Raw genomic sequence first — 59633 nt, 5'->3', positions numbered from 1 at the left:
AAGTAAAGCTGTTCCTTACATTATCTTTATGTTTAACAGTAAAGACATTTTGACCCTAGGTTGGACTGGCTCACGTGAGGACCCTCTGGTCGGGGCAGGTCTTGACATTATAATGAAAGTTTAATAAAATAGAGTTTACAATAAAGTTTGCCTTTCATTAAAAAAAAACAACTCCTAGACTCAGGAAATGTCCCGGTGTGGACAGTAATTGAGGCACAGAGACACCAATAACCGTCATCAGGATCTGCTTTTTTTGCGTATGTTACGGACGTTAACTCAGTAATGTCCGCAAAAAAATGTCAATCCACTAAAATATTCTTACTTGTGAATGAAGCCTAAGGGAGTTGCTACAGAGTACGAAGCTGCAGGCCAGCATCAGGAACTTCAAACCTGTTCAAATCTTCCCACTACTGTATTGACACACCAGCACAGCTTTGTCAGTAAAGTCCGGTGAAGATTTAAACACTTTTGGCACTCCTGGCATCATAATGATACATGATGCCGGAAGGTCTGCGAGTCTACTGCGCAGCTTCATTCTCCATAGGGTCCATGGATTACAGAGTGTGTAAATGACCCCCAAGTCTATCTCCTTGTGCAGGGACAGAGCAGGGAGTGATGCCGCAAGGACAGAGCAGGGAGAGATACTGCAAGAACAGAGCAGGGAGAGATGCCGCAAGGACAGAGCAGGGAGAGATGCCGCAAGAACAGAGCAGGGAGAGATGCCACAAGGACACAGCAGGGAGATATGCAGCAAGAACAGAGCAGGGAGAGATGCCACAAGGACACAGCAGGGAGATATGCAGCAAGGACAAAAGCAGGGAGAGATGCCACAAGGACAGAGCAGGGAGAGATGCAGCAAGGAAAGAGCAGGGAGAGATGCCGCAAGAACAGAGCAGGGAGAGATGCCGCAAGGACAGAGCAGGGAGAGATGCAGCAAGGACACAGCAGGGAGATATGCAGCAAGGACAAAAGCAGGGAGAGATGACACAAGGACAGAGCAGGGAGAGATGCCGCAAGGACAGAGCAGGGAGAGATGCAGCAAGGACAGAGCAGGGAGAGATGCAGCAAGGACAGAGCAGGGAGAGATGCAGCAAGGACAAAGCAGGGAGAGATGCCACAAGGACAGAGCAGGGAGAGATGCAGCAAGGACAGAGCAGGGAGAGATGCCACAAGGACAGAGCAGGGAGAGATGCAGCAAGGACAGAGCAGGGAGAGATGCCGCAAGGACACAGCAGGGAGAGATGCCGCAAGGACAGAGCAGAGAGAGATGCAGCAAGGACAGAGCAGTGAGAGATGCAGCAAGGACAGAGAAGGGAGAGATGCCTCAGGGACAGAGCAGGGAGAGATGCCGCAAGGACAGAGCAGAGAGAGATGCAGCAAGGACAGAGCAGTGAGAGATGCAGCAAGGACAGAGAAGGGAGAGATGCCTCAGGGACAGAGCAGGGAGAGATGCAGCAAGGACAGAGCAGGGAGATAGACCATAAGGACAGAGAAGGGGGAGATGCCACAAGGACAGAGCAGGGAGAGATGCCGCAAGGACAGAGCAGGGAGAGATGCAGCAAGGAGAGAGCAGGGAGATAGACCATAAGGACCGAGAAGGGAGAGATGCCACAAGGACAGAGCAGGGAGAAATGCTGCAAGGACAGAGAAGGGAGAGATTCTGCAAGGACAGAGCAGGGAGAGATGCTGCAAGGACAGAGCAGGAAGAGATGGAGCAAGGACAGAGCAGGGAGAGATGCCGCAAGGACAGAGCAGGGAGAGATGCCTCAGGGACAGAGCAGGGAGAGATGCCGTAAGGACAGAGCAGGGAGAGACGCCACAAGGACAGAGCAGAGAGAGATGCAGCAAGGACAGAGCAGGGAGAGATGCCGTAAGGACAGAGCAGGGAGAGATGCAGCAAGGACAGAGCAGGGAGAGATGCAGCAAGGACAGAGCAGAGAGAGATGCAGCAAGGACAGAGCAGAGAGAGATGCCACAAGGACAGAGCAGGGAGAGATGCAGCAAGGACAGAGCAGGGAGATAGACCATAAGGACTGAGAAGGGAGAGATGCCACAAGAACAGAGCAGGGAGAAATGCTGCAAGGACAGAGCAGGGAGAGATGCTGCAAGGACAGAGCAGGGAGAGATGATGCAAGGACAGAGCAGGGAGAGATGGAGCAAGGACAGAGCAGGGAGAGATGCCGCAAGGACAGAGCAGGGAGAGATGCCTCAGGGACAGAGCAGGGAGAGATGCCGTAAGGACAGAGCAGGGAGAGACGCCACAAGGACAGAGCAGGGAGAGATGCCGCGAGGACAGAGCAGAGAGAGATGCCGCAAGGACAGAGCAGGGAAAGATGCAGCAAGGACAGAGCAAGGAGAGATGCCGCAAGGACAGAACAGGGAGAGATGCAGCAAGGACAGAGCAGGGAGAGATGCAGCAAGGACAGAGCAGGGAGAGATGCCGCAAGGACAGAGCAGGAGAGGTGCTGCAGGGACAGAGATCACTGTAAGGCTGGGTTCACACTACGTATATTTGAGGCTGTATGTTTGAGGCTGTATAGCAACCAAAACAAGGAGTGGATTGAAAACACAGAAAGGCTATGTTCACATAATGTTGTAATTGAGTGGATGGCCGTCATTTAATGGCAAATATTTGCTGTTATTTTAAAACAACGGCTGTTATATTGAAATAATGGAAGTTATTTACCGTTATATGGCGGCCATTCACTCAATTTCAACATTGTGTGAACAGATCCTTTCTGGGTTTTCAATCCACTCCTGGTTTTGGTTGCTATGAGGACCTGACATGAGGACCAAATACAGCCTGAAATATACATAGTGTGAACCCAGCCTAAATATGTTTACTTTTAGTGATACCAAATTTATTTAAATTTATTTGTTTATATCTTATCCATATTCCTAGGAACCTAGGAACGCCGCATGCTCTTCTATAGGATCCCGGCCGGAGCGTATATACATAGTATGCGCTCCGGCCAGGATCCCATATGGCGCCGCAAACAACTGACATGTCAGTTTTCTGCGGCCGCAATTCAGTGAATTGTGGCCGCAGAAAGCTCTGTCAGTTCACACAATGAAGCTTGCTTCATTGTGTGCTGTGAGGAGTCCTGATGTGGGCGCGTGCTGATGCGCCCGCATCAGAACACTGCGGCCAGAAAGATCATCCGGCCGGTACTGCAGGCCGGAATGGCCTGTCCTATACGCCATGTGAACATGTCTTAAAAGGATTCAGTACAATAGTATTCAGGGCACTCTAGTGACTTGACAGCCCCGCAACTCCAAATGTGCTCCTGGGTCTTTTGAATACACACATAATATTATTCGTACAGTGCTATACTATGACGGCGGTCACCACATCATCGTTGTCAACTTTTAAAGGAAGAGTACCTGTGAATAAAGGAAGAAGTTAACATTGCAACAGATATGACAAGGACACATTGCCTGCAGCAAAATGAGCGTCATACATACTAATGAGCAGGTACTGCTAACTACACAATGGACATATAATGCTGGTACTGCACATGCTGCATACCCAAATAATGTAAACCAAACAAAGGAAACTACACTCTGTCTCATCAGACCATTTGTCACCAGTTACTTCACAAAGTGGACACTGTGGACACTCTTCTTCATAGCAGTACACTGTCCTCAAGCAAGGAGCACAGGCACAGTGGAGGAGGCACAGTAATGTGTATTGGTTGTTGCTCCTCCGTAGGACGCGGTGTATAGACAAACAAGCCATCTGGTGCAGCAGAGAGCGAAGGCCCTTATTACACAAAAAAATTATCGGCCTTACTTGGCTGATTACCGGCCATTCAGACCAATAATTGTTTAGTGTAAAAGCACATGTTGAAAGGCCCTAATTTTCTGACATGACATAATAGGAGCGGTAGAAGCAGACCCCCACTGACTTCAATGGGCTACTCAAAAAAATGTAAGGATCGTACAGCTCCTCCCGCTGCTCTCTGCTTATTATCTGTGCGTGTAATAGCACAGGCAGCAAGCAGAACAAGGGGAAAGCGATCCCTGAGCTGACAGGTCGGCGCTCGCTTCCTGATGAACCCCAGACTGTATAATACTTCTTTTGGTAACTTACTATTATCATGTTAACCCTCTATGTCATAGGTATACATCAGCATCTAAGAGGTATGCAGACATATAACATGGTCTACTGGAGCAGGCAAATGAAGTTTAATGGTGTAAATGTAGTATAGTATATTGGCTGCATTCTGGAAGCTTCCTGCCTGTATACTTTTATTCAACTTTAAAAAGTAATTTAGTAGCATTCGGTAATGCAGACACAGGCGCCGTCCCCAACAGGATGACAGGTTTAGGCAATGTGTTGACGGGCATTTTGTATATACAGTTTGTGGCAAACATATCCTAGGGTGCTGAGACAAAACAGGCAGATAGTGATAGGTGGAAATGAAGAAAAGTCTCACACTCACCAGGTTTGCTGTTTGTAGAAGTTGGATGCAGTCTTAGGGCTGCCAGAAAACATGAATACAACCTATGGCCTATGCATCCAGGACATCCTAGCGTGGCATCTAATCTCTCTAATGCCAGGAGTCAAATGCAGAACGTTCGGGTTCATAGAATGTTGCCGAACCTAAACAGTTCGGCAAGTCCGCTCAACACTGGTCATGATAACACAAGCAGCAGTAAACTAAAGTCAGATACATTTGGTCCCCCGAACACACGTTACAGGACTACACTGCCTATTGGTTAATCCAACCTACCTCTATGCCCAAGCCTGTAAGAAACGTGCAACCCGGGTGATTGGGGGAAAAAAAATCCTAGTTATTTTTAATTGATTTGTCCAGAAAAGGTTCATTATCTTACGGCATAAGGCCATGTTCACATTGCGTATAACACCGGCCGTTTTGTGACCCGGGCGGGTCACAGAACGGCTGGTGTTACTGAAGATCATCCTGCAGTGCCGGCCGGATAATCTTCATTTCTGGTGAATTCGGATGTGGGCGCACCCATGTGCGCCCGCATCCCAATTCACCGCTGCACACAATGGAGAGTGAGGCCGGAGCCGCATGCTCCATTGTGTGAACTGATGCCTGCTATTTATTGAATTAGTTTTTTGTGCGGCCGGATGGAATCCTGGTAGGAGCGTATACTATCTGTATACGCTCCGTCCGGGATTCCATTCATTCCACTACAAGGTATGTCTAGCATAAGTCACGGCCATTGTTGCAAACGGCCGTGATTTATGCTAAACATAAGTTGTGTGACCATGGCCTAATTCAGCAACATGCACAGATATTTTCTTCCATGATCAGTGTACTCAGAACATTATATGACAATGGAAACAATTATCTTGAAATCCCCTCTTTTTTCTCCCTAACTCGATTATCCTCAGAGTTTATTGGGGAATGGTCAAGACAATCATTATCCCAAAGCCCAGTATCTAATTACGCACATAGGATGTTTGCTGAGTAAATTGTGGTACACTGCATGTCAGGGTCATTACTAGTGACATACATGCGTACTGATGAAGAATGAGGAACCATATTGCCATAAAGCAATTACATGATAATAAATCAGATATTTTATAACCAGGCAGCTGCTGAATTTCTGAAACTGGCTATAGGGCCCTATAAATAGGATTTACTAGCTATATTGAATGAACTGCTAGAGATGTAGTTTCAGTCCAGGCATTATGTTGGGGTTAATAACCTACTGACTGATGTCCACAAATATGCATTGTGCAGCACGCTCTATGTAAATATAACAGAATTCTAGGTAAACATAATACCATCTCTAGAGTAAGGCTGTGTTTACACTGCCTTCTCGCTGTACATTTAAAGATTCACTGTCTTTTTTTTTTTTTTTTGCAGAAATCAATAGTCCAGGCAATTTTAAGAAACTTTGTAATTGGGTTTATTAGGCAAATATGACATTATCTGCATTCAAAATGACTTTTCCCAGCCCCCCCTCCTCTTTTACATTCACTGCAAATTATAAGGAAATTGTGTCTTGTTGAATCAGATGTGCCCCTGTCTGTTCTATGGAGAGGGGAGGGGGAAGAGGAAGGAGGGAGATAAGCCAGCAGCAGAGAGCAGAGAACAAAGGATTACACAGCGGGGAGCTGCATGAAAGCTGTATTCAGAGGTCAGAAAGGTCAGTGTTGACTTAAGAGGAGATAGCCCGGTGATGTAGCTGTAAATTAACTCTTTGTTGTCCTGTTTTGGTCCCTCATCTCCCTCCAACCCTCCCCTCTCCATAGACAATCATGAAGACAGGGGGAAGAGCTTCAAACTGCTTTTTCATGATAAAAATGCATTTTACAGCTAATAATCCCAATTACAAAGTTTCTTAAAATCGCCTGGACTATTGATTTATGCAAAAAAAAAAAATACAACAGTGACATTTTAACGTATCTCTTTTATGGGGGGGGGGGAAGGAAATGGATGAATCCATTTTTCATTCACTTAGGCTGGGTTCACAAAGCTATCTGTTTTTTTTCATCCGTTTTATGCAAAAAAAACAAAACAAACGGATGTATTTGTGTGCATCCATTTTTATCTGTTTTTCCATTGACTTCCATTATAAAAAAAAATTCTGAAGCACCAGTACTGTAGCACCAAGATTTAAACTGATTGGGAGCTCCCGGCATCATAATGAATCATGATGCCGTATCACAGTCTGAGCTTCCATGTGTGGGTCTGATATTATGTAACATATTTATCTCTGCTCTAATCCAGAATCTTGGAATCATCTGGAGGTCATAGGTAAGCATTATACCCCCATCTGTAAGTGTAAGTGTAATTGATCAGGACCCTAGCAGTCATGCTTCAGAGGTCCTATTTAGGGACATTATTGTGTATAGGGCTGATCACACTCAAGCAGCCCCGCAAACATTAAAACCCCTTCACAGCAGGAACATTTATACACATTCCTACTGCACTGGGCATCAGCAGTAGGAACGTGTGTATATATAATCTGACGTGAAGGGGTTAATGCGGTTGAACAAACTGTTGCACTTTTTCTACAGAATCGAACATATATTTACTCAGATTGTGTAAAGTTATTTAAAACAACGGACATTATTTGCCATCAACTAATGGCAGGTTATTAAAAGCGGTTGACATTTTGACAGTTTTTGAACATAGCCTAACACACACATATGCACATACATATTTACAGCCATAGTACTAAGACACACATAAATATTCACATTACATTGGTATATAAACACACACTTACAAGGAAGCTCCAGTAAGGCCCAAGTTATGTAGTTCTCAGCTCCAGATCTTCTGCTCACAACCCGGCTCTGTGGCCTTCCTCGGTTGCACCTGCTTGCATCCATCAGTCATCGACTGACATTTTGACATTGGCCGATTATGCTATTCCACCTGCCTGTCTGAGGTCTAGCCTGGGTCCCAACCTCTGGTATCAGAAAGTATGCCTGGACTACCTCCTTAATATGTGCTACTTACAGACATCTTCAGTAAGGAGGAGGCTAAAAGGCTGGTTCATGCACCCCATGGACAAGTCTAACAGCTGTCACTGCCTGAGACCCAGGAGATGTTAGAGTACATCACAGAGAATTTGGAGAGGTGATTGATATTATTAGAAGTCCACTCCCCAATTCTTTTTTGGTCAGTCCAGTTTCTTACCTTCTCTTTGTTTTCCTAACATCTCTTATGTGTCTCTTCTCAAACTACTAGTCCTCAACAGATATTCCAAGCCTGCTCCATCCACATCTTTCCCTGCTGGTCCTGAATAAGAGTATTAGTTCAAGTGCACTCTAGACTGCAAGTTTATTAAGGGGAAAAGATACCTATTAGTGGATTGGAAGAACTTTGGACCTGAAAAAAGGTCTTGGGAACCAGAGGAAAATATAAAGGCACCTGTCGGAAATGATTATTTTTGCTTCTGGCTGATTAAGAGGGGGTGTGAAAGGAAAAGTATTGTAACACCACTGGAACACTATGCCTTATTAATGTCTTGGGACCTCTCCACCGACAGGTCACTGTGTTTATGGCCTACGGCATCCTTGTCCCTTTCATCCTCTAATTGGTGCTTTTTGCTGCAGCTCCAATTCCACCCCTGTCCACTAGGGTGCAAACTCGGTTCTCTTCTAGATTTAAAGGGCCAGTGTGTCTTCTTCTATTCTAGTCCACCTATACTATTTTTACTAAACCTATTTTTAGCTGTTCTGTCTGTTATTTCTTACCTGAGCATTGTTGGTTTCTTGTGTTTCTGAGCAAAGTTATATGTTCCTGTGTCTGCTATTCCGTGCATGTTTTTTTAGATTATTGCGCTTGCCTGTCTGACCCCTTTTGTACTATTTTTCTCTCCTGTTACCGAACCAGGCTGTCTGACCTACATCTAAAGTGCTTGACTGACTATGCCGCTGCCTTCTCCCTGGTACCATGCCGATTCTCCCGTGGATGAACAGCTTGTCGACTCTAAACATTTTGTCTCTTTCTCAAATTCCTTGCACCTGCACTGTCTGGTACTTTAAACCAGACGCTACCCACACCAGGACCACTCTTGTGGACCACCCTGAAGTCCAGCTTCCATGTCCTGGAGTAGAATAAAGGGTAAAGACTTAGAGGTCGCACTTTGGTGTGGCCCAAAGTCAGACTGGTACGGTAGCACAGCAGGGCGTCAATGTTTTACACTAAGGGGGATATATTAGGCATACCCACCCCCTGACTGTATAATCACACCCATCACCTGGTGTTTACTTTCAGGTAAATATCTCAGGTGATAAGTAACTTACAAATCTATATAAGTTTTTGACACCACTGGAGTACCCCTTTAGAGTTCACCTTTATGATTACTCCCCATGTCCATGCTTAAATGAAAGCCTTGGATTTCATTCACTGTCAATGTTATATACATAATAATTACTAACTACCCATAGGATGCAACTACCCATAGGATGTAAATATCAACACACATGGATGCAACATGTTAGAAAACACTTTTTAATTTTTTTTTTTTTTTTTTACAAAGGCAGTACAAAATAAGTGCAGTTACGCTGCACTACATCCTTTAAGGCAGCAGATTTAAAGTTTACAAACAATAAAACCCAACAAAACAGTGTACTCCTCAACAAGTCCAAATAAAAGGCAGTTACTCTACAGAACAATAGAACATTGGGTAGAAAACCAAGTCTATATAACAAGATTTGTGAAAAACAGACAAAACAAAAGATAATAAAAAAACAAACACATAAAATGCAGTCTTCTCCCAAATAACTGAAGGTGCAGTTTTCAAAACAATCTCCCAGGATTTCTTTTTTTTCTTTTCTTTCAGTTTACTTAGTAAATGTACAAAATGTTTTTTTGTTTTTTTTTAAAGACGTACAAAAATGTATGAAATGCTAGTGCATAATAAAGCAGACATCAGCACCAGCACAGTGGTCATTTTCTTTGTACATATTCCAATTATTTTGTCACAATGCTAGCATGTCTACACGCTACAGTCATAGCAGCAGGGCGAGGGGTCATAATAATATATAAAAAAACAATTTATAAAACAAAATTAAATTAGTGAATAAAAATATAATTTGCTTTATTAAAAACAATCCAGTCAGTAGCCATTTAAAGCAAAGCTAAAAATGTGTATGTAAAAAAAGAAACAAAAAGCAGACACACAAATATTTTTATAAACTGTAAAAAAAAAAAAAAAAATACAGTTATAAACACTAACAATAATTACTCCCTTTTGCAAGTTTTTTTTTTGCATGTGTGATAAATATTGACAATTTGTAGTAATGCTTGCTACTCGTCTGTATCAGTAGACTTTGTCTAGCGGCCAATAAATTTCTTCTATAAACAATACTGGTTAGAGCTGAGCAAACGTCAAGCACGCTTGGGTTCATCCGAATCGGAGCATGCAGCATTTGATTAGCGGTGGCTGCAGAAGTTGGATGCATCCCTTGAGAATCCTGGAAAACATGGCCACAGCCTATGGCCACAGGCAGTATCAACGTTATCCGGGACTCCCTAGGGCTTTATCTAAATTCATCAGCCATTGGTCTTCAAATACGGACGGACCCAAGCATACTCGAAGTTCGCTTAACTCTAATACTGGTATTAAGTTTTGTTCTTCTTAACATGTTCAAATGTTGTGTAAAATACACTGAATAATAGCACAATACCTAAATCATATAGGCAGAAATGTCACTTTATGAAAGAGGAAATTTGCATCTGACAATACTTGTTGACAGAGTGAACTTCCAACAATAAGCTCAGTGACTAGAAAAAAATGCACTTGGTGCTTCTCCCAACTGTTGTACCACAACAAAAATCTCCCAATTAACATTCCCAAAGCTTCATGTAGAGGAATTCAACTACAAAATCCCAATAGAATATGAAGTGTTTCTATGATAATGCTTGTTCAGACCCCGTTGTCATCACATGACAAGTGTAGATACAGTTTTCATACATTTGTGATACATTTCTGAATACATCTTCTGCTCTTCTGTTTTCCCACAAGATATTGTTTCCCATGCATTGCTGAATTGCTGCTGGAAGAGAATATACAGTTATATTAGCATATAGATATAATAAACTTGTTGTCATGTAAGATTCCTATTCATGCTTTTTCTCCGATACGGGTCTTGTGCTTTAGGTTTTGGTAGATTTCAATAAATCTGGTACACTTATTTGCTTTTCCTTTTTACATGTTCCATGTTTTCAATCTGCCACCTAGATCCTGAGATCTGCACCATTTTTTAAAGATGCAAATGAGGTCTTTTGGTGCACTGGAAATAGTCCCAGCGCCCCCAGTTCACCAACATCTTCCCTTGACGTATGGCTTCTGTATTCACCCAGTTCCACCTTCTTGCGCTGCCTATAAGCTGTGTTGTCAGAGCGGGGTATGGGTCCTACTGACAGACTTGACACAGAAGGCGGGACTGGGTGAATACAGAAGCCATACGTCAGGGGGAGGAGGTTTTGGTGCAGTAGGGGTGCTTGGCCTGCCTCCAATGCACCAAAAGACCTAATTTGCATATTTTAAATGGCGCCGTTCTCGAGAACTGGGTGGCAGATTAAAAAAAGGACCACAGCAGTGGAATGAGCACCGTGCCACGCATCAGGCTGTATGGAAATCGAAATATATGGCTTCAGGTGGTACATTCACTTTAATAAAGTAATAAAGAGTAAATATGCTTTTATGTATTAAAAACAAGAGTCAAGATTTAACAAGATGTCTTGCAGTAAGCTCATCCTTGTTGCCAATAGCAGCAAATTAGAGCTCAGAATTATATGAAAGCTCAGCTGTGATTGGCTGTTATAGGCGACCAAAAAGGATTTTACTTTCAGATAACTTGATAAATGTAACTTCAGAAAAACTAAATCTTAGAAGAATTTATTTTCTACCAAATAGTGTTTCGTAATAAAATGCAAATACTTAATCACTGCATCGCTGGACTCTGTGTGACATAGTTGTATCCTATAATGATACTATTGTATTCTGCACATAAGTCCTGGGAGAGACAGTAATGATGTGACCCCTTGAATTACTGCTAGGTTAGGATGATCATTTACCTGTAATGGGCTTGCCAGTGATCTGTTCCTGGGTACTGTAAAAGACTTCACTCTATGGTCTTCTTTATCAGACATAGGTTTCATCAGCAAGGAACTGGTAAGAAGATTCTATAACAACAAAAGGTATAGATTAAAAATTTTAATACAACACAAAATGATACGTTTTATATAATGAACTATATAAACATTAACAGTAGCGACAGGTGTATAGGGTATACAAAACAACATCCAATTAAAAAAATATTTGTACTCACTAAGTCATAAACAATGAAGTCTCTGACTACTAGCATGACATATATTGATCTCTTTATTTCTAGTATTGTGTTGTGTACTTACTGAGGTATCTTCCAGAACATTTTGCTGTGTAAACAGCTGAGCTGTCAGGTTCTCTTGTTCCCAAAGACTTGAAAAGAAATGGCTAACCTTATGCGTTGGTGATGGCGACTCCACCTAATAGAGCAAAAAAAATACCACTGTATTCATTTGTTTTTCATGCTGATAATAAAATGCCACCATTCAGTAGTACAACCTACCGCTTACCCACTGTCTGTGCTTTGTTTACAGGCAATATTTCTGAAATAATAGGGTTTTAAGGGCATACTGCATGACACCAATCTGCCCTGATATTTCACTGAAGATGTCAATTGGGACAACTGCTGAAAGCTTTGGGCTATGTTCACACACCGTAAAATAAAGGTAAAATACGACTGTACTTTTGAAGTTTCAATATAACAATGCATTCCATTGGAGTCAATAAGAAATTAGCCGGCAGTGCACACAGAATAGAATTACAGATTGCAACAATCCAAATAATGAACGTGCTTATTATTGATGACCTGCTTTTGCGACATACACCTCTATTTTATCTGTTTTATTTTCAATCAAAACGAAAGTTGTAATTATCTTTTATTTTACTGTGTCAACCTTGAATTTATTTTACGAACTTTTTAAGCAGTGGCTGTGACAGTAGCGAAAGCTGGAAGTAGTAGTACACAATAAGGCTATGTTCCCACATCTTTTTTTGGCATTTTTTGACCATCATTTTGGCGCAAAAATTTGTCTATTTTATGTAAGTTACGACCGTAATTTGTATAAAATGGCTGCACTTTGGCGCCAAAGTGATGGCTGTCCAAAACAAAAGCTGCGAAATGTGCAAAAAAGATGTTGTGGTAACATAGTCCAGTGGTGTGACTAATGGGAACATTGAAACGGCTCTAATTCTAATAAAATAACAGAGCTTACACGTTAGATACAGAGCTTTTGTTCACACTGTCTGCATGATAAACATGCAGGTATTACTCTTGTTGACACATAAATTATACGGATTTAAAAAAAGATTCTCATTAGAACAGCAAATCCTTTACAAAAAATCTACTTCTGTGTTGGACTGTGCAATTATAGTTATTATGTATGGATGGCAACTCTTCATTCTTTTCAAGAGATCAGAGATATGTATATAACACCTAATTCTGATAGTTCATCATTTGAATACTGGTTGCTGCATCCAACTTCTTCAACCACCAGTATTCAATGCCGAATGACCGGACTTGAGCATGCTTGAATTGGGCTTATCTCTAGTCAGTTTGAAGAACAAGCCTAAATATCTTAAGGTCTGAGTCTGCTTACCTCTTGTTTAATTTTCTTTAGCAGAGGTTCTTCTATTTCTTGGAGCTCAGGAACAATGCCAGACTCATCAGCCTCCTGCTTGATTACTTCCTGCAGGTCTTCTGCAAGGTGTGAAGGAGTGTGATGCTAAAAAAAAAAAAAAAAGAAAAAAAAAGTTAGAAGAGGAGAAACTCGCTGGTGTAAATTTACCAATATTGCACAGAAAAGTGCTAGCTTTTAGATATTAGTTGCATAAGTCTGTGACTTGATAGACACCTCCTTTTTTTCAAGCACACAAAGTGCCAGTAAAGGAGTTTCATAAATCCATGCACTCATGTCCCTTTCTGTCAACTTCATAAAATTAACCACAACTTATATATCTACTCACCGAAATTTTAAGCGGTCCATATTTGAATTCTTGAGCTGCTAAAGCATTTTTAAATGGTGTAGGAGTTCTTGGAGAGCTGTCCAAAATGGACCTTTTTATAGCTGGAGTCCTAAGACTTTAACAATAAATGTAAATGTATTTAGATTTAAAAAAAAATGAAACAGACACATATCCCCAACTGCAAAGACATATCTGGGAAATGTAGTAATTTCTCTAGATACAGACTCTATATTTACCCACTAACTTTGAGAATACAACTCAGTGTGTTGCTTTGGACTTCAGCTGTAGCTCGATAGTTAAAGGGGTATTCTGCTCAGATAAAATAAATGTTGAATCATCCCCCTCCTGGAGACTAACAATTCATTCTACAAGTGTTATTATCTTTTCAGTCTCCTCAGTGTGAACTGTTCACTCCATCTCCACTCTGATCTTCCTCTTCTCCCCTCCTTTATGAGACAGCTCATGTAAACAGCATCCCTGGCTGGCTGCTCCCAGCATCTCAGAGTGCAGAGACAGCCTACCAGGGAGTTCACATGCAGCGTCTCAGAAGGGAGAGCAGAAGAAAGGGTTTCAGAGCAGAGAAGCAACAGATCACACACAGTTCTCTGTGTCTTCAACATAAAGTAGCTGGCTACGAACAAATATGGACAAATTGTTAGTCTTCGGGGGGGGGGGGGGGGGTTTCAACATGTATTTTACCTGAGTGGAATACCCCTTTATACATTAAAACAGTTTACAGTAGCTCCCTTGCTCCTCTGCTGCTCTGGATGTTAGATACTTTGGCCCATAATTCGTTGTTGTTTAAACAACGTCCAGTGACATCCCGCTCCTTGCTCAGACAATGACAGAGCTAAGTGCGGGAACAGGATGTTATCAGAGACTGTACTAATGCACTGGGAGGCAGTTACATCAGAAACACCTTTTAAAATCAATCTGTGGCACTACCAAAAGTTGCAGTGTAGCCCTGGCCTTAAAATCAGATAAATGCTTATAATAGATAATACAATATAATAAAACTAAACAGTGTATAAACAGTGAAGTTGAAATAACTCACATGCTATTTTCTTTTTGAAGACGTGGCGTATGATCCCGGTGAAGAGGTGTTATTATACTAGCTTTATGAGCGACACAAAGTGGGGTGGAGGTTAGGCTTGGATGCGCCATCTCCAAATTCTCATGTGCTGCTGCAGTGTTTAAAAACTGAAAAAAATAAAAAGGCAAATTGATTCATCAGAGATAACTGAGGGAAAATAAATACAGTTTTATACAATTGATGATATATCGGCAAGTGGGTTAAAGTGTTAAGTGAAGAAATCCATCAGGTATTACCAAATGTTACTGAAGACCATCACCAAACAAATAAAAAGCAGAAGCAAAGACTAAAAGCACCAACACCGCTGCCCCCCTTCCCCAGTTAAAGAGACGCTGGTAAAGTTGTCACCATGATGTGAAATCAATGAGTGTGAGAGGAATTAGTCATTTTTTTTTTCAGATTAGTTTCTAGTTTGTTAATTCTCCAGTGACTTTAGAATGAGTGAAAACTTTTCAGAAGTTTTAATCTACCTGAGAGGGAGAGAAAGGCAGGCTTTTGATAGGGGACTGCTTTGGTGTAGAGCTGAGGATACCAGACAGGCTTAAGGGACTGCTCTCTCCACTGGCTAAGCAATTCAGTCGCCCTTTCTTTTTGCACAAGACGATCGGCGGCGATGAGACACTTTTTAGGGGATTTAGAGAGCTGGGACATATGAATGACCCCCGATACAACATACTTTTGCTTAAGTTTGTATCAGGTGCATCACTTGGGCTGCCCAGGCTGCCCATGCCCTCTGAAGGCTCTGAGTCTCGGGTAGAGGGAGATTTGCTGGGTGAGGAATCTCCTTGCTCATTGGTTTCAAAACTGCTGACTTCACCCCATGATGAAGAATCCTGAAAACAATGTAGGAGGCACGAAACATTTAACATGATGTATGGTGCCACCTTAAACAGTAGTCCAAAAACATTCTAGGCAAAGTTCTGTTTAACTATAAAAGGTAGGTTCAAAATACAGACAAACTCCCTTGTAGTATATACTTTTCATACCAGGATTATATACTCAGAAGCGTAATGGTTTCTATACTATTCTAAGCACTGTGTGTAGTGCCATAGACTATATGGTAAGCCTTAATACTCTTTTAAACCAAAGAAGCACATGCAGGCTTGTTAAGCTTGAAAAAGACAGACAGGCATTGTATGTAGTTAATCAATATAACAGTAAAGGCAAATAAATGATGCCATATAAGCATATTAGTAACAATACATAACAATTTACGTAACTGTGAAAATGATAAGTAAATAACTAAAAAAAAAACATTATAGTCCAATAACACCATAACTTAACTTTTTAGGAACTTAGGTTATAGTTTTAAAGGGGTGTCAGAAAGTTATATAGATTTTTGATTTACTTTTATTTGAAAATCTTCAGTCTTCCACTGCTGTATGTCCTGCAGGAAATAGTGTATTCTTTCCAATCTGACACAGTGCTCTCTGCTGCCACCTCTAACTGGGACAAGAACTGTCCAGAACAGTAGCAAATCCCCATAGAAAACCTCTCCTGCTTTGGACAGTTCCTGTCACGGACAGTGGTGGCAGCAGAGAATAAAGTCTAAGACTGGAAAGAATACATCACCTCCTGCAGGACATAGCAGCTGATAGGTGCTAGAAGACTGATGATTTTTTTAATAAAAGGAAATTACAAATCTACATAACTTTCTGGCACTGGTTGATTTGAAAAAAAGTTTTGCCGGAGTAACCCTTTAAAAAAGGCACACATATTGTACACATATTTCAAATGAACAAAATTTCCCACTTTATGCAGAACGCCTCCCATCTAATACTAATATCGGAATGCATTGCGCAAATTTAATATGTAATTCTTTGAAAAGTATTATTAATAATTTAATTTATTTAATCATTTAAATTAAATGATTTAATCATTTGTGTCTTGAATGACTCGTATAAATACTTTAAGAATGCAGACACTGTTATTAAGTATAAGACTACATAATCAAAACCTCCCGTGCTACTTACAGAATCGATAAGCTGAAGTGTGTCTGAGTATTCAGGCACATTTTTCATCTTTATAAACAGATTAACACCGAGACATCTGGCAGGTGAAGCGCTCTCTTCAGGAAGGCACCCATGGTCCATGGGAGGGGAAGGTGTACAGTTATGCGGCTCACCAAGGCAGGATACAGGGGCACTATCCCCAGGAGGCCTGGAGTTGTCAGCAATAGTTGTACTTTGCCATACAGGATATTCTTCTGCGTGGTTCTGTTTTTGCAAATAAAAAGGGTTGAAAATTGAAAAATATAGTAAAAAGAAGGAACTTAAAATGAAATTGCTCAAGGTGTCTCACACACAGCTACAGTCCCGATAAAAGCAGTTGCATCATCCAAAGAACTTACACTTCTGAAACAGTTGTCAAGATGTTTCCTTTCATCAATGTAGCGCTGTGCCTGAAATGTTGCTATATGTTGTGTCATCATGCAATTACTATTTCATATTGCAACTATATTTGAGCGGCAAGGTCATTATGTGTACAAAAAAACATACACGCTCGAGTCTTTAACCGTCGCAGTAAAATAATGCTATACAGCTATGCCTCAAAGACTGAATTCAGCGTGATTATTAAAGCCACTGATATGTGCCTTTAGACTTAACAGGGTAAAACTATTAATGATAAAAGAAAGCCTTATGCTTCATAGAGCGTACAGAAAAAAAAGATGTTATAAAGATATTAAAGTGGTACTGTCACTTTAAAAACAACTTTTGACTCGTCACGGAGACAGGGTCAGGGTGTTTGGATCCCTACTCCCTGTTAGACAGCTAATCGCTTCACTCTTTGTCTCAGTGCTCTATCCATCATGTTGCAGGAGTCAGGATCCATAGACTTACTATAGAACCAAATACAGCAATGAAGGTAGAGAAGTACTCAGCGAAGCTCTTCTCCCAGCTCTATTTATCAATTGGTGGGGATCTGAATACCTAGATTGTGACCAATCAACAAGTTTGATGTGTCTTTAAATTTTTTTAAAGTGACAGTAAGGCTTTAAAGGGAACCTGCCACCCCCTCGTGCCGGGGTGAAGGCCGCCCAACCCCCCACTAGAGCCCTGGATACTTACCCCAATCTCGCCAAGTCAGGCGACGTTAATATCCTTGTCGGAAGCCCGGCACGTGCTGCAGAGATGAGTCGGACGCCTATAGAAAATGACAGCTCCATTTATTCTCTATGGACATCGGACTCATCTATGCAGTGCACGCGCCGGGCTTCCAACTAGGATGTGTCCGTCCCGGGACAGGCTCCAGGAGCAGGACTTGGCGAGATGGGGTAAGTATCTGGGGCTCTTGCGGGGGGGTCGGGCAGCCTTCTCCCCGGCACGGGGTTGACAGGTTCTCTTTAACATTTACTAGACATTTACTCACACATCTCTTACCGGTAATGCATGATGTCCCTTTATTTCATTCTCTGTTGACATGAGTAACAGTTCTAACTCTTTAATCCTCTTTTCTTTTTCTGGATCTTCATCATTATAATGTCTCTAAAATAAGGCAATAATTTGTTATTGAAAGTGAGGGTCAGGAAAACTTTACATCCGTTCAACTATACCGAATAACCAACAGATGACAATGGCCTTCATTACAAGACAATTTATCCACATGTGAAATTTGTGATAACACGTTTTAAGTTCAGATTCCACCATTCTTGCCTAGTCACTGCTTCCTCTTTTCCTGACTTTCTCTGCACCAGCTGTGAGAGACCTATCACAACCTCTATGTCATGGATCCCATTCTTAGGGTATGTTCACACATATTGGAGTTTCATTGTGTTAAATGGACAGCAGTAAAATGATTCATTACTGCAATGATGTGATGCAGTAACGCAATGAAATGAACAATTACTGCAATTAAATAATGCATTTACACTGCATTTTTATTACTGCATTAATAGCTTTTACAATGTATGCAGATTAGGTGAAATCTTTACTTATCAATATGTACATTTATAAAATAGGTCAAATGATTACATAATACAAAAAGCAATAAATACCTGAACAGCTGCTGTTGCTGGATGAGGGACATTGACTATATTTACATGCAATGCTACAGGATAAGGTGCCTGCAAACATATAAAATAAAAGATATTTAATACAATATTTTTCTCTGGTTTGAATATATAATATCTGTTGTTTTTTTTAACTTGCTGTCTCATATAGTGTTTAAAAGGGGTACTCTGGCAAGTCTACCAGTACTTATCAGCTGCTTTATGTCCTGCAGGAAGTGGTGTATTCTTTCTATTCTGACGCAGTGCTCTCTGCTGCCACCTCTGTCCTTGACAGGAACTGTCCAGAGCAGTAGCAAAACTCCATAGAAAACCTCTCCTGCAGCCCTCTCGTGAGTATGTACTGGTCAGAGGTTTCAGATATAATCCATGAAACTTTTAGATATCCAATATCTATTACACCCCAATTGGTGATGTTATTTTTGGGAATACAACATATAGCACCTCGACACAGAACATTACTCTGCCTACTTATAACGATAGCAAAACTACTAATACCTAGACGCTGGAAAACACCCAGTATACCATATAAAACAGAATTGGTTCAGGAGATAAACAGAACCTACAAATATGAGGAGGCTATAGCCTATAGCAACAATATTATCGTAAAATTCGGAGAGATGTGGTCACCATGGACATCTAGTTCACTCTTTTCACCTTAATTCTTTTCTAATTGTTTTATTACTTGGTTATTATTTGTTTATGAACATACTATTAATACATGTATGAATGTAATACATGCAGATTTACTTCACTTTTATGAATAACTCTTAAGATATATCGCTAGATTATATGTCACCGTATGTTTATTGTTTACTTTTCCTTGTTATCCTCTATAATTTATCTGTACAATGTACTATATATTTTGTCTATCTTGTTTGCAAAATTTTGCTATGTTTACAAAATTCTATTGAAAAAAATTCAATAAAATATATTGAAACAGAAAACCTCTCCTGCTCTGGACAGTTCAGAGGTGTCAGCAGAGAGCACTGTGTCAGACTGGAGAGAATACACCACTTCCTGCAGGACATACAGCAGCTGATAAGTACTGGAAGACTGGAGATTTATAAATAGGAGTAAATTTCAAATCTTTATAACTTTTTGACAACAGTTGATTTGAAAGATTTTTTTTGCTAGAGTTCTCCTTTAACTTTGCAACTGAAGAGGAGAGAAGAGCAAATATATACCATTGTTATTGTATTTATATAGTTCCCCTAAGGAATATGTTAATAAAAAGATAAAGGATGGTCTATATGTTAAACACAAGGTTTGAATGATTGTTTGCATCATTATGTCAAATATGTAAAGCAGTAGGGGTTCTGGCCCAGACTCTTTAAAGGGCCCTTTATTATTCCAATGAAGAGACGCCGTCAACGTCACATGTAATCTGAACTGGATTTGCATTGCTTGGCCTTACTGAACACCTATATTACTATACTAATGTGGAAAAAAGCTCCTGTATATAGACAGATGTAAATTTTAACAATGAGTGTCTTTATATATTTTCCCATATGTTCCCTATCATAAAAACTGGAAAATATATTAATGGTTTTGCCTTTCAAACCAGGATGGCTTCGGAATACACCTGCATGTCAAGGCACAAGTTTCCTTTTGACACATGAAGAGTTACTTTATACAGACACTCCTCCACAAAAGATACTTACGTTCTGTGGCTCGGCTAAGTGGTAGTAAAAATTGTTCACTGGGCCATGGCTACTTTGAGAGATGTGGGAAGAAGGTGGGGTGTGAGTGGTGAAGCCCAACAAGTGGTTGCTTTTTGGGAAGTTTGTGGCTGCAGAAGGCTGGTTGGTTTTGGATGATTCCTGCAGATAACCTTCCTGTTCGACCTTGCGTCGCATGGTAGAATTCCAGTGGTTCTTGATAGCATTATCCGTTCTGCACAGGAAAATTTATACTATATAAAAAGTTTCTGGACAATATTAAGAATGCAAGATGCAAGTTTAGCTTTAGGGAATTCTACACTCTTAAAAGTAATCATACCTTTTCTGATAATGCAGTGTCTATGTTTACGGGTTATCCAGTGTTAGAAAAACATGGCCACTTTCTTCCACAGACAACATGACTTTTGTCTCCAGTTTAGGTGTGATTTGCAAATAAACTCTTTTCAGTTAAATGGAACCTACACCCAAACTGGAGACAAAAGTGGTGCTGTCTCTAAAAAAAGTTGCCTTTAAGGATAACCTCTTTAAGAATGTGTTCTGGCAATGGGAAATTGACAGCTGTCTAGACGTCCGTCACTTTAGCGCCAAAAGATGGTCGGCATGGCGCAAACAATGATCATGAATAATAATAATAATAATAATAAAATAATGTTTGTCCACAAAGAACACATGTTCAACTGTAGGAACATAGCCTAATAGTGAATGAGGGCTCTGAAAAATGAGTTCTATCATGTTATACGTGTGCAGTCACAGTTACCGATTGCACTGGGATAACAATTGGAAAGCAATTTAAATCTGTCCTGGACAGTCAGGAAAACATTTACTAAACAAGAACACTGCTGTATATTTTGGCAGCCTTCATTTTGGCTCCAAAAGATGGCCATTTTATGCAAATGATGACTCTAGTTTGCAAAAAATGGCCACGTTTTGGTGCCAAAATAACGGCTGCCCCCAAAAAACGCTTATCAAAGCCGTGCATCTCTCTCAATCTCTCTCAATTATTTTTGTTTCTTTACCTCCCAGGAAGAAGCTTTGCAATTTCAGCCCATCTATTTCCCAGACGTTTGTGGGCTTCATAGATTATTCTGTCCTCTTCTTCTGTCCAAGAGGTCTTCTTCACTTCTGGATTGAGATGATTGTGCCACCTCTCTCTGCACTGTTTGCCAATCCTTCCTTTTAAGTGCTTTGCAATGACGGACCAGCGTTTGGGGCCATACTTTTGTACTAGTTCAATAACCTTTATAAAAAAAAAAAAATATTTACATGTATTTAATGTAACTTTCTTGCAGGGTTTTACACATTTTGACTTTTGAGGCAATATTTTATTTTTTTATAAAAATCTCTCGAGTAGTTTCATACAACACAAAAACTTTGTTTCATTCGGTGTACTGGCCAAGAACAGACTTTTCCTAATTTTTTACGGTTTATTTTTTTAATACAATCTTAATACCCTATATTTCATTCCAATAAATATTACCAGGAAATTACTGAGAACAATATTAGGACCGATTTACATCTTATTTTGGCGCCATATTAGTCATACACTTCAGTAAGCACCCACTGACCTGTTCTTTGCATACCCATATAGCTAAACTATGCTGTTTTATACAAAAGGTATGGACTTCAAAAAAAAAAAAATAAACAAACTGTTGGCACTATACAAATATATATTATTATTATTATAACTATTAGCAATATATCCCACTGTATACCATTACAGTGGGACATAGTGTCAAAGGTATACGTTGTTAATGCAATCTAAACAGAGCCGAAAAGGTAAGTATTCGTGAAAGGCACAAAGCTGAAGGTTAGAATAGGCTAAAAGCTTACTCTTTGATCTTCTTCTTTAGTCCACGGTCCTTTAATAAGTTCAGGATTTAATACTTTCTGCCATCTATGCTGGCACTGAACATCTGTCCGGTTCTTAAAAAAGAAAAGAATGAAACATGATCACCTAAGTGTACTTGACATTTTTGCTTTCATAAAATATTACCATATAATATGTTGTTTTTGTACAATTTTTACTTCACATAGTGCGCATTCAACCAGATACTATTATAAAGTTAGGTTTACACGGTTCAGTTTTAGCTATTTATTTAATTATTTATTGATTTTAAGCTTAAACAAGTAATGGACCCAAAAGCAAAAGAAAAGGAGAAAATAACTGGCTTCTTGCTAAAACAGCTCTGAAAGAATATTGTATCCCAGCACTCAGAAATGTGAATTTATACTACAATGTATAGGCGTCTCAAAGAACATTCACATTCATGCTCAAACTGAAAAATAACAAGACTTACAGGAAGGAAACTGGCTATAACTTTCCAGTCCTCTGTTCCATTCTGTTCCACTAGTTTCTTAAGCTTCTCATCCTAAAATAAAGCAAATGGTACAAAAAAAAAAGTTAAATCTAAGTTCACTGTATATTTTTATTTGAAGGAGTTATTGCTCGCTTTTACTGCTTACTTTCTATTTATACAATTTAATGATGATATTACTATGGGCCACAATGTGCAGGCGGACTCCATGGGTTAAACTGTGTCTCTAATAATTGACAATCAGACATATCTAGATATCATTATATCCAATAAGCTAACACAATAATAACTGGTTGGTTGCCAGTCGACATGAAGAAACAAGTCACTCCCTTTCTACTCTCTAAGCAACCACCTTACAACAAAACTAGAACCTGGAGGCCAGTGATACTCAATGTGCTTATATTTTCAGAACAAATCGTTGTGTACAAAATATATCACAAAGGGAACAATGAGTATTTACAATTGTGTTCAAGGGGTTCGAGCACCAGCTATTAACGTTCATATACCTCTTCGCGAGTCCACCGCGTTTTACCCAGGTGCCGTTTTCCCTTTGAGAGCAGGCCGTCATAATCGTGCTCGTACATTTCAAGGTCATCCTCCTCTTCCTCCGAGCTGTATATACTGTGAGAAGAAACGTTCATGACTTAAGATAACAATGTCAAACTTTCTTGAGTTACAAAATCACAATAATGTAGACCGGGAACGAGGATGTCTGTCAGGTCTCTCTTGCATGCTATTCCACTGCACTGATCCTCTGAACAGGTTCTACTGTTTTTGGTATCCACAGATACAAGAGTGAGGTCCTGGCAGGCTGTTCATTGCTCTACATGTTCAGACCTGCTTCTGCTGTCAGATGAGTGGCAAATTGCACATTTGGCAACCTTTCCACCAATAAAGTCAAAATAAACCTGACTGTCTGAGCGTAGTAAGAGTCTGATAATACGTGTGTCATTTACACAAGCGGGCCCTAAGATTCTTTATCTGCTTTATGAAATACTCAAACATTTATGCTTGTCTGGAAGCTGCCCAAACTGTTGTCTTCACTTTCACCTAAAACCCAAGAACTATGGAAGGAGCTTTTGTTTGACCTTCTTGCTGGGGTATACATGTCAACTGAGTGCAACTTTATAATAATATGCCAAACCGCTGCAAGACCTGCTAAGGATAAATGCCATCATTCTTTAAAGGGGTACTCAACTGGTGTTATATAGATTTGTAATTTACTTCCATTAAATCTCTTCCAGTACTTATCAGCTGCTGTATGTTCTGCAGGAAGTGGTGTATTCTTTCTAGTCTGACACAGTGCTCCATGCTGCCACCTCTGTTTATGTCAGGAACTTTCTGGAGCAGTAGAGGTTGTCTATGGGGATTTGCTACTGCTATGAACAGTTCCTGTCAACGGACAAAGGTGGCAGCAGAGAGCACTGTGTCAGACTGGAAAGAATACACCACTTCCTGCAGGACATACAACAGCTGATAAGTACTGGAGGACTGGAGAGGAATAGAAGTACATCACAAATTTATTTGACTTTCAGAAACCAACTGATTTGAAAGAAAAATATTATACCAGAGAAACCCTTTCAGTAACAAAAGTTTTAGAAGCACAAAAACACTAATGGAAATGATAAATGAAATTTCTGACAATTTTAATAACATATAAAACAGGAAAAAAGCAATCTATACAGTACAAGATGCCTTTCTGAACAGGAATCTGGCTAAGAGCCTCAGCTATCATATTGTTGTGTATACAAACACAATAGCTAACACGCCTGCAGTTCATGGTCAAAGAAGACAAAGAAAAGTTTTACAAGAGTACTGCTGAGCAACTAAGCTAAAAGTCAAACCCCAAAAGGTTCATCTTGTTTAGCATGTGACGTGAACCATGCAAGTCCCTCTCCAACAAGAGACCTTCGAATGTTTTACTATTACTATGCAGCCAAATTTGTGACTAAGGGATTTCCCCATAAGTGAAAGGAAAAAGCTCAGCTTCTCAGAGTTCTCACAGTCACTTGCCATATATCTCCATAAAGACACTGCAAATAGAAGAACATGATAAAACGACCAGACTGCAAGTGCACTAGAATAAGATGACAGGGGGCAGAGGCTCATAGAGGAAACAGTTTTTTTCAGTAGTGCCCTCTTGAAGTGTGTACCCTGGCTGAAGAGCAGAGAGCTTTACACCAGATGTAGCTGTATGGAAAGAGATGATGACAAATGAAACTGCCTGATGAGAGTGAGAGATGATCATCTGCCTTGATAGAGTGCAAGGACTGTATGAAGAGCTCACTATTGGGGAGATGCAGCTTGCAGATAGTTGGAGGCAGTTGAAATTGTTTTATCAGTGTTTCTACAAGACGTCCACCATGAGTGAGGGAGTGGGTTAGTGGAGGAGACTGCTTTCATCACACTGTGTGGTTAGCGTAAGGTAAGAAGCAAGCTACAACTTTGGAAGGAACTTGGTTATGCAATGGTCAAAGAGGTGAAAGGATGAAATATGGGCAGATGGGTGGGGGTGTGTGTGTGGGTGGGGGCTGTGTGTTTTGCCGCTTTTACAAATAGGACAAGAAAAACATACTAAGTGGATTGCTCTTACAGGGTACTTAACCCCAGGGCTGTGGGCCACACCATCTTCTATCAAACACTGAAACAGCTTCCACAATGAAGAGGAAACACTGTACTTTGTGTCATTTACTTTTAGATGCAACAATGTATCAAGTTATTCCAAGGGTTTATCAATACACAAGCACACAAGTAGCCAGCAGATAACCACAGCAGGACCAGGACAGCAGTGTACAATATACAGGACCGTGCATAAAATACAGGAATAAAGTACCTGCAAACTGAGCATATTCTATAGGAATATAGTACCCACACACTGATCATATTCTATATAAATATAGTACCCACATACTGATCATATTCTATAGACACTGATCATATTCTATAGACACTGATCACATTCTATAGGAATACGGTGCTTAGACACTGATCACATTCTATAGGAATACGGTGCTTAGACACTGATCACATTCTATAGACACTGATCACATTCTATAGGAATACGGTGCTTAGACACTGATCACATTCTATAGGAATACGGTGCTTAGACACTGATCACATTCTATAGGAATACGGTGCTTAGACACTGATCACATTCTATAGACACTAATCACATTCTATAGGAGTATAGTGCTGGGAGAGGTGGATGAGTGGAGCCCTAGAAGCCTCCTGCAGCCTGTCCTCACCTCACCCACAGGCTGTATCCCAGGCACATCTCCAGCATCCATGTATTCACCTGACAGATCCTCATAGAACAGGCTGCGATACCGCACAGATCCCCGTGTTTACTTTCCCAGCCATGTGCCGCACTGATCAGTATTCAGCCTCCTGGATGTTGTCCCCTGTTCACACTGCACACAACCCGGGAGGCAGCTGCGGATCAGGACACCGGGGATCACCGTTACCGCAGCATCACTCAGCACCGTGGCTGCGGCTTCTGCCATCCCGGGTGCCCGGCGGCGGCTCAGGCCGGGGGGACTACCGAGAGAGAAGCGTCTACGTGTGCGGCGGCGACTGCTGGATAAGAGGGGCATCTCCTGCCAAATAACCCCGAGCAACTCTGACATGTACAGAGCGGGGGCACACCGGGCATCACCCCGCATGGCACCTGCCTGCCACTCACTGACATACATGGAGCAGCGGGCACACGCCAGGGCACTAGTATGGAGCAGCGGGCACACGCCAGGGCACTAGTATGGAGCAGCGGGCACACGCCAGGGCACTAGTATGGAGCAGCGGGCACACACCAGGTCACTAGTATGGAGCAGCGGGCACACGCCAGGGCACTAGTATGGAGCAGCGGGCACACACCAGGTCACTAGTATGGAGCAGCGGGCACACGCCAGGGCACTAGTATGGAGCAGCGGGCACACACCAGGGCACTAGTATGGAGCAGCGGGCACACACCAGGGCACTAGTATGGAGCAGCGGGCACACACCAGGTCACTAGGTATTACACACCATGGCACCTGCCCACATTCACTATGTATAGAGCAGATCACTAGGCATCTCCTGCACCTGTCTCCTGCCACCACCATCTGTATGCAGTATGGGGGCACACACCACCCCGAACTCTGGCATACACACAGCAGGGGGCACACAGCAGGCCACTAGTTTAGAACAGGGGACACAAACCTGGTCCCTAGGCATCGCACAGCATGGCACCTGCAACACATTCACTATGACATGTAACGAGCAGCATCATCCACCAGATCACTAGTATATAGCATATATAGCACTATGGCATGTATATAGCAGGGGGACACACCATGGCACATGTATATAGCAGGGGGCACACACCATGGCACCTGCTCCGCACTATGACATGTATATAGCAGGGGGACACACCATGGCACATGTATATAGCAGGGGGCACACACCATGGCACATGTATATAGCAGGGGGCACACACCATGGCACCTGCTCCGCACTATGACATGTATATAGCAGGGGGCACACACCATGGCACCTGCTCCGCACTATGACATGTATATAGCAGGGGGCACACACCATGGCACATGTATATAGCAGGGGGCACACACCATGGCACATGTATATAGCAGGGGGCACACACCATGGCACCTGCTCCGCACTATGACATGTATATAGCAGGGGGCACACACCATGGCACATGTATATAGCAGGGGGCACACACCATGGCACCTGCTCCGCACTATGACATGTATATAGCAGGGGGCACACACCATGGCACATGTATATAGCAGGGGGCACACACCATGGCACATGTATATAGCAGGGGGCACACACCATGGTACATGTATATAGCAGGGGGCACACACCATGGCACATGTATATAGCAGGGGGCACACACCATGGCACATGTATATAGCAGGGGGCACACACCATGGTACATGTATATAGCAGGGGGCACACACCATGGCACATGTATATAGCAGGGGGCACACACCATGGCACCTGTATATAGCAGGGGGCACACACCATGGCACCTGTATATAGCAGGGGGCACACACCATGGCACCTGCTCCGCACTATGACATGTATATAGCAGGGGGCACACACCATGGCACATGTATATAGCAGGGGGCACACACCATGGCACATGTATATAGCAGGGGGACACACCATGGCACATGTATATAGCAGGGGGACACACCATGGCACATGTATATAGCAGGGGGCACACACCATGGCACATGTATATAGCAGGGGGCACACACCATGGCACCTGTATATAGCAGGGGGCACACACCATGGCACCTGCTCCGCACTATGACATGTATATAGCAGGGGGCACACACCATGGCACCTGCTCCGCACTATGACATGTATATAGCAGGGGGCACACACCATGGCACCTGCTCCGCACTATGACATGTATATAGCAGGGGGCACACACCATGGCACATGTATATAGCAGGGGGCACACACCATGGCACATGTATATAGCAGGGGGCACACACCATGGCACATGTATATAGCAGGGGCACACACCATGGCACATGTATATAGCAGGGGGCACACACCATGGCACCTGCCCCGCCGCCGGCTGTCACACTGACCACAGCTGCTAGATGCCACCTGCTGCCACCATGCAGCGCCCCCGTGGCCCCGGGCTCCATTCATTGCCTATAGCAGGGTTACTGTTCTTCCTATTCTCGCAGCTCTCAATGAGACATGAAGGTAAGGGCAGGTGCAGGCAGCGGGCAAGTCCTTGGTTGTTACCTGTTCCTCGGTCTCCTCGCCATCCTCCTTCCAGCAAGGTCAGGGGAGGGTGATGAAGAAGGTGAATGTACTTCTTGTAAGTGGATAGAGCTCTATGAAAGTTTCTCAGGCTGTGCAGGGGGCGGGGTATGGGCGGGGAGTGGGCGGGGGGCGGATCAGCCGTACATGAAAGACTGACAAGTACAACAGAGATTCCCTCTAACAAAAGCGCCCAGGGCCCGGCCCTCCCGCCAAATCTGGCGCCCTGCGCAGGCGCTCTAGCCCCGGGGTAGCAGGGCAGGAGCGGGGAGGAGAGGCGGGGCAGCGCCAAGTATCGGCGCCTTTTCAGGCACAAACCCCGCTCTTAAGAGGTGGGCGCTGCGGAGAGTAAATAACCCCGAGCTCTGTGTCACGCCACAACCCGGGTCCTGTCACAGGTGACAAGTGGCCCCAACCTCATGTGACATCTCCGAGTGTAGCCGGGCGACAAATCCTGGTAGACAGCTGAAAGGAGAATCTCCTCAGGGGTCGTGTGCGCGACAGTCAGTGGCCATGTGTGACAGCACAGCCAGGGCGCCCCCACAAGCTGCCCACACATGGGGCAAGTACTGCAGGGCTCTGAGCCTGGGCCTCCTGCCTGTACATTGTGTAGAATAAGACCTCTGCTTGCATTCCTGCTGTGTTATAATGAGGTCAGGTGCTATCAGTGTAAGGAACAGCATCTTCCCTGATCCCTCATAGCTGTCGCTTGCCTCACCGTCCCCAATCCCTTTTAGCTGTCACCTGCACATAGCCTCATAGCCATCGTCTGCCCTGATCCCTTAAAGCTGTCACCTGCAGGAAGGCAACATTTGGAAGCTATAGGTAAATGGGCCTCTGACCGCGGTCATATTGTTTGGGTCTGGCAGTGTATTGCCAGGGTGTCTGAAACAGCTGCACTTGTTGGCCGTTCTCAAACCGCAGTATCAAGAATGTAAAAAGAACGGATAAACCATGGGCAGCTGTCTGACAGAAGATCACACAGAGGCAGGCTATGTGTAGTTGATCAAACAGGTGAGTATTGGATGGCACTTTTAGTATCTCAGTAATATTCGACCATAGCGGCCTAACTGACCCAGCAGTACAACAGTGAGCACGTAAGACATCTCCTAAATAACCATGTGGCATACGTTGCATTGATCAGGGTTCAATAGCCAAAGACCAAGAAGGGTGCCTTGACAGCTGCATCATCACAAACAATGCCTCACATGGGTATGTATTAAGGACAATAATGGACTTTGGACACATTGCAGAAGGTCACATGGAGTGATGAGTCTTGTTTCCTCCTGAACCACATAGATAACTAGATCTACATCTGATGCAAAAATCATGAAGCTGTATCCCATGGTTGTCCCACAGACACTGGTGGTGACTGTGTCATGGTCTGGGGAGTGGTGTTGAGCGGACCTGTCTAACTGTTGGGGTTCTGTAACATTCTCAGAAGCTGAATGCACTGCCTTTCATTCCCCGTTGCTGCAGAAGTTGGATGCAGCTCTATGGCTACCAAGAAAACATAAAAACAGACAATGGCCGACTGCAGTTTCAAATCTGCAGGTACATTTTGCTTTAGTTCTGATCCATGTGTATTCAATCAAATTGGGATGCTGATTTCTTTTCTCATGGCCACAGTACGGTGGCAGCAGCTATCTTTTTTTTTTCTCACTCTAGTGCTGCCCCCTTCAACTATGCTGCCCTAGGCACAGGACTGATTGTCGACAGAAAAAGCCCCCTTGGTCCATCTAGTCTGCCCTTTTACTATTTACTTTCTTATTATCTTAGGATAGATTTATGTTTATCCCCAGCAGGTTTACATTCAGTTATTATGGATTTACCAACCATATCTGCTGGAAGTTTGTTCCAAACATCTACTACTCTTTCAGCAAAGTAATATTTTCTTGTGTTCCTAATGTTCCACAAGTGCCAAATGGCACATACAGACCTGTCTGCACCCATATCTTCAGGAGGTCTTCCAAGAAAACAGTGGCATAAACAAGACAATGCTGTATGTGACCAGGCTTAGACCACTAAGGAGTGAGTAAAGGAATATGACAATGGATTCTCCACATTGCCTTGGTCCTTAAGCTGACTGGGCCCTACACATAGGACAACTTATCTTACATTGTTACCTGAAATGATAGGTACTCTGGTGCATATACACTGTGCAGAATTATTAGGCAAATGAGTACTTTGATCCCATCATCCTTTTTATACATGTCCTACTCCAAGCTGTATAGGCTTGAAAGCCAACTACCAATTAAGTGAATCAGGTGATGTGCATCTCTGTAATGTGGAGGGGTGTGGTCTAATGACATCATCATCCTATATAAGGTGTGCTTAATTATTAGGCCACTTTCTTTCCTTTGGCAAAATGGGTCAGAAGAGACATTTGACGGACTTTAAAAAGTCAAAAATTGTGAGATGACTGGCAGAGGGATGCAGCAGTCTTGAAACTGCAAAACTTTTGAAGTGTGATCACAGAAAAATCAAGCAAATCATGGCAAATAGCCAACAGGGTCGCAAGCGTGTTGAAAAAAAGGAGCAAAATAACTGCCCATGAATTGAGGAAAATCAAGCGTGAAGCTGCCAAGATGCCATCAGCCGCCATATTTCAGAGCTGCAGCTTTACTGGAGTATCAAAAAGCACAAGGTGTGCAATACTCAGGGACATGGCCAAGGTAAGGAAGGCTGAAAAGCGAGAAACATAAGAAAATGCCAAGACTGGGCCAAGAAATATCTTAAGACTGATTTTTCTAAGGTTTTATGGACTGATGAAATGAGAGTGACTTTAGATGGGCCAGATGGATGGGCCCGAGGCTGGATCAGTAAAGGGCAGAGAGCTCTACTCTGACTCAGATGACTGCAAGGTGGAGGTGGGGTACTGGTATGGGCTGATATCATCAAAGATCAACTCGTGGGACCTTTTCAGGCTGAGGATGGAGTGAAGCTCAACTCCCATACCTACTGCTATTTTCTGGAAGACATCTTCTTTAAGCAGTACAAGGAAGAAGTTGGTATCGTTCAAGAAAAACATGATTTTAATGCAAGAGAATGCTCCATCACATGCATCCAAATACTCAACAGCATGGCTAAAGGTCTAAAAAGACACCTGATATGAACCCTATAGAGAACCTGTGGTCCCTCATAAAATCTGAGATCTACAGGGAGGGAAACAGTCGACCTCTCTGCACAGTGTCTGGGAGGCTGTGGCGGCTGCTGCATGCAGTGCTGATACTAAACAGATCAAGCATTGACAGAATCTCTAAATGGAAAGCCTATGAGTGTCATCGTAAAGAAAGGTGGCTAGATTGGTCACTAATTTGTTTTTGTTTTTGTTTTTGAATGTCAAATATTTCTTTCAACATTTTCTGTTATATTGGTTTACCTGGTGAAAAGAAACAAGTGAGATGGGTATATATTTGGTTCTTATTAAGTTGCCTAATAAATCTGCACAGTAACCGTTATGTGCACAAACAAAATATCCTCCTAAGATAGCCAAATCTAAAAAAAAACACTCCAACTTCCACAAATATTAAGCTTTGCTATTATTTGAGTGCTTTGGGTTGATTGAGAACATAGTTTTTGATCAATAATAAAAAGAATCCTCTCAAATACAACTTGCATAATAATTTTGCACACACTTGTGAGGCTCGCCTCAAAGTTTGAGAAGCACTGATCTAGGCCATTCTGACCAAGTTGATAGGAGGTAATATGAGTGGTGAGTATGTGAAAGTACAGAAAGCTAGACTGCTAAGGGTTGGCACTGTTTCATCTACAGCGATGAATCCCCGATTCTGTTTAGGATTTGACAACATTTGGCTTCAAGTATGGAAGCTTCATAGGGAGTGCCTTAAAGTGACACTGTCACCCCCTATTTGCATTTTGACTGTTCTTAACAGGTGTAAAGGGTAAATGTTACAGCTTTCATTACTTATTTTATATCACACCTCATGGTGCTTGTTCTGGTAAAAAGTCGTTTTTATCACCTGTGGATTGGTATATGTGGGCGGAGCCTCGCGGCCTTTGTGCCACATCGCTCTGCCACCACCCTCATCTGTGACGTCATTGCCGCATAGGCCCCGCCCCCTCAGCAGCCATTGGTGTGGGACAATCTAGGGGGGGTGGGGCCTAGAGCTTTAGTTTGGCCCTTCCAATGGCTCCTGAGGGTGCGGGGCCTATGTGGAAATTATGTCACGGATGGGGGTGGGGCTAAGTGGTGCTGGGGGCGGAGCGATGTGGCACAAATGCAGAAAGGCCTCGTCCACATATACCAATCCACAGGTGATAAAAACGGCTTTTTACCAGAACAAGCACCATGAGGTGTGATATAAAATGAAAGCTGTAACATTTACCCTTTACACCTGGGGAGAGCAGTCAAAATGCAAAAAGGAGGTGACAGTGTCACTTTAAGCCCATTTTTGCTGTGGAGCAATAAACTGCACCAACTGCTGGTGTGGTGATCACCCCTAATGTTGATACGAGGGACACTAACAGCTCAGTGACATGTGCAGGACATCCTGCAGCCACATGGTGCTTTTCATGGCAGGGTTTCCAAATGGCATTTTTAGCAGTATAATGCTCACCCACACACTTTTAAGTCATGTCTCAGCAAGGTTGTAACTCTGGACAGTTCCTGTCATGAAAAAAGGTGACAGCAGAGAGCACTATGTCAGACTGGAAAGAATACACCACTTCCTGCAGGACATACAGCAGCTGATAAGTACTAGAAGACTTGAGACTTCATTCATAAATAAAAGAAACTTCATTCATAAATAAAGGTCATTTACAAATCTGTAACTTTCTGACAACAGTTGATTTGAAAACATTTTTTATTTATCGGAGTTCCCTTTAAATCTGAACCTGACTTAAGAAGATAAAATGTGAAATAAAAATGAATCAATTATCCCACTTAGAGCATATCATATCAACACTCGGCCATAGTGATTGTATTAGGGTTGTCTCCCTTTGCTAGGACATGAACAATCTGAAATTATTGAATAAACCATTCATGTATACACTGTCAGCTAAAAGGTGCAGAAAGCACTGTTTAGATAGATATCTACTGTAGAAAGATATGAGGTAGACAGAGAACGACAGATATTCTAGATGGATGAAATATAGGTAGGAAAAGCATATTCCTGGTATCTTTAATGGCATCTGTCATTGCTAACTTTGAAAAGACCTATGGGTTTGTGCCTCTTTTTCTTCACTGAATCATATTCTGTTCTACCATATTTTATTTTATTTCTGTATTTTTACACAATGATGTAGAATTATTTATGCTGAATGACAAAGGGTAAGTCCCATGTGAAAGTCCCCTTAGTTCCATATGGAAAGCTGCCATGTCTGTACTGGCCAGGGCAGGTGGATTCAGTGTCCAGTGTCCTTCCTTGTATTTCGTATGCAGCAATATCCCTAACGCAATGATATATAGTTGTTTTTATACTTAAAGAAGATGACATTGGACTTACTGTAGCAGATTTATATTATAAAACTTAGGAGGGCACTTTCAGTTTGCATAATGTTTCTCTTTCTACTTTAATAAATTCAAACTGAAATTAATAAGGCCCAATGTCTTATGCACACAGCTGTAAATGTAATGCCCAACAAGCACTGTACCATATATATGTAGGCATCAACTGAAAATAAATGTTCTATTATAAACCTGGGCCGCATTCACACGTTCCGTGTTCCGCACGAAACGCAGACGTGGAATGCCTGTAATTGAGTCCCCTCCACCTGGGCAGTATCTGTATTAAGATGCTGAGAGCGGGAGAGCTATATGAATATGCAGCGAGCTGAAATGATAGCTTCATTACAGCGCAACGCATATTTATATGGAATGTGTGAATGCGGCCTTATTCTGTGGAAGTATTCTACCCTAGAAGCAACAGCATCTATGTATTCTGAGTATAATAGCCATATGGAATCTGGATTAATTAGCTCTGCCAGACCTAATAACCTATAAAGTATTTTAGGCACTGTTCGTATTGCTGCTGTATAAGAAGGAGGTTCACCTGAACTTCTATTTTGAAAAATGTTTAAAAAAAGTATTTAAGGGAATTGTTTTTACTTTTAAGGCTAGGTTCACACTATGTAACTGTGCGGCTGTATTTTTTATGCGGCTGTAAATGTGCGGATGAAACTACGGCCGTGGGAAAAAATAGACATGCGGCTGAAAACATACGGTCATTTACTTGGAAATCTGGTTCAACTAAAAATAACAAATAAAATGTTAAGAAAGTGATGCAAACACCTCTGGATGCATCTGGGAAAGCAGGGAACACAGTTTACATGAATTGCTATTACCGGGGTTTGCGATCCTCTGCAGTATGCCGATGCCGATGCCTCTCATGTTTAATATATTGAATTAATAAAACACATTTTCGTTGTAATAAAGTCCCTTTCATTGTTCAATAATTTAATTTAAACGATTCCATTTTGCAATTAAATATACTGTTAAAATAAATATATATATATATATAAATAAATGTATATTTATATATATATATATTTATTTTTTGACAGTATATTTAATTGCACAATGATGGATTCGTTTAAATTAAATTATTGAACGAAACTGATTTTATTTAAAAGAAAATGTGTTTTATTAATTAAATATTAATTAGTACAGGAAGCTCCAGTAAGCCGTTAATTCATATTTCCGGCAATAGAGCTTTCTGTACTAATCATCACTTTACTTTAATGAAAACATCAAATGTTTCTTCTAATTATGTTATCACAATAGCATTATTAGAAGAAACATTTAGAATTATATGTGCGCTCAGCTGATTGGCTGATCGGCTCAGCGCACATATAATTAGCGGGTCCGCAGCACAGTGACTTCATTGTGCTGCGGACCAGCGAAGAGGACACATCGGGGTGAGTATAGAGCTCTCCCCACCCCCTCCCCAGCACTGCACCCCTCCCAGCAAGGAAGGGGGGTCACTTAACCCCTTCCTTGCTGGGACGGGTGCAGTCTGACATCAGTCTGGCCCCCAAGGGGTTAAGGGGGATGCAATACATCCTCCCTTAACCCCTTGGGGGCCAGACTGTAAGCAGCGATCTGTAAAGATGCTGCATACTGTAAGGAGCACAACACCGCTCACAATGATGGGTGTTGTGCTTCTGTTTGTGTGTTTTTTGTGTGTTTCTCCCTTTTTGTTTTTCAGATATCGGTATCCTGGGGATTACGTCGGATTCGGTGGACTACGTCGATGACCAGCGGTTGTTTGTTGTTTTTTTTTTAATGGTCAATGAGGGGTGTGGGGGGTGTTTTTATTTGAATAAAAAATTTTTTTAACTTGTGTCTTGTCTTTATTTCTTTACTTTATAGACTTAGTAGTGGAAGCCGTCTAATAGACGGAATCCATTACTAAGTTGGGGCCTAGTGTTAGCCGGTATAAAATGGCTAACACTAACCCCCTATTATTACCCCAGTACCCAATGCCACCAGGGGTACTGGGAAGAGCCGGGTGCCAGTGGTCCCGGAGCGTCAAAATTGGCGCTCCTGGACCGGGCGGCAGCAGGCTGGTAAGATTTAGGCTGGGGAGGGCCTAAAACAATGGCTCTTCCCACCCTGGTGTTACCAGACTGCTGTCGTTTGGTTTTTAACCCGGCTGGTTATAAAAATAGGGGGGACCCTATGCGTTTTTTTTTTAAATAAATAAATAATTAAAAGAAAACGCATAGGGTCCCCCCTATTTTTATAACCAGCCGGGTTAAAAACCAAACGACAGCAGCCTGGTAACACCAGGGTGGGAAGAGCCATTGGTTTAGGCCCTCCCCAGCCTAAATCTTACCAGCCTGCTGCCGCCCGGTCCAGGAGCGCCAATTTTGACGCTCCGGGACCACTGGCACCCGGCTCTTCCCAGTACCCCTGGTGGCATTGGGTACTGGGGTAATAATAGGGGGTTAGTGTTAGCTATTTTATACCGGCTAACACTAGGCCCCAACTTAGTAATGGATTCCGTCTATTAGACGGCTTCCACTACTAAGTCTATAAAGTAAAGAAATAAAGACAAGACACAAGTTAAAAATTTTTTTTATTCAAATAAAAACACCCCCACACCCCTCATTGACCATTTTATAAAAAAAACAACAACAAACAACCGCTGGTCATCGACGTAGTCCACCGAATCCGACGTAATCCCCAGGATACCGATATCTGAAAAACAAAAAGGGAGAAACACAAAAAACACACAAACAGGAGCACAACACCCATAATTGTGAGCGGTGTTGTGCTCCTTACAGTATGCAGCATCTTTACAGATCGCTGCTTACAGTCTGGCCCCCAAGGGGTTAAGGGAGGATGTATTGCATCCCCTTAACCCCTTGGGGGCCAGACTGATGTCAGACTGCACCCATCCCAGCAAGGAAGGGGTTAAGTGACCCCCCTTCCTTGCTAGGAGCGGTGCAGTGCTGGGGAGGGGGTAGGGAGATCTGTATACTCACCCCGATGTGTCCTCTTCGCTGGTCCGCAGCACAATGAAGTCACTGTGCTGCGGACCCGCTAATTATATGTGCGCTGAGCCGATTAGCCAATCAGCTGAGCGCACATATAATTCTAAATGTTTCTTCTAATAATGCTATTGTGATAACATAATTAGAAGAAACATTTGATGTTTTAATTACAGTAAAGTGATGATTAGTACAGAATGCTCTATTGCCGGCAATATGAATTAACGGCTTACTGGAGCTTCCTTTTTCGTTTAAATAAAATCAGTTTCGTTGTTCAATAATTTAATTCTAACGAATCCATCATTGTGCAATTAAATATACTGTCAAAAAATAAATATATATATAAATATACATTTATTTATATATATATTTATTTTAACAGTATATTTAATTGCACAATGATGGATTCGTTAGAATTAAATTATTGAACAACAAAAGGGACTTTATTACAAAGAAAATGTGTTTTATTAATTTAATATATTAACTATTAGAGGCATCGGCATTCGGCATCATTGCCGGCTATTTTTGAAGTACTCCGTACGGACCGCCTGTCAATCCACGGCCGCATGTCCAGCCGCAAACAATGGTCTTGTTCATTTTTTACGGGTCCGTTTACGATAGGGCCGTAGATTCATACATAGTGTGCACTGTGCAGCCGTATATCGTATACTTTCCAGCGTACGCATGAACCACCAAAAATACCGCCGCACAATTACAGCCGCAAATACAGCCGCACAGTTACATAGTGTGAACCTAGCCTAAGGCTGCGTTCACACTACGTATATTTCAGTCAGTATATTTCAGTCAGTATTGCAACCAAAACCAGGAGTGGATTAAAAACACAGAAAGGATCTGTTCACACAATGTTGAAATTGAGTGGATGGCCGCCATTTAATGGCAAATATTTGCTGTTATTTTAGAACAATGGCTGTTATATTGAAATAATGGCCGTTATTTACTGTTATATGGCGGCCATCCACTCAATTTCAACATTGTGTGAACAGATCCTTTCTGTGTTTTTAATCCACTCCTGGTTTTGGTTGCAATACTGACTGAAATATACGTAGTGTGAACATAGCCTTAAACTGCATAGGGTGTCAAGAAAAACTTACTTACCTAGCTCCAATCGCCCTGCTAGTTTTCCATCTTCAAACATTGACAGTGTTTGCCCACTCAGTCACTGATTGTAGCGAAGACCCACCCCAGCTGAGGTGTGACACCACTGCAGCCGCTGACTGGCTAAGCAGGCCTGACTCATTGCGTGTCAGGCCTCGAGAGTTTTTTCGTGCATTATTATACGTAAAGGGAACCTGTCAGTTGGGATGATGGCGCCGAGCCCGCCCGACCCCCCGTGGAGCCCCAGATACTTACCCTTTCCTCCAAGTCCCACTCCTGGTCCTGAGACGGAGATCTCGCTGCCAGAAGCCGTGCACACTGCTCCAGTCATTCTCTATGGACATCGGACTTATCTCAGATAATTAGTATACAGCGCGCGCTCACCTTCCGGCGCCGATATCTCCATCCGGGGACTGGGTCCAGGAGTGGGACTTGCAGTAAAGGGGAGGTATCCGGGGCTCCACCGGGGTCGGGAGGGCTTGGCGCCGTCCTTCCGGGTGACAGGTCCTCTTTAAGTTTTATGGTATATTGTAGCCAATATCCTTACCATTTTATTGTAAAGTACACCCACATTTAAAGGGGTTGGCCACTTTATAGTAAAATAGTTCAGTGTACATTATTAGTAAGTGTAATCACTGTATATACTAACAGCAGGTCCCTGTGTACCTCATAGAGCTAAAATCAGACTGTATATGCCTATGGAGGACACTGGAGGCAGGGCATGGTCACATGCTCCTCCCTGTCGGACATCTTTTGGACAGAATCACCACAGAGGAGGGTGGCCCAGCCTGGAGGAGAGGAGTCTGGTTTTAGCTTTATGGGGTACCTGGGCACTATGTCCATTTGTTTCTGCTCAGCACCGCTTGGCTCTATGTATTAAATAGCAGTGTGGGTGATTTATAGGGAGTCTTGACATCCATATACCACCTGGGCCACTTAGCTATCAGTACTAAATGAAATTGAATGGGTACAGTTCTTTGGTTGCCCTGGCTACCATCTGGACGTTGTGATTACTTTGCAGAGGTCTGATGGTTAACAGAGCATGATATCTCCCTCTGTAACCCGTCTAAATTCTGCTGGCAGAATGCTTTAACCAGAGGGCAGTCGCACAGGGCTCCGCCCACCAGCCTGTCAGGGGGAAGCGCCATGGATGGGTAATCCACTTACCCATCCATGGTGCCCCCTGCAGGCCCTTCGCCCACTTCTGCGCTGTACATTGTAGCTATGAGCACTCGTAACGAGCATTCATAGCTACCTTCATCAGCACTGACAGAGAGAGAGACATTTGCTCCCTCCTTGACAGTCACTCTTGTGGCCGCACTTCCTGCTGTCACAAGAGGCTGCACTCCCTCTGGTGTCGGCGCCCAATGTCACTGGAGCGTCGGCGCCAGGGTAAGGGGAGAGCGGCCTCTTGTGACTGCTGCAGTGTGGTTACAAGAGAGAAGAGGAACGCGTGGACCCAGGTGAGTAAAAGTGTTTGTTTTTTTAATGTTATATGGGAGGGGGTGCACTATATACTATTGTGGGAGCGCACAGGGGGGGCTATATACTGAGGGAGCGCACAGTGGGGCTATATACTATTGAGGGAGAGCACAGGGGGCTATATACTGTTGGCGGTGCGCACAGGGGGCTATATACTGTTGAGCAAGCGCACAGGGGGGCTATATGCTGTTAAGGGAGCACACAGAGGGGCTATATACTATTGAGGGAGCGGACGGGGGCTATATACTATTTAGGGAGCGCACAGGGGGGGCTATATACTATTGGGGAAGAGCACAGGGGGGCTATATACTATTGAGGGGAGAGCACGGGGGGCTATATACTATTGGGGTAGAGCACAGGGGGGCTATATACTGTTGAGGGAGCGCACAGGGGTCTATATACTGTTGAGGGAGAGCACAGGGGACTATAGACTGTTGAAGAAGCGCACAGGGGGGCTATATACTGTTGAGGGAGCGCACAGGGGGCTATATACTGTTGAGGGAGCGCACAGGGGGGCTATATACTGTTGAGGGAGCGCACAGGGGGCTATATACTGTTGAGGGAGCGCACAGGGGGGCTATATACTGTTGAGGGAGCGCACAGGGGGGCTATATACTGTTGAGGGAGCGCACAGGGGGGCTATATACTGTTGAGGGAGTGCACACGGGGGCTATATACTATTGGGGTAGAGCACAGGGGGGCTATATACTATTGGGGGAGAGCACAGGGGGGCTATATACTGTTAAGGGAGCGCACAGGGGTCTATATACTGTTGAGGGAGAGCACAGGGGGGCTATATACTGTTGAGGGAGCGCACAGGGGTCTATATACTGTTGAATAAGCGCACAGGGGGGCTATATACTGTTGAGGGAGCGCACAGGGGGGCTATATACTGTTGAATAAGCGCACAGGGGGGCTATATACTGTTGAGGGAGCGCACAGGGGGGCTATATACTGTTGAGGGAGCGCACACGGGGGCTATATACTGTTGAATAAGCGCACAGGGGGGCTATATACTGTTGAGGGAGCGCACAGGGGGGCTATATACTGTTGAATAAGCGCACAGGGGGGCTATATACTGTTGAATAAGCGCACAGGGGGGCTATATACTGTTGAGGGAGCGCACAGGGGGGCTATATACTGTTGAATAAGCGCACAGGGGGGCTATATACTGTTGAGGGAGCGCACAGGGGGGCTATATACTGTTGAGGGAGCGCACACGGGGGCTATATACTATTGGGGGAGAGCACAGGGGGGCTGTATACTATTGGGGGAGAGCACAGGGGGGCTATATACTGTTAAGGGAGCGCACAGGGTCTATATACTGTTGAGGGAGAGCACAGGGGGGCTATATACTGTTGAGGGAGCGCACAGGGGGGCTATATACTGTTGAATAAGTGCACAGGGGGGCTATATACTGTTGAGGGAGCGCACAGGGGTCTATATACTGTTGAATAAGCGCACAGGGGGGCTATATACTGTTGAGGGAGCGCACAGGGGGCTATATACTGTTGAGGGAGCGCACAGGGGGGCTATATACTGTTGAGGGAGCACACAGGGGGGCTATAGACTGTTGAGGGAGCGCACACGGGGGCTATATACTATTGGGGGAGAGCACAGGGGGGCTATATACTACAGGGGGAGAGAGCACAGATGGGCTATATACTACTGGGGAGAGTGCACAGGGGGCTATATACTACTGGGGAGAGTGCACAGGGGGCTATATACTACTGGGAAGAGTGTACAGGGGTTCTATATACTACTGGGGAGAGTGCACAGGGGTTCTATATACTACTTGGGGAGAGCACAGGGGGGGGCTATATACTGTTGAGGGAGCGCACACGGGGGCTATATACTATTGGGGGAGAGCACAGGGGGGCTATATACTACAGGGGGAGAGAGCACAGATGGGCTATATACTACTGGGGAGCGCACAGGGGGCTATATACTACTGGGGAGAGTGCACAGGGGGCTATATACTACTGGGAAGAGTGTACAGGGGTTCTATATACTACTGGGGAGAGTGCACAGGGGTTCTATATACTACTTGGGGAGCGCACAGGAGGGCTGTATATAACTGGCAGAGCACACGGAGGTCTATATACCACAGGGATACCTTAAAACTATGGGGGGACAGAGGTGTGTAACTACTATATAGGGGCACAGAGGGGTGTAACTACTATATAGGGGTACAGAGGGGTTTAACTATTATATAGGGGTACAAGGGAGCTAACTTTTATATGTGTTGGAGCCTGAAATATTTGTCTGTCAGATTCTGGAGAGAAGATTCACAGCTGGGGGAGACATCATGGTGGCCCACGCTGGATGGAGCGAAAAAGAAAAGGTGACAGATTCTGATTCTGAGAAGACAGCCCCTGTGAGTCACTGGATGTAACTGCACTCTGTTATAGGGTTGTAGTGATAGGGGTCATGGTGTGTTGTTACTGTATGTATTGGGGCTCTTAATACAGTGTGGGGGGCACTTTCAGTACATTATACTGTGTGTGGAGCTCCTATTCTGATAACGCGGGGTGGAGGGTTTGCGCCTAAAGGGAAGAGGGGTGGGGGGCCCACTCTTGAGGGCTGTGCATCGGGCCCACCAATTTATTAAAACGGCCCTGACCGCAGCATCTAATGCTGCGTTTACACGAAACGATAATTGGCCCGATCGTACAGTTAACGATGTCGGAGTAACGATTTTTTTTTCATAACGGTCAGCGTTTAGACGGTACGATATATCGTTCAGAAATTCGCTTTGCAATCGTTTTGCGATCGCTTAAGCCTATCTCACACATTGCTTAAATTGGCGAACGACTGTTTACACTGAACGAACTGCGAATTTTTTGCCAATGACAAACGACAATTTTACAACATGTTGTAAGATCAAAATGAACGATTTCTCGTTCGTCGTTTGATCATTCGCAGCATTTACACGTACGATTATCGTTTGAATTTGATCGTTATCGTATCGTAATCGTTCCGTGTAAACGCAGCATAAGGGTTAACTGTCAGGAGTGGAGCACAACCCTAGTCCTGACAAATGCAGAAGGTTCTCAGCAATGATTGACAGACACCGCAAATGGCAGGGGCACTGTTTCTGTGTCTGTGTTATACCATGGATGTAACGTTAACGAGAAGGATTGAGACGGGAAATTAAAAGGCATTTATGACATACTCCATATTTGAAATATCTGGGATCTTTCGTGAGACTGTTAATGCCACCTGATACATGTTTTTATTTTGTCTGTGAAATGGGGCATGGTAGTGGAGTGCCAGACATTTATTATCATATGATATGGCATTCGTTTCTATGATGGGAAAATCCCTTTAAGATAATTGTTCTGGTCTATTCATTTTTCTGCAAATGTTAATAACTGTGGCCAACTCAAGTAACTCCTCTTCCCTTATTAAATTTTATTATACTGACTAAAATCCTTCAAGATATTCTAAGACACAGTTGCTCATTGATGTCTGTAGACTTCTCTCCCATAATAAATTCATTATGTGGATTTTCCCACCTTAAACATTGCTTGTTCTGCTTGTTGCTTGTTTCCCACCTTAAACATTGCTTGTATCCCTCCTTAAACATTGCTGAGACACCCACCAATCACTAGTCACTGTTCTGCCATAAAATATAATGAGCACACATGCTACCTTCCCATACAAACTCTTAAATAGTATATGTTAAAGCGGATATATTTCACATTTGTTAGTTTCCTACATTTGCTGTATACATCGGAATACTGATAAATAGGCCCATTAATTTTGATGAATCAAATGTAGTCTACTATTGTCTGCATTTGGTCCATTTCCATAATTGCGGATTAGCAATTACTAGTAAATTTTGACATGTGAATGAGGCCTTACACTTCTTTCTGCAGGATCCACCTCTGACTTCGCGGGAGCATTTTTCATATCATTTGTGTGAACCCACCCTTAGGCTGACTTTACACTGCCTTAAAATCTTGGAAATATGGCAATAAAAAGGCCACATCGTTGTTGTTGTTGTTTTTAAATGCCAGTGTCCAGATGTTAATTGGAAGTCAATAGAAGTTTATGATCAGCCTTACACACATGGTGTTTTTACTAATTTCTAAAAAGTATGGTTGTGTGAGATTTTAGCTGGAAGCAGGGGAAGGGGTCTAAAAGTGGCTGGAAAATTATTCCATGTCAAGTCCCATGTTAGCTTCAATACAACAGAGAACAAAGGGTATGTATTTATAAAGCATATGGGAGACAGAAAGACATCTTTCCACAATTGCCATAAAAGGCAGATTCTATTTTTTTTTTCTGGCCTATAAAATAAGACTTATCTAGAGCTATCAAGTGTGTTCCATTTCTTTGGCTAGAAAGCATTACATTTATAAAACCTAAACTCTTCTACTTATTTAAGAATTGACTATAAAATACACTATCAATCCAAGAAACTAAATTTAGGTTTATTGAGATCTTTTATTTAGTTTTGCCTGTTTAATTTTTGAGGAAATCCATGAAAAAAAAGTGTGGCATGTTCCATCACATGTAGTATTAGATATGGTTCACAGAGGTAAAACCTTAATGTTTTTTTACATGGAACCAATGCTGATTTCCACATCAAAATCCATTAGATTTTACCTTAAATACTATCTCTGATTTTAACGGAAGACAAAAAATAGCATGTGGTTTCCAATATAGTTGTCCCCACAAGGTTCCACTTTAAAGTGGTTGTCTGGGATAAATGGTTAATTATCTGCTCAGCATAGATTCTATGCTGAGTGGCCATTTCCTATGGGAACAGGACGTCAACAGATATTGCTAAAACTCTGACAGCGGCAATGAGCGGGCAGCCCAGAGACTGGCAGTGGCGGGGGGTGGCCCAATCAAAAGTTTGCTATGGGGCCCAGCCATTTCTAGTTACGCCCCTGATCAATTGTAATGACTGTCAGTTCCACATAATCTACTAAAACATATTATTTTAACAATCCAGTTTTAGGTTTATTGCAGCTCACAGACTGATTTTTTAAAAATACAAGGATAGAAATACTTTGTATGCAGTCATATATACCAATATACGTGCAGTATGCAGTCATATATACCATTCATATTTATCTATTGCAGATGCATGTCAGTAAGAAACAGAAAGTAAAACATAAGGAAATAATAACCAGATTGAAGAGATAATACATGCACACTTTCACTCTTTCAACACCTTGTCTACTGATCCTGAATTAATTCCACCTCTGCTTTTTCCATTTTACTATGACGTTTTCCAGATTCACAGAATTCATGTACTTGTTTGACCCTCTGCACTTGAGACTATAGTCTTTGTAAATTCTTATTATAATAACAATTAGGATTTGTGACTAAGTATACAAACACACGTCTGCCACGCTGCTGCTTGTAATCTTACCTTATTGTACAGGTCTTTTATGGCTACACAATGGCATTTGCACATTAGGGGCCATTTGCAGTGTGTTCACTATATATTAAACAGCTCTTCCTTTTGTGATGGGGAAGAGTTCTGGCTGGGAACAAAAACATCACTCTCTGAACACAGTCTATGCAAATTTAGAAATCTGCATGATGAGTGCACCTACCAAAACTTGTCTGGAAGGCATGACTTGAATAAAGATGTTACCCTCAGTATTTGCATAACCAGATGCCTTTTTAAAATTATGGATCGGTTATGAAAAATGTTCTCTGTAGTATGACACGTTTAGCTATACAGCTGTGCATTGATTTTATCTCAGAGATTTTGCATAATATGTTTCATAAGAAAAATGCAGTCATTGGGTATTGAAAAAAAAGTTGTCCTATTATGTTCTTTTTAGGAATGGACTTTCTCCTGATAACCTAAGAAAATAGTTGTGGATTACATTTATAATGCAGAAAAAGCAGCTGTTTGATGAGTGACGTATTCTACATATAGTATAAACTTATAAAGAGCGATAATCTGCTTGGAGCGATTTTACTCTAATGATTCGGCATTCTGTTTGTTACTGTCCACTACAAGTACAATTTTTTTTTTTATATAAAAAGAGTAAATTGATAGATAGCTGCCCTTATGGATGAATCCTCTGTTAAAAATCATGTTTCAGAGTTTTGAGAATTCTTCAGCCTTTTTTTCTTCCAGGTAAAACAAGTGTACCAGCAGTGGCAGGATGTAATAAAGTATGCAAACAAAAACCTTGGTAACACAACTACTTAATCTCAACCATAAAACTTCTTGGATAGCAGCTGCAGATTAACATTTTGCCAAATACTCAACTTATGTGTTATATAAAAGATAAAAACATAGAATGACAACAGAAAAGAGCACAGTTCCATCTAGTCTGCCCTTATATTTCTTCTTTACTTTTTTTTAATCTTAGGATAGATACATGTTTATCTCAGCCATGCTTAATTTACCTTAGTGAAAAACCACATCTGCTGGAAGTTTATTCAAAGCATTCACTACTCTTTCAGTAAAATAATATTTTCTGAGATTGCTTCTGATCTTCTCCCCAAGTAATCTCAGATTGTGCCCTCTTTCTCTTATTCAAACACGTCCCTTATAAATCTTAAAACCTTTAAAGCTTATGCTTTGTATGGTACAAAAACATCTTTTTCTTTAGGTCTTTACTGTTTGCTATGTGAACTCTGTTTATACAGCCTATATAATCCTTCCCTGCAAGCTGCCTTATGTGTGCTCTTCTATCTATCTACAGCATGTGTGAGCTTAGCTGCCCTGTCATAACCCATGTTGGACAGGGGCCTACTATCAGCTTACCTGCAATATATTAAATGTATGCAATATATTAAAAAAATATAGTTTTTTTTTTCTTATTTACACTGTTTTTTTTACACTATTATGTATGTTATATATGAATATTATTTGATTCATGCGTGCTATAGAATCACTGTTTACTATATATCAATTAATTATGTTGTGTTTCACTTGTTATTCGGTATGATCACTATTTCTATGATTTTGTATTCTTAGATTTCCAATTATGTTTTTATATAGAAGTTATTTTACCTTCCATTTCTTATTGTGTATTAGTGTGAACACTGCATACCATCATTCCAATATCAGCTATTTATGCTGTATTGAATTGTATTTATCCTCCATGTTGTAGCCTCTAGATACACACTGTGCAGAGGGGAGGCTACGGTATCCAGGGTGCGCATGTCCTTGCTGTCATGGTCATGTGCATTCTGGTTGAGTTGCTGGCTCTGATGTGACGTAGCCTTCGCTTCCGGTTGAGTGAGGCGCGGTCCGGAAGCACTGTAGCCATAATGGATCCACATATATTTAAGGGAGATGTTAGAGAGAGGGGGTAGTTCCCTGAGGAAGCTGACTAAGCGAAACATGTGTTGGGACAGCTCCGGTTCATGCAGCAGAATGGGTCAGTGTTATATGTAATGAGGGGGAATGCAATACGGGACCAGGCAGAGGCTTTGTGTACTCTTAAAATGTGTGTTTCCGAGCCTATTAGGCACTTAATATCTTTTGGCTGGCTTCATGGACACGTTGATTTTATTCATATCAAATGGTCATTTTTAAAACTTTTTTTTATTTAGTATACTATATTATATTGTCATATATTTTTAAATGATTATGTGAATAAAAAAATTTTGAACTATGCCCATAGGGGGACATGTATAATCCGGCGTACTGATGATTTTCGGCGTAAAGTGCCGATATGCGAATGATTTTATTCGCAAATGGCCGATTTGCGAATAAAATATTCGCATATCGGCACTTCACGCTGAGTATACCGGGGGGCGGGGAGGGGGTGTGGAGGGGGCGTTACGGGGGGCGCGGACTCAGAGTCCGCACGATTTATCATTTTTTCAGCGCAAAGATACGCCGAAAACCTACTCCACCTTTCAGGTGACGTAGGTTTTCAGCTGTGCGCACCGGCGCGCACGGGATTTATGTAGAGGCAGTCCGCCTCTACATAAATCTCCGTAGCGCAGGAGATGCGGGGACATTTATAAGTCTGGCGTAAAAAACTCCGGACTTAATAAATGTCCCCCATAGTCTTTTTGTGTGTACACATCAGGTTACCTGGGCCTACCATCAGGCTATCCAAAAGATGTTCATGTCCACCTAAATAATGTTATCATTGTGCACACAGAACATATCATTAGTAAAAGTAATATGGAATTAACCTAGGAGAATTGTTCTTTGCAGCAGGTGATGGAATTCAAATCGGCTACATTTGAAGTTCTTGCACTATCCCGCTTGTTGTGTGCTTAGGATGGGCACGGAGGGAGCATAGACTACAGTTTGACTGGAAGGGAGACACCTAGTGGCCATATGTATAATGTTGATTTAAACATAGAAAACTTATTGCAAAATAGAACTTATTGCAAAACTGCTTGCGATCACAACCCCTGTTGATTTCTTAAAAAAAAAAATTATGCAATGGTGCCTGTTTAAAGTGTACCTGTAATTATAATTAAAAAAATATATTTGTATTTGTATATTGGATTATACTTTTTTTAAAAAATTCTGGCCATAATGTGTTTTAAAACTAATCTATACATGTACTGTAATTCTGGCTGTAATCTTGACTCTTTCTTCAATAGAAAAAAAAACAGTCGAGCAAGCTGACAGACTATGTCATTTGATGAGAGGAATGCACCCCCTGTGTACATGAATGGCAAGTTGGTGAGCAAAATTCCTGGGGAGGTTCCTGGGGACCTGAAACGACAGGTACACGTTAAGTTGAAGGACCCTACAAATCTATCTATGTTAGTAGAGATGTGAATACCCCTTTAAAAGAATACGTCATGCACATCTATCTAATTACAGTAAAACCTATTTTGTTACTGCAACATGTTAATACTAATATGTAAACATGTTACTTTGGCATACTGTTATCTGCAGGTTACATGAAGAAGTAGACTTTTTAATGGATAATACGCTAATGTCTATGAGGCCTGCCAAACAATTCTAGGCAGAAGAAAAGTAAAGTGGGTTAAATTTATCCTTCTGGTTCCATTGTTTGCTTTGATACCACGCTGCTGCTGATTTCTCATTGGTTTATTATTTATGATACATGTTGCCAGTAGAATGATATTTGCCTGTGTGAATTAGTCTATCCAACCCAACAAGCAATAGTGGTTTCTTATATCTAGACTAAATTTGGTGGATAGCAAAAAGGTAAAGGATTACTTATTTATTATTTAGAGTTTTTTTTTCACTTACACCACAGATTTCATGCAGCAGGTGTTATACCTGCATATAGCTATGATATCCTGCAATAAAAAAGTCACCCTCCCCACACTTTCTTCTGGCCGCTTCCACTCTTCACAAGGGAGCTATAAAACTTGTTGAACTGTGAGCGGGATCAGAATTGATAAGGATTATGTTGGCCTTTCTTAGTAATCGTAACAATAATTATGCACTGTACATGTAGAAATAAGGAAATGACAATAATAATTACATAGTTATTGTTAGTAGTAAAGCTATAGACAAGTTATTATGACTGTAATAGCATATAAATTACCTGCTTATACTTACAGGAGCCTGTAGTGCTATGCACTAGCCCCCCCTAACATCCCCGGCTGCTTGATCATAGAAGAAGTACCGGCTCCATCCTGTGCAGCGGGCTGAACACTCCTCTATGGTGGTCCCTGCTGCAGTAAGTGATCAGGTTCGGCGGGAGAGAGACAACAGAGAAGCGGTCACCCCGCTGCACTGAATGGAGCTGATCTCAATTACTGCAGAGGAAGTACCAGCCCCGTCCCGTGCAATGGGGTGAACGCTTCTCTGTCATGGTCCCTGCTGCCTCTCTCTCGCCAAACCTGATCAATTACTGCAGCAGGGACCGCGACTGAGGAGCATTCAGTCCGCTGCACAGGACAAGGCTGCCACTTCTGTGATCGGGCAGCCGGGGGTGTTTGAGGTTTGAGGGGCTAGTGCATAGCACTACAGGGTGAGGGGGAGTGATCACTACACTGCAAAGGGCTTCTGATGGGATCGGGGGGGGGGGGTGTTTGGGGGAATGATTGCACTACAGTCTTTTGTCAGGGTAGGGGAGGTTGGGGGGCAAGCTGGGGGGATCGGGTAGCTGAGTTTTGTACAGAAAGCACAGGAATGGCCGTTACTTTTCACATGTAATGTCTACATATACGGCGCCCCCTGCTGGACCCTGCACGGGGAGTCATGATGTCACTTTTTTTTTTAGAGAAATTGAAACCTGCCTGATCTACTAAATTGAGGGAAACAGCACTATGGGCCACATGTATCATCCGGCGAATGGATGATTTTCGTCGGAAAGTGGCGATTTGCGTCTTTTTTTAAGCAAAAATGGCGGATTTGCGAATAAAATATTCGCAAATCGGCACTTTCCGCCGAGTACGCCAGGGGGCGGAAAGGGGGCGGAAAAGGGGCGGAGAGAGGGCGGAACGGAGGGCGCGGACTCAGAGTCCGCGCGATTTATCATCCGTTCCGCCAAAATGTACGCCGAAAACCTACTCCAGTCCTCAGCTGGCGTAGGTTTTCGGCGGTGCGCAACGGCGCGCACGGGATTTATGTAGAGGCAGTCCGCCTCTACATAAATCTCCGTAGCGCCGGAGCTGCGGGGGCATTTTTACGTCCGGCGTAAAAAACGCCGGACTTAATAAATGCCTCCCTATATGTTCATTTTCTATAATTAGGGTATAATAGGAATTTGTCTAACTTTGCTTGTGAAATAACATATTAAAAAATAAATTTTGGCCGGAGTTCTCCCTTAACACTATATACAAAAGTTTTCAGCAGGTTTGGCCAACTGTATAAAGTATATGGGGGCTGCAACTTACCCCTCCCAATAGGGTGAAATAGGAGGACACTTATTGGAGATGTATGGCCATCTTAACAGTAGACAGCAGACTAAAATCTCAAAGGCTCAGTCCTCAACACCACCAAGTTACTACTTTGTAGGCAATGTCCATGTACCAGTTATCTCCTTAATAAATGTGGACAATAATATATAGTCTAAAATCATTGCCAACTGCCTTGCTGTCATCCATGGCGATCAAATAGCCTTTGTACAAGGTAAGGAAGCTCAAGACAACACAAATAACATGTTAGTCTTTACTGCTTATGTTCAGCGATGTAAAATCCCAGCTTGTTTACTTTCCATTGATGCATAGATGGCTTTCAACAGGATCCAATGATTGTTCCTGGAGAACACTTCACAACTAACTGGTGTGAGTTCAGTAATGCTTCATAGGATTGTTGCTCGCTACAATGCAGTGTCAGGGCCAATGGGCTGCGGTCAGAAACCTTCTCCTTTCACAGTGGAACTAGGCAAGGGTGTCTACTATACATATTAGAGACAAAACATTTTGTCATTTGCATTAAAGGGAATGTGTCAGCACCCAAGCCCTACCCCGAGGTGCTGAAGTTGGCAATCCCTTAGTGAGCATGTTACATTTTGGTAATTTGTAATAAAATGTAGGTAGTTATTTTTTCCCGTTATTGCAGACAATATCCAATCAGGTTCTTATTATTTTTATTTTTTTCTCATCATTGTATAAAAAAAAGAATTTTAAAACTAATTTGGACCTGATTGGGCAATTTCACTTAAAAATTATGCAATGATCTGAAAAAATAAATAACTATTTTTTTTTCCATCTATATCTGAGTGTTTCTTTCAGACATTAACTGCCTACAGAGATCTGACCTGCAATCAGAGACACTGGCTGACAGCTGAGCGAGCAGCAGGCCAGGCAGCATTGATTATTCATGAAGGAGGGGCAGGAGAAAGCAGTGGTAAGGCGTGCCAGAGTGCAGCACAAACGATGAGCCACAACTTCCATTTGACTGTTCATTACAGTAGGAGACCTCAGATTGTGCATAATCCATCCCACAGACGATTTACCAAAAGTTAACATGCTTACTAGGGGACTGTCAACTACAGAAACTGTCGGCATCGGTGGTAGGGCCCAGGAGCTGACAAATTCCCTTTAAAGTTAAAAGAGAAGTCCGTCCGAAAGCTAAATTAAAGTATCTCATTGCAACATAAATTATACGAATTCTCAATAGACACTTATTACAGGAAATGCACATGAAGGGGGAGATTTATCAAACATGGTGTAAAGTGAAACTGGCTCAGTTGCTCCTAACAACCAATCAGATTCCACCTTTCATTTTCCAAAGAGTCTGTGAGGAATGAAAGGTGGAATCTGATCTGGGCAACTGAGCCAGTTTCACTTTACACCATGTTTGATAAATCTCCCCCATAGTGCTTATTCCTTCCACTTACTACTGCATCAAGTCTATAATTTCTTAACACGACACACTGTATAAGTCCCTGACGTGCGGGCTGGGCTGTGCAGGGCGGCTGCTGCAGTGTGCAGTCACAGCAGCCTGCCTAAGTGCCTAATTTCTTGGCACATGTCCCACCTGCACTTTGCAATCAGCTGGATCCCCCTCTGATGTCGGTCGATCCCCAAGCGTGTGCCCATCTGCCGCCTCTCCTCCTACCACCTGTTCGCCGGGACTGGAGTCTAGAGTGAGCCACGGCGCCCTCCCGCTGCGGTAATACAGCGTCATAGTTTTTCTTCCATCCCACAACACTGTTACTCCCAGATGTGCGGTGGCTTGTGTGAAACAGGATGGGGAGGGCGGTGGCTGACCTGTAACCTCTGTCACTTGTGCAATAGCAGAAATCAGCTTATCAGCACACACACCAAGGTGCTGCTATATTTTATCTGCTGTCTGGACAGCTAGGTGAGGAGGTCAGCAGCCGGAGCTCCTGACATCACTGTGCATCAAAAAAAAAAAGAAAAAATTGACAGCACATCTATGACTCTGTTTACACTGCAGGTTGCACGCTGCTTGTGGCTTAAGTACAGACAAAAAAACAGAAGGTGCAACAGCAACCGACAGGTGCAGGGGCTCACCATATATACTCCTCCCAACGTACACACGGTAAACACCTGCTCTGTAGATATTAAAAAGTGAGGATATTAGCAAACTATTTGATCAAACAGAGTGTACCATGTCGCCACGTTAAGGCGTTCTCGAGACATGGTCCCTACTTTTTCACACTAGCAATGGCCTCTCCAGGGCTGAATAAGCCTACAACTGGGCAGATAGGAGCCAAATGATCTCTTTTATAGCACCCTTGGGACATGGGTGGAGTGCAAGCCAATAGGAGGTAACGTCACCCCCCACATTCAACAAAAAAAAATAAAAAATTGGCAGCACATCTATGACTCACACTGTTCACAATGTTCACACTGCAGGTTGCACGCTGCTTGTGGCTTAAGTACAGACAAAAAAACAGAAGGTGCAACGGCAACCGACAGGTGCAGGGGCTCACTGTATATACTCCCAGCGTACACACGGTAAACACCTGCTCTGTAGATATTAAAAAGTGAGGATAAAAAGAGACCATTTGGCTCCTATCTGCCCAGTTGTAGGCTTACTCAGCCCAGGAGAGGCCATTGCTAGTGTGAAAATGCTAGAGTAGGGACCATGTCTCGAGGACGCCTTAACGTTGGCGACATGGTACACTCTGTTTGATCAAATAGTTTGCTAAGATCCTCACTTTTAAATATCTACAGAGCAGGTGTTTACCGTGTGTACGCTGGGAGGAGTATATACGGTAAGCCCCTGCACTTGTCGGTTGCTGTTGCACCTTCTGTTTTTTTTTATCTGTACTTAAGCCACAAGCAACATGTAACCTGCAGTGTGAACAGAGTCATAGATGTGCTGCCAATTTTTTCTTTTTTTCTGTTTAATGTGGGGGGGTGTCTACGTACTGTTGGCTTACACTCCACCCATGTCCCAAGGGTGCTATAAAAGAGATCATTTGGCTCCTATCTGCCCAGTTGTAGGCTAATTCAGCCCAGGAGAGGTCATTGCTAGTGTGAAAATACTAGAGTAGGGACCATGTCTCGAGGACGCCTTAACGTTGGTGACATGGTACGCTCTGATGAAATAGTTTGCTAAGATCCTCACTTTTTAATATCTACAGAGCAGGTGTTTACCGTGTGTACGCTGGGAGGCGTATATACGGTGAGCTCCTGCACCTGTCGGTTGCTATTGCACCTTCTGTTTTTTTATCACTGTGCATCGTCCCACTCCTCCTGAAGTACAGATTCTCTGGGAGAACTAGCCCTGTTCTTGTGTGCAGAAAGACTGCCTCCCGCACATAACATCATGACAGCAGCACATGGGGTCTTTCTGGTCCCACCACCCTGGGAGAAAAAATTGTAAAGGGCCTTTTCGTTTACAACGGTAGGAATTCTGCAATCATACAGTTGGTTGTCTCTTATGCTCTTTTAAGCCTTCTGGTGTTGCTGAGCTCACCAGTGTTTTATTAGTTTGGACAATTCCAGACATTTGTATTAGGGAGGGGATTTTTTATATTATAAAAAAAAAGTTTTTCTTTTTACACTGTTTTTTATCTGCTTAGTGGACTTCTTTGAGCATCACGGCTCAGCACTCCATTGCTATGGGCTCCAGCAGCCCATAATAATCGAAAACTGATCTCAGAGATCAATGCACTACATATGTACTACATTGATCTCTATGAGAGATCAGTGCAGTGATTGTAGATGTCAGGTTACAGTAAGATAATTCTATAATAAAAGTTTAAATCACCCACATTTTTCCATTTTATAAATAAAAAATAAACATATTTGCTCTCATGGCGTGTGGAATCGCTGAACTATTAAATGATTCATGATCTTGCAATGTTAACAGCGTAAGCACAAAAAAAAACATTTTAATTGTACTGACATGGGAACCCTAGGTAACATGTCAGTTTTACAACATGACGAATGGCATAAATGCAAAAACAGTTAATAGCCAGCACAGCCGTCTCCATGACGTAATGGTAATAATGAATAACATGTCATAAAGGGGATGTAAGATGATGTATGTAAACTCATGATGTATGGGGACTACATATTGTAAATTCCTTAGGTTGGGTTCAAACTGTGTTTTTTTCAGGCTGTTTAACATATCAAATTTTTAACATACACAAAATTTTGATAAACTGCATTTTTGTGTACACTAAAAAAAGAAAAAAAAAACACATCTTTCTTTTTTTTTATAATGGAAGTCAATAGAAAAAAAAAGATCCAAACGGATTGCAGATTGATACATTGAACAGACTGCAAAAACACAGTGTGAACCCAGCATTAAACGAGAAGTCCGGTGAAAATGTTTATGAAAGTATTGTATTGCCCCCCAAAAGTTATACAAATCACCAGTATACACTTATTACAGGAAATGCTTATAAAGTGCTTTTTCCCCTGCACTTACTACTGCATCAAGGCTTCACTTCCTGGATAAAATGGTGATTTCACGACCCAACTCCCAGAGCTGTGCGGGCTGTGGCTGCTGGAGAGGATGATGGCAGGGGGACACTGAGGGACACAGGACACTGGAGGGACACTGAGCATCCCTCTGCCATCATCCTCTCCAGCAGTCACAGCCCGCACAGCTCTGGGAGTCGGGTCGTGACATCACCATGTTATCCGGGAAGTGACATCACCATGTTATCCAGGAAGTGAAGCCTTGATGCAGTAGTAAATGCAGGGAAAAAGCACTTTATAAGCATTTCCTGTAATAAGTGTATATTGGTGATTTGTATAACTTTTGGGGGGCAATACAATACTTTAATAAAAATTTTCGACTGACTTCTCCTTTAACTGTTAAGAAGAGATGAGCGAACTGGTTTGGGTTCGAGTCCATCCAAACCCGATCGTTCAGCAATTGATTATCAGTGGCTGCTGAACTTTGATAAAGCTCTAAGGTTGTCTGGAAAACATGGATACAGCCAATGACTATATCCATGTTTTCCACATAGCCTTAGGGCTTTATCCAACTTCAGCAGCCACCGCTTATCAAATGCCGAACGACCGGGTTCGGATGGACTCGAGCATGCTCGAGGTTCGGTCATCTCTACTGTTAATGTAATTTTGTTAAACCCATTGAATTAAAACTAAAAATCTACATTTCAATCCTATATCGATGGTCTTATAGAGGCTATATCATGAAAATTGTGTCACTGCCCAACTATACACACACACATGGGGCTGGTCTTAGTGCATTATTACTATTATACAGAGGTTCATCATTTTGCATCCCCTGCCTCATGCTTTATTTGAACTAGCTTCCTGTTGTAGCATAATCTCTATTTATACTGTATGGTTTTGTTGATACTATTTAAATGGTGAATTGTGATAACTATAGTACTATATGTCTATGTTACCCCTCCCCCAAATGCACCTGTGCTGACAACTATGTGAGTCCTAGGCAGCTCTAAAAAAACAAATACTCTATGTATTTCATCAACCTTTCATACATTAGCAAATGTCTATACTATTTATTTCCTAGTGATCTGGGATTTCTAACACATAGCCAAGTCACTTTTATGACAATTTCCTTATTTCTGGGTTGGCTGAGTGTAGTTCATGAAGAAAGCCACATATCGTCATCTGGCATGCTGGGTAGATAAGGTGTAGGCACACATATCCCTCATTGCTGCCATGGGTAAAAAAAAAAAAAGTAATGCACAAAAGTAACCATACTGCGGCCACTAAACTCAGAGATTCTGCCTCACAGAATGTGGCTCTCCAGTCTGTGGATTCATTGTATACAGTGGGGAACAAAAGTATTTAGTCAGTCACCAATAGTGCATGCAAGTTCTCCCACTTAAAAAGATGAGAGAGTCCTGTAATTGACACCATATGTAGACCTCAACTATGGGAGACAAAATGAGAAAACAAATCCAGAAAATCATATTGTCTGATTTTGTAAGAATTTATTTGGAAATTATGGTGGAAAATAAGTATTTGGTCAGTAACAAAATTTCATCTCAATACTTTGTCATATATCCTTTGTTGGCAATGACAGAGGTCAAACGTTTTCTGTAAGTTTTCACAAGGTTGGCACACACTGTTGTTGGTATGTTGGCCCATCCCTCCATGCAAATCTCCTCTAGAGCAGTGATGTTTTGGGGCTGTCGCTTGGCAACACTGACTTTCAACTCCCTCCAAAGGTTTTCTATAGGGTTGAGATCTGAAGACTGGCTAGGCCACTCCAGGACCTTAAAAATGCTTCTTTTACGAAGCCACTCCTTCGTTGCCCTGGCGGTGTGCTTTGGATCATTGTCATGTTGAAAGACCCAGCCACGTTTCATCTTTAATGCCCTTGCTGATGGAAGGAGGTTTGCACTCAAAATCTCACGATACATGGCCCCATTCATTCTTTCATGTACCCGGATCAGTTGTCCTGGCCCCTTTGCAGAGAAACAGCCCCAAAGCATGATGTTTCCACCCCCATGCTTTACAGTAGGTATGGTGTTTGATGGATGCAACTCAGTATTCTTTTTCCTCCAAACATGACAAGTTGTGTTTCTACCAAACAGTTCCACTTTGGTTTCATCAGACCATAGGACATTCTCCCAATACTCTTCTGGATCATCCAAATGCTCTCTAGCAAACTTCAGACGGGCCCGGACATGTACTGGCTTAAGCAGTGGGACACGTCTGGCACTGCAGGATCTGAGTCCCTGGTGGCGTAGTATGTTACTGATGGTAGGCTTTGTTACATTGGTCCCAGCTCTCTAGAGTTCATTCACTAGGTCCCCCCGCGTGGTTCTGGGATTTTTGCTCACCGTTCTTGTGATCATTTTGACCCCACGGGGTGAGATTTTGCGTGGAGCCCCAGATCGAGATTATCAGTGGTCTTGTATGTCTTCCATTTTCTAATCATTGCTCCCACAGTTGCTTTCTTCACTCCAAGCTGGTTGCCTATTACAGATTCAGTCTTCCCAGCCTGGTGGAGGGCTACAATTTTGTTTCTGGTGTCCTTTGACAGCTCTTTGGTCTTCACCATAGTGGAGTTTGGAGTCTGACTGTTTGAGGGTGTGCACAGGTGTCTTTATACTGATAACAAGTTTAAACAGATGCCATTACTACAGGTAATGATTGGAGGAAAGAGGAGACTCTTAAATAAGAAGTTACAGGTCTGTGAGAGCCAGAAATCTTGATTGTTTGCAGGTGACCAAATACTTATTTTCCACCATAATTTGCAAATAAATTCTTACAAAATCAGACAATGTGATTTTTGGGATTTGTTTTCTCATTTTGTCTCTCATAGTTGAGGTCTACCTATGATGTAAATTACAGACGCCTCTCATCTTTTTAAGTTGGAGAACTTGCACTATTGGTGACTGACTAAATACTTTTTTTCCCCACTGTACATGACAGTATAGCAGATGCCTAAACCAATCTCCCCATTTTCCAGGATAAGGTATCTTTTTCTCAGGATAGGCCCTAAACCCCTGCCAATCAGCTGTTTCATGGCTAATTGGAGGAGGTACTGGGGTAGATGGATCCCTTCAAATGTGACTACCTCCAGTTCGCTGCACAGCTGATGCATAGTTTCCAACAATTCCTTTTTTTCCAAGGAAAATTTGGCGTTGACAATGAGGGGTGTGACTTATTGTGGGTATGGTTTTTGGTGGGTGTGGCTTGTAACCAGGTATTTGAAATTTCCCTATATATTGCACTCAAAGTAAGGACCTTACAGTTAGGTCAGTACAGAGGGAGAAAATTTGTACAGCACAAATGACCACTTAGTCCAAACCAGACCCCAGTACCACGCGCCAACATAATAAAGACCCCAGAATTAGACACCACAATAGACCCCAAGTATAATACAGACCCCAGAATCAGACCCCTGTATCAGGCCCCCAGTATATTACAGACCCTAAAAAAGACCCTATTGTCAGGCCCCCAACATATTACAGACTCTAGGCCAGTATTAGGCCCCCAGAATAATTCAGACCTCAGTATCAGGCCTCCTGCATAACACAGACCCCAGCAGCAGACTGAAAGCATAATGCTAACCATAAAAGAAGATTCCAGTATCTGGTCCCCAGCATATTACAGACCCCAGTATCAGACCCCCCAGTATATTACAGACCTCAGTATTAGACCCGCCAGCATATTATGGACCCCAGTATCAGGTACCCAGCATCCCCTAGTTGTTGGTGAGGCCCAGCTGGGGAGCCAGTTTTAACAAAAGTGACTATGATCTGCACAGTCCTTTTGCTGTTTGCAAAAATCTTCATTTTAGCAGCATTATTAACTTATTTTGTACTTGCTTTATTAGAATATAGAGCTTGGGAGATGGGTGTAAGGTAGCCCTAGCATTATTTTCAGCTTTTAACTGGACTTTCACCTCAGATGGTGAGGCCCAGGTCCTATTGGTCAGTCTGGTGAGGCCCAGGCATTGCCTTGGTCTGTTGGGTGAGGCTCCAGTAGAAAAAGTTTGAGAAGCACTGTTTTAGACCTTAGTATCAGAAGACACTAACCTGTTGTTATGTTCCCATTGGGCCAGTATTCGAAGAATGGAGTTAGTTTTCTTACCCTCTTAGGGCTCATTCACAATGTGGAAAACAGGGAAATTCTGAGCCACATGCCCGCCGCAAATTTGGCTTGGAATTCCGCCTGCCTCAATGTTAAGTATAGGGCGCATCCGCTCTCCGCGGCTCTCCGTTAAAAGAATTGACATGTCAGTTCTTTCGGTGGAGAGCAGAGGAAAGCGGAGGCACCCTATACATAACATTGAGGCAACACAGTAGGCTACACTGCTACACCAGCAATTTGGCCCATTATTCTCTGGATCAGTGGGAGTCTCACAAGAAAATCAGAGACAAGAGACTATCGCAAGCAATGTCGAAGAGAACGAGTGAACGCCTTATGAGATGCCAAAGTCCCAGTCCAGGGTGTAATTAGATCAGCCCTCTGACATCCAGACCACAGAGAACACAGACTGGCAGGGAAGGGAGAAGGCAACTGTCCATCACCACTCAGTCTAACCTATCTATAGCCAGGCGAAGGCTAGCAGAAGAAACCAGACGAGTGTGGAGGAACCTGTTAATCACCACACAGCAAATGCTGGTATAATACATTCAGATTGGTAGAAAACATGTACACTGAATCATGGCCAAAAGTGCAGACTCGGATGTATTTTACAGGCAGAGAACACAAAACAAACATTTCTGTATTAAAAATAATTTTTTTATTGGTCTTATTCTAATATAATATTCTAATCTAAGATACTGACTTTTAGGTTTTCATTAGCTGTAGACCATAATTATCAACATAAAAAGAAATAAACGTGTGAAATAGAGATCAATGTGTGCATAATAAATCTAGGTAATATATTTTACTTAAGTAATTAAATTATTGAACTGACC

The 59633-nt window shown here is 42.5% G+C and overlaps 1 protein-coding gene across 4 annotated transcripts; it reads right to left on the bottom strand.

Moving 5' to 3' along the window:
* Positions 1–9377: 9377 nt before the first annotated feature.
* On the bottom strand, positions 9378–28465 carry MYB (MYB proto-oncogene, transcription factor). 4 transcript variants are annotated; one of them, XM_069973723.1, is made up of 16 exons: positions 28372–28465; positions 23115–23229; positions 22591–22662; positions 22124–22216; positions 21310–21530; positions 20276–20507; positions 18600–18668; positions 17986–18090; positions 16579–16821; positions 15076–15438; positions 14567–14712; positions 13513–13627; positions 13146–13271; positions 11856–11969; positions 11520–11627; positions 9378–10495 (listed from the first exon to the last, which is right to left on the bottom strand). In XM_069973723.1, exons 1-16 carry the CDS (start codon positions 28392–28394, stop codon positions 10382–10384), a joined length of 2259 nt encoding a protein of 752 aa, XP_069829824.1. In that variant the 5' UTR covers positions 28395–28465; the 3' UTR covers positions 9378–10381. The 4 variants fall into 4 exon arrangements, with proteins under 4 accessions (XP_069829824.1, XP_069829825.1, XP_069829826.1 ...); XM_069973724.1 differs by having other exon boundaries at positions 9378–10492; XM_069973725.1 differs by lacking the exon at positions 15076–15438.
* Positions 28466–59633: the final 31168 nt, after the last annotated feature.

The sequence above is a fragment of the Dendropsophus ebraccatus genome, chromosome 6 (genome assembly GCF_027789765.1).
Source record: "Dendropsophus ebraccatus isolate aDenEbr1 chromosome 6, aDenEbr1.pat, whole genome shotgun sequence".
Classification (NCBI taxonomy): Eukaryota; Metazoa; Chordata; class Amphibia; order Anura; family Hylidae; genus Dendropsophus; species Dendropsophus ebraccatus.
The sequence above is the reverse complement of the archived record's forward strand: the minus strand, read 5'-3'. Positions and strand labels throughout refer to the sequence as shown.

Excerpts from the sequence above, each read along its gene's own strand:
- MYB (XM_069973723.1), bottom strand. The coding sequence starts at position 28,394 with ATGGCGAGGAGACCGAGGAACAG. Across the intron at positions 18,091-18,599 it reads CAGCAACAGCAGCTGTTCAG|AGACATTATAATGATGAAGA; the intron begins GTATTTATTGCT and ends GCCTTATTTTAG. Across the intron at positions 15,439-16,578 it reads CACTTCAGCTTATCGATTCT|GATTCTTCATCATGGGGTGA; the intron begins GTAAGTAGCACG and ends CATTGTTTTCAG.